General features: G+C 34.8%; 4 protein-coding genes, 1 long non-coding RNA gene, 1 other non-coding gene and 2 pseudogenes across 12 annotated transcripts; 5 read left to right on the plus strand and 3 right to left on the minus strand.

Annotated features, from left to right (window-relative positions):
* Positions 1 to 14,367: 14,367 nt before the first annotated feature.
* LOC103838838 (peroxiredoxin-2B) lies at positions 14,368 to 15,566 on the plus strand. Its single transcript, XM_009115288.3, has 3 exons — positions 14,368 to 14,779; positions 14,885 to 14,964; positions 15,087 to 15,566. Exons 1-3 carry the CDS (start codon positions 14,625 to 14,627, stop codon positions 15,338 to 15,340), a joined length of 489 nt encoding a protein of 162 aa, XP_009113536.1. The 5' UTR covers positions 14,368 to 14,624; the 3' UTR covers positions 15,341 to 15,566.
* A 1,964-nt stretch (positions 15,567 to 17,530) lies between these two features.
* Positions 17,531 to 21,099, minus strand: LOC108869836. The gene is made up of 2 exons (XR_004451410.1): positions 18,762 to 21,099; positions 17,531 to 18,644 (listed from the first exon to the last, which is right to left on the minus strand). It is a non-coding gene; the product is annotated as an uncharacterized LOC108869836 (long non-coding RNA).
* A 3,520-nt stretch (positions 21,100 to 24,619) lies between these two features.
* LOC108869639 lies at positions 24,620 to 25,389 on the minus strand (annotated as a pseudogene).
* Positions 25,390 to 25,414: 25 nt separating this feature from the next.
* On the plus strand, positions 25,415 to 26,328 carry LOC103838839 (ATP synthase subunit delta, chloroplastic). Its single transcript, XM_009115289.3, has one exon. The coding sequence runs from the start codon at positions 25,489 to 25,491 to the stop codon at positions 26,191 to 26,193; it is 705 nt and encodes a 234-aa protein (XP_009113537.2). The 5' UTR covers positions 25,415 to 25,488; the 3' UTR covers positions 26,194 to 26,328.
* Positions 26,329 to 30,793: 4,465 nt separating this feature from the next.
* On the plus strand, positions 30,794 to 31,995 carry LOC103838866. The gene is made up of 2 exons (XM_009115318.2): positions 30,794 to 30,917; positions 31,001 to 31,995. The coding sequence occupies exons 1-2, from the start codon at positions 30,794 to 30,796 to the stop codon at positions 31,993 to 31,995; spliced, it is 1,119 nt and encodes a 372-aa protein (XP_009113566.2).
* Positions 31,996 to 33,976: 1,981 nt separating this feature from the next.
* On the minus strand, positions 33,977 to 37,332 carry LOC103838841 (annotated as a pseudogene).
* A 3,572-nt stretch (positions 37,333 to 40,904) lies between these two features.
* On the plus strand, positions 40,905 to 45,985 carry LOC103838868. The gene is made up of 2 exons (XR_004450732.1): positions 40,905 to 41,015; positions 45,239 to 45,985. It is a non-coding gene; the product is annotated as an uncharacterized LOC103838868 (transcript).
* Positions 45,986 to 46,223: 238 nt separating this feature from the next.
* LOC103838843 (CST complex subunit CTC1) lies at positions 46,224 to 56,344 on the plus strand. 7 transcript variants are annotated; one of them, XM_033280029.1, is made up of 16 exons: positions 46,224 to 49,208; positions 49,305 to 51,320; positions 51,434 to 51,552; positions 51,627 to 51,701; positions 51,799 to 51,874; positions 51,969 to 52,031; positions 52,143 to 52,220; positions 52,324 to 52,509; positions 52,711 to 52,812; positions 52,890 to 53,162; positions 53,293 to 53,646; positions 53,755 to 54,279; positions 54,351 to 54,442; positions 54,532 to 54,709; positions 54,817 to 54,919; positions 55,327 to 56,069. In XM_033280029.1, exons 2-16 carry the CDS (start codon positions 50,340 to 50,342, stop codon positions 55,848 to 55,850), a joined length of 3,729 nt encoding a protein of 1,242 aa, XP_033135920.1. In that variant the 5' UTR covers positions 46,224 to 49,208; positions 49,305 to 50,339; the 3' UTR covers positions 55,851 to 56,069. The 7 variants fall into 7 exon arrangements, 5 of the variants coding, with proteins under 5 accessions (XP_033135920.1, XP_033135921.1, XP_033135922.1 ...); XR_004451392.1 differs by lacking the exon at positions 46,224 to 49,208 and having other exon boundaries at positions 50,340 to 51,320; positions 54,817 to 54,915; positions 55,327 to 55,646; positions 55,741 to 56,344; XM_009115298.2 differs by lacking the exon at positions 46,224 to 49,208 and having other exon boundaries at positions 50,340 to 51,320; positions 55,327 to 55,646; positions 55,741 to 56,170.
* Positions 56,345 to 60,948: the final 4,604 nt, after the last annotated feature.

The following is a 60,948-nucleotide window of genomic DNA, read 5'->3' on the forward strand; positions in this document are numbered from 1 at the left end:
GCCTCTACACCCACATACTTACCAGGTAAGTAAGTCATTCCAGTATTAATTAAACAAACATGGATATTTATTCTAAAATCAATGCGCAGATGTCGTCGGGCCGATAGTCATAATACAAAAAATAAAACCGTACCACCCAAAACTCAATATTGATGCCACGATTGGTCTACGGGTGAACAGGTAAGTCTAACCCAATAGTTAAAAACAAAACAATAAATATCTTGATACATACATCTCTATCTCAGGTCGACAATCGTTAAACTCATATTGTGCGAAAAGCAAGCAGCAGATTTTAGCATCCTACAAAGCAAGAAGGATAGGAAATTTAGAGTTGTCATCATCACAAGCATAATTCCTAAACTTTTCCAAGGTAAATAATTTTACTAAACACATCAAAAATAATACAGATCAAAATTTTTGTTATCAACATAACAATAATATCCAATACTTTCCAGACAAACTACTACTCCGTTCATCACCAGCAACAAATTTCTACTTCAACAAATCAATTGATTACATAAAGCATTTCAAAAGGCAAATAAGAGATCCTGCAAAACCATGCAGCAAAGAGTGATTCTAATTCATGCATCATTCGGATTGTTATTCTATTCTCACAAGACTTGATACCTAGATTTATTTACATTTTAAATTTTTTTATCATTGTTTTCTTTAGATTTCTACTTCCATATAAAATCTGAAACTCAACTTCTGTCTTTCAATCTTTGCTAAGCAATTTAAATATATAGATAATAAATTAAAAGACATAAGTGATGTCTACATGTTAGTGAGCAAGAAAGAATGATTAGAGTGAATAAGAAGTCTACTATAAAGATGAGGGTTATTGGAAGATCAAATTTTGTAGAGTTTGTGAATTTAAAAAGTTACTTGAATAATAAAATATATATACACTGACTTACAAAAGTTTGATCAAACTTTTGTAAATTGCTACTTTATGAATATTGTTCGAATTATTTTGAATTTTTTTCATTATATTTTACAAATAGAAGCTACTTTTATTTAAAATTTGAAAAGAATTTTGATTTCTTATAACATATAACTTGAAAGCTATATAAAACTTAAAACATATAATTTCAATTATGAGTTTTCAATTCTTACACGTAAAAATTATGATTAAGTACGCTTTTTTGAAAAGAGGGTTTTGTATTTCAAGTAGGTTATTCAAGCACTTTTTATGTTCGAGAATTTATTCAAGATGAGATTCGATCTTTTAAAATAAGAGAATTATGTTCTATACATAATTATATTTTTTGCAAAACTCTAAAATCTCAGACTTGGTTCTTCATATTTTATTATGTTAAACCTTAAAGTAAAATAACATCACCATCACTATTAATCCCATTACACATAAACACAGTACAAAATTAATACTTCAAAACTTCTCATAATATTGAAACTCCAACAAAACAGTACACGTTAGGATAAAAGTCAATTCAACAGAAACAAATAACTCAAAAAAATAACATCCATCTATATATGATCATTAAAACCAACGTTAAAAGACAATAAAATCATATATTTAAACTCACACTCTTTACCACATTTCCACAAACACTTCATCCCCCACAAATACCTCAACAATGACTGACATACCACTTATATCTCATCGGATCTCACCTCAAACAAGATCTACAGATGGCAACCCGAAGCGAACCCTCCAAATTTACATCCTCAGGCCCAATACGACACAATCCGTGATTGATTTTCAGTTTCTATCAATGATCGACAGCCAAGGTAATTTTAGTGAAACTGTAACTGAAATCATAGAAGATATGTTAACATATCATGACATTAATCACCCCAATTCAACACACCTTATTGAAAAAACAAAACTATACGTGATGAATGAAGCTAGAACCACCATCAATACCTTGGCTAATGATCTTCAAGTTACTCTTACTATCAAAGACTACAACCCAAATGCAACATCAAGACTAGACGTTGATCTGATCATTACTGATTTAGAGGGTACTAATAGGCCTCCAACCACTGAAGAGGAAAACAATATGTGTATTGTATGCTTTGGAAATTACAACCAACACAACTATCTTTGCACTCTTACTTGCGGCCATAGTTTCCATTTCGCATGCATTGATCAGTGGCTTCGCAGAAACATAAGTTGTCCGATCTGCAGAGAAAGTAATATATAATGCCAAACTTTCTGGAAAAATAAAAAAAGTTTATTAAATTCTAAATTTCAGTATCACTTTTGTCTTCATGTTAGTTCCATCGTCCTAGCCTAATGTTACCGATTACTTGGTGGCTTATATCTATAAAAACTAAGATACCATTTTTAATAAAGCTGATGATTTACTACTTTTTCCTATTGTTATTATCAATTTTCAAGAAAATTTAATCGATACTCAATCAATTACCTCAATTATTTTTCCGAGTTATTATTAAATTATAAAGATTTATAGAAACACACAAAAATATAAATAAACTTAGTGTATTATTTTAGGTAAAGTTTTTCATTTCCTAACTAATTATTCGGAAAAAAAAATAATTGCATCGTTATAAAATCCAAAGAGATTTCTTTTGAAAATTTTATGTTCTAAACATTATTATACGAATATGGGAAAGATCCAAAGAGAGAAAATATAACTATACTATTTTTTGTTTCCAGTCTCTACTTTTTTAATAATCTTCTTCCTCCCATCTTACACAGTAGCACAAGCATTATATAACTTATTTGGTAACGATCTTCTACTAAAACATTTTTCTTTGTTCACAAATCGAATTCAATCACACCCTCACGTGGCGACGATTTCCTCAGTCAGGCGAGTGCACATGCTGTACTCCATGGCTCATGTTACAAGATTTGGAAATTAAAAATAATCGTTACTATATTTGAAATCCCATATCTCACTAACATTAACTATTTACATTAAATATCTTTATTTTTAAGGCATACTAAGATTTTACAACAAAAATAGTTACTATATTTAAAAAAACAATGCACTATTAACAAAAATAGTTAATTATTGTTCACCATACAAATATTACAGGAGGACACACACAAAAAAGGAAACGGGGCCGTCCACGTGGATCACATAATAAACCCAAAGGTATGTATTTATAATCAAAAATATTTACTACAAATATTAAAATTGTCTCATCTTAGTGCTTAAAGTAATTAAAAATAACTTATAGTTTTCACTCCCATCATTTTTAAGGGTCTTCTGATAAAATACTATATTCACAGATTAGCAATGCCCGACATATCAACCAAGCGATGATACATGCCAATAAAGAAGGGACTTACAAATACGTTTTTTTTCTCAGCTAAGCCAGGTAACTACCTTTTTATATAAATAGCAATAATATTGTATTTACCTAAATTTATGCTAACTAACTTATTCTTAACCAATTTCAGGTCATTTCTTTCTTATGAACCTAAACCGAACTTCTGATCTGCGAAAGACTTAATCCGTTCTTAGATTATTTATCTTACTTACCTATTCTTATTTAAAACAATTGCGTAAATTCGATATTCACCATTATTACACATATTTTGGAACATACAATATTATCAACACTTTCTCGCGCATCGATATTTTCAACACACTTTTCCGCGCATCGCGCGGAGAAAGAACCTAGTTCTCTATAGAAAAACTTCGCAGTCCTAGCTAAAGAATCTGAAATCTGATTTTGCGTTCGTGAAATATGATTGATTTTAAAGTCCAAAAATCATATCAGTGGAGTCTTTATCCTCTCCAATTTTGTTACAAAGTGTGGCCACGGATAGGACTCCTTAGTCATGGCAATCAAGCAGTATGTCCAAAATCCCTTACATGTCGAATGCTGGAGCATACTCTCCATCGTCTATCGTAGTGCTTCTACTTCTGAGTACAAGGTAGACTCTCGCCGTAGGTAATTTTGTGTTCCCATAAGTTGAACATCCCCAAGGTATCCATCCACACCCATTAAAATATGTTGTGGATGTCCATAACCCATCTATCATGCAGATATTACAAAGCTTAAGGCTTGGGGTTCCTCAAAACTGTGATCTTGTGGAATTGGTGGCACTAACTCGTTCGCATTGAACCAGGTATGACATTCACTTTCTGCATAACGAACTAGCTCCAACGGATCCTAGCTATCCCCCTAAAGAGCTTGTCATTTCGGGCATTCCAAATATACCAGATTATCCAGGGATAAGGATCTTTGTCTAATTTTGGCTCAATAATGTTGTTATTTCTCTAGAATAGATAATCCATATAAGCATAAATATTCGGCACCAGAAAGATATTAGGACTCGTTGGTGTTGCTGTTAGGGACCAAGCTTGTAAAGACGGTGGACATTCAAATATGGCATGAGTAACAGACTTTTCTTGTTCTCCACATCGTGGACAATAGTTATCACTCATATTACGTCGTACCAAATTTCTCGTTACTGCCACATGACATGTTATTAATTGCCATATAAGATTACATATCTTCTGAGGCGTTTTTATCGTCCAAGCAAAAGGTTTGAAGCTTAGTTATACTAGGTTCCAGTACCTCTTTCTTTTCCGCAGTCTTCAATAAGTTCCGAGCTACCCAATATCCATATTTAACCGTTACTGACCATTCTTAGTATAGTTCTAACAGAATGTGTCACGACGATGAGTTGAGCTTATGGCCAAACATCTTATGAAAGTTATATCAGCAGCGGCAACATAACCCTCTAGTAGTCGAACATTCCATTCTTTCAATTTCTGAATCAATAAGGTCGGTGACTCTCATGTTGGGATGCAAAACTAGGGTGAAGGGCGAGCTGGTCTAGCTAGTGTTGTAGGGATCCAATGATCCTCCCACACATTGACCTCATATCCAGAATGTATCTTTTATTTAATTCTCAATAGCAGTAGCTTTCGAGCCGATGATTGTCCACACATAAGATGGGCTGGTTACAGAGTTTATTCGTAAAGGTGAACTCATTCTATAGTGTCTTTGGGATGAGTCAAATATTTGTATCATTTAGTCCACTCGCCATCAACCCTTCAAAGAGGAATTGATTAACCATATGAGTTAAATCCTCCTTGACAATGTCCCAGAACTTCTGTTAAAAGAGAGCTGTCATCCCATACGGCCCTGGAACCTTCTCTGGATGCATAGCAAGTGTTAATTTGACCTCCCATTCAGTGACCAGAGCTGTAAGATCCTCACTAATTGAATTTGTAATCGTTGTGGACACCTCATATAGCGCTTCCTCTATTTCGGGTTAGAGGACTCAAAGATTTGCCTGAAATAACTAGTAGCAATGGCTACCAATCCTTCCTCATCCTCAACAACATTTCCATTTGCGTCTAAAAACTGAGTGATTTTATTCTTTTTTCTCCTTTGCTTTGTCAAAGCATGGAAAAAATTGTGTTTCTGTCGCCTTTTCTTAACCTGAAAACTTGACTTTTTTTTCTAAAACATCTCCTCTACCTTAAGAGCATCAGTTAGTTCCTTCAAAGCTTATGCTATTTCCGCAGACATGGCATCATCATTCGAGTACATACCCTCCACATTCTCTTTAAGTTCCTACGCAAGTTTTTCTGAGTTCAAATTTTGTTCTCTCCTCCACTTGCTTAAGGCTTTACGACAACTCGAAATATGATCCATAATATTTTTCAGGGAAAAGATATAGATATTTCCATCTCTCAAGAATAACTTGCCTTAGTTCCTCATTATCTAGCCAAAGTTTGTTAAATTTGAACTTTTTTATTTCCTCGTTGGATTTGTGAGAATGTTTGCTAGGATCGGATGATGATCTGATCCCCAGAACCTTATATACTTTACAGCCGAATAAAGAAATTTATCAGGTCAATTCTCATTTCCAACGGTTCTATCTAGGCGGCATCTAACAGTTGTTCTTCATGCCTCTCTTACCTACTTATGATAACATGTTCTAGTAACTGGAAACTCCAACATCCCACAATCTGCCTAAAAGTTAGAAACGAGCTGTCAAGACGTTGTTTTCCACCTTCCTTTTCATTATGACCAGTGATTTTATTAAAATCTCCTATCATAAATCAAGATTCAGTTCTTGTTGTTGAGAAACGCAGAAGACGTTCCTAAACTTGATCTCTACGTTCTAGTACATGGTTTCCATAACAAACGCCACAGTAACTTTTATTCCATCAATGACTGTCTCAATGTTAATCATTCTGTTATTCGAAAATAAAACATTAATTTGAAATTTATCCACAGAAAAAAAATAGCTAAATCTTCGTTGAGACCAAATGGTTTAACGGTAAACAAATTATCAAATCATAAGTCGGTCTGAATGTTTTGCAACATCAATTTCCTCTAAACTAATGCTTTTATTTAAATGGGAGGAAATAATCTGTTTTATAATAGTTTTTATTAGAAAATCATTACTTAAACCATTAGATGAAATCTATCTATAGAAATAAGCCAATCGAACAGTTAACATCAACCAATACGTAGTAATTGTAGTTTTGTTCTTCTGGTTTGTGAATACTTTTCACTGAACCACTTCATTATTACATGTTGATGGTGGCTTGCTATAGTTAGGCTATATTTCAGTTCAACATAGGCTATATATTTCTATTATTAAAAGAGAAGTACCCATTAAAAGAGAAGTACCCCTTAGTTTTTAAAGTTAATTACACTTCCATACCAATAAGAATTAAATTGAATTTCCTATTTTAATGCTTGTCTTTTTCAGTTAGATTAATGTGTTTTCCTTATTCAAATATAAACTTAATGTTATTAAATGAACATACTTATTTTAATGCTTCTCTTTTCCAATTAAATTAATGAGTTTTCCTTAATCAAATTTAAACTTAATGTCATTAAATAAATCTTAAAATACATCATATTTAACATAGCTTATTACGGACGAGTACAACCCAATAATGAATTTGAATCTTATTTTACGAAAACATGAATCACTTGACATATGTAATATTTAAAATATATTAACTACAATATAACAAATGCATATAACCTAACTATTCTTTAGTTTGAAATGATCATGCTCACGTTTTATATAGTCAACTTACATCATGCATCTATCGATGTACAATATTCAAACCACCTATAGTTTTCGTTTTCTTTATAGGATGTATCAACCAACCAATCATTCTATTGATTTTCTAAGCTTTATAAAAAAACAAATCAATAAATACAAACTCAAAATCCAATATCTTTTATTAATCAAAACATAATATCTTCAATGTCGTATCTTTAATGTACCTATTAAATATAGAAACTGTAACCATAATTACACTAATTATAAGAATAGATTTGATTCCAACCAATTGATCTATTACTTTGGTAATTGATTTGCTTGCAGAAGAGAAAACAATAAATTTAAAATTTGTAAGAATATAAAGATATAGAGATTCCAACCAATTGTCTATATTTGCGTATGATTTTCGCATAATAAGCTTCAAATTGAACATTGAAAAAATAGAGAGATTTTTTAATCTCTTACCGACACAGAACTTAAAAAAATGAAGAGTTAAAGGTAATTTTTTTTTGTTACACTTCCTGGAAAAAAACGGTTTCAACATGGGCTTTCATAATACGGCCTTTTAACATATTAATGTTATGGACATTTAATAATTATCTTGACGAAAACACAAAGACTATAAATAATTTACTATTAATAAAATTATGAAATTATTTACAATTTGATGACTAATTCATCATCCTTTTTATATGTTAAATTTTTCATAGAAGTTTAAAAATCATTGTATTTCCTTTAAACATGTATAACTGATTTATAATCTTTTATGCCATACTAAGTCATAATATAATATTTCTTCATATTTTACATTAATAACCATTGTTTTTATATATCGTCTACAATTCTCTAATTACGTCTATTTTTTCAATTTTTTATATGATATTGAATATTCGTCGTAAATAGATGGTTTAAGATGCCAAAAAAATATTTAATTGGTGAATATAATACATCAAATATTACAATTACATCATTTAGTTAAATAAATAACCAAAAACCAAAAATTCATACCCGAGCTGGCGCGCGGGTCAGGGTCTAGTATATATATATAATGTATGTAAATTAGTGTCCCAATGCTGGCCTATTGTACTTTAGTTAATGGTGAATCTTTTTATGAGTGATTTTTTCTTCTTTTTTTTTATTGGAGAGATTAGGATAGTAGTGTGTCATGACAATTCAGACCCAATTGTGTACTTATTGACATAAAAAGTCACATTGTTTCACTAATAGCCGATTCATGTTCCTCGTGAATATTTCAAAAGTTCAGGTTCATTAAATGTCAAATTTTCTTTTTCATTCCTTTTTGCGCCAACTTCTATTAGAAGTAATACCTACTCCCTCCGTTCTGAAATGTAAGATGTTTAGAAGATATTCTTTAAAATCATGTTATTATAATTGTTGTCGAGAGACAAATACATACAGCCCAAATCTAATGACTCTTAAGAATTAAAAACCTAAAGCCAAAGAAAAAACAATCACAACTATAGTTCTACAGTTAAAAAATGAAAGCACAACATATACCAATCATACCCTAAGTTTTGCTATTAATTTTCCTGGTTGTACTTTGGAGCAAGTGGATAAAATCTTAAATGCAAATAGAACCTTAAAAAAATTAAATGCAAACAGAACTTGCTTAATCATAGTGTTGAGTACACAACTACTCTTAATGCATGATGCTGACAACTATTTCAGTTTCCACGTAACGATGATGATTATATTTTTTAAAATAATAAAAAATTTGCTTTTACAATTGAAATGACATAAACAGAATAAAATAAACAGAAAAAAGTAATGACATTAACATAGGCTAACTTAAAATTTATTAAACAACTACGGTTTATAAGAATTGATTTATTAATTCACTGTAAAATCATTATTAAAGATTCTCGGAAATCAAGATTTTTTTTTTTATCATCCTCAGTTTTAGTTCACCAAAAATATGTTTCTTGGTTGAGATTATATAAATCTAGAATAGAATCAGTAAAAAAAGTGTCATCTTCAAAAAAACTTTTGGTCAAAGTCTCAAAAATTGTTGGCATAAGAAAATAATGTTGAAGCATATTATGTTGGTATATATTATGATATGAACTAACTTCATTTTCTTTGGCCAACATAATGATATAGTTTTGATATGAACAAACTATTAAGCAGAATGTTTGTGGGATTTACAGTTTTAAAGGTTGTATATACTGACAAATTGACTTATCGAATGTTTAATTTTATAGCAGATTTTGAATACCGGAGATGTCAAATATCTAGAACATTAAAAAAGAAACGAATGCATTATGTCAATTAGCAACAACTGGGCGTAGGAAAAAAAAGATTATGAAGGATAAGTTGATTCAGCAAGAGAAGGTGATGGTCGTTGTGATGAGTGACCAAGAGGAGAAACTCAATGACCAAAAGAAGTGTATGAACCTGAGGGAAGAAAGCTAGGATATGGAAAGAAACAACTTTGAGAAGCAATTCAGTGACTTAGCCATGAGTATGGAGCTGAAGCTAATTGACGGAGAGAAGCAACCTTAAATAACGGTTTGAAGAGTAACTCCATGGCCAAAAAATGATTATGAAGCTGAAGGAGGAAAGTTGGAACATCGAACTAAAAGCCTTGAAGAACAGTTGCAGAAGCAGCTCAATGATCAAAGGCCGAAGGAGGAAAGCTGGAAGATGGAACAAAGCAAGCTTGAAGAATCTATGAGAAACTTGTCCAAAAAATCTTTGAAGAAAAGTTTGAGAGACGAAGGTCTCAAAATGTACAATATAGGCACAATCCTAGTTTACAAAATTGGGAGATAATCAGACACTTGAAAATTCTTCCTTTTTAGCTATCAAATGAGTTTAGATTATGGTATTTACCTTCTCACATTGTATTAAGAGAAGCAAAAGAAGGAGAATATTCATTTAAATTTTAAATGAGCTGCCCAAGATTTGAAGAAAAAGGTTGGTAAGAACTTGAACCACGTTTAGACAATAGTTATAATTTTGCTTAAATTTGAAGGTTTAATAATTGTATAATGTTTCAGGAACTGAATAAACTTTCTGATGATTTAAAGAAGTCGAAGGAAGTTATGCTTGAGCAACTAGATTCTAAGGAAAAAAATCATCAAGGAAAATGAAGGGGTTACACAAATTATAATAATTTATTTAGATGATATTTAAAAAGACTGTTTATTTAGAAGATGTTTGCCATATTTATTGTTTCAGGAAATTTATAAAGCTGCTAATCAGTAGAGAGTTATGCTTTCTATACTAAATGACAAGGAAACTTCCATCCAAAAACTTAATGAGGTTAGTTAGATGTCTACGTAGGCAATAGTTATATAGATTTTACTTCTAAGTGGTTATTCATTGTATATTTTTCAGGATTTTTCTAAACTTGACGAGGATTTAGATAATCACGAGAAAGATAATGCTAATTTACTTGAACAAACTAGCTGCCAAAGATAAGATCCTCAAGGAACATGAAGAGGTTAGTAAGATGAAAGTTTCTAGTTACACAGCTGTTAAATTTGGTAATTTGTAGACTGGTTAGCAGTATACTGTGAGTAGGATTACATATTAATGAAAGATGTAAGCATTATGTTGAATTTGAAACAACAAGTTATTTATTTAATTAGCATTTGCCCATCTACTCAAAATTTATGAGTTTGTCTCCACTTTTACAGCACATCAAATTTGACCCTTGCTTTCAAAGGCTCCTCAAATAGATTTTTTGTTGGGTCAGCGTTGATAGCAGGAGTCTTGCAGCTATATTCCCTCTCTAATCTATAAATTTTATCCCCACTTTAAGAACTCGATAGCTGATTCTTTGGCAGTTAGCTTTATCAGACCTTAATTGTAACTTTTTAACTGAAGTTAGTATTCAAAAAGGTTACAAAAGTATGTTATTATTTTATTTTAATATTTTTTCTTTGCAGACTTTACCTAAGATAATCTAAAACTCACCACTACAGTGGGTGTATGACTACATTCATGCATGCAGAATTGCTTAGCTCTTGAAGGTTTAATAACTGGGATGAACTAGGCACATTCATGGGAAATCTGGTGACAACGACATCATACAATGTCATTTTCTCAAACTGTGACTTGCATGAGTTTTTGATTATGAATTTATTTGCCAACTTGATGGTTCAATTTTTGGTCAGATATGCAACAACATAGTAACACATATATCTCATCTGGAGGTGAGTCATTCTTATATATGTTGTCATACTTAACCAAAATCAGTTGATTCTTATTGTTTCCACTTTGTGTTGTAGATGGGAAAAATGGGTCAAGGAAGCATTCAAGATTGTTAAGAAATCAGTGTTTTGGATCTTTTTGGAAGGACTGGTTCCTATGTTAGCTGGAGGATTTATAAAGAGGTACTGGATTAGTTTGGTTGTTACTACAGCTTCGGCATTGGCCATGCAGTGCGGAAGGACAACATTGTGGAAAAACTCCTATAAGATCTCCATGTCGTAAACCGTGATAATTGTCCTACTTGGCATACTTGTAATTGCCGTAGCTGCTGCTATCAAGATTAGTGATTGATTTGACTAAGTATTTCATTATTTTCTTTAAATTATTTGTGTTGATACAAACTTGTCTCTCTTCCTTAAGTAGTTAGGTTGCATTTGGAAAAAAAAATTGAAGATTTTATGGGTTTCAAGGCTTTGATTCAGGTTTTAGAACATGGTTTGAGAATATAAGATACTGTGGGTTTCAAGGCTCTGATTCAGGTTTTAGAACATGGTTTGAGAGCCCATATTTTAAGCTCGAGTCTATACGACCCTTTAGTTGCATCACCGACATGACAGATCCTCCGGCGTTGCGTGTATGCCTCTCAATGGACTCATCCCATGCCTCTCCGTCTCCGACTCTGATGCTTGCAGTACCACGGTGGCTCTGCGTTATTTCTTTCCAATCTCTCTAGCTCCTTCACGGTAATGCTGGAAAAAGAGGAATATTTCCGAACTCAAGGCTCGCCACTGCTTTAGAAGCTCTCGTCAAGCTCAGCTCTACACTCATCGGTGTGAAAGTAACAAGGCCCTTACCTGATTTGAGAAATCTATGCCTTTGTGTCACTGCCATATGTACGTTTCAAAAATCTTACCCGAGAAGACCTCCACTTGCGATCTATCCAACGTCAAACACCATCCAATCTTGTTCTCAGACCCTGGGTCTCCTACCCAGTTTTATACCGTCTTGTTCATCCAATCTGATCTTCAGCGTCAAAATCCCTTTTTCAGATGTTGTCAATGGTTCACAGCAGATATTGCCGGCCAGCATCCTCCGTCACCACCAAATAAGCTACTTCACGGTCCTAGGCTCTGCTCCATCTCCACGAAACTGCTATGTTTTAGAAGCCAACCGCTTATTACCACTATGGTCCTTCGGTATGACGAGATAACTTCTCTCTTTAATGAAGAGAACATCATCTTTCAGCTCTACCACAAAGGAGATCATCTCACCACCAGAGACAGTTTATTCTTATCGCTCTCAAACCAAATTCATTTGGGTATTTCAACGTCATTTTCAACTACTCTATGTTGTTTCGAACAACAGTTTTAGGGAATCAAGTGAAGCTTCTTTACAGTTCTTCTCAACCCTTCAACGCATCTGTCTTTATCTGTCTTTTATTTCATTGTAAAATAGTTCAACAACGTAAACTTTAGTCATTACAAATATTTCTCTTACAGAAAAGCAATATTATAACTAATTCAGATAATTGGTTATAGAATTACTTTATATTTTATTTTAATACGTGAAAAATACGGGAACACTCTAGCTTTTAAGAAATAAAAAAGAGAGTTTTTTTTTGTGTAGGATCAATACAATGATCAGATGCTTTTATCATGAAGATAATTTGTAAACGTTTTTGTGTGGACTTTAGAAAACATAAAAAGTTCTAATAATTTTTACCTACAAATATAATTCATCTATATAATAATATATAACCATTAAATTTCTTTCAATAAAAAAAAGTTAAAGTATTTTATTTAATTATATATAAATAATTGATAAAGAAAAATACATTGATAAACATATATATTATTTCTCCAATTCTACAATTAGTTACCATAAATCAGTATTTGTAATATTACTTGTGTTATTTGGTAACTTATATTAATTAGTTCTATAGTTACCTTTTATTTTTAGATCTGATTTAAATAGCTAATAAACGTCAACAACCAATCAAATTATAACTATTTTTTTAACTTAACATATTAACAATACATAACAAAAAATCATTTAAGTGACTTCTCAATTAATATATAGTATGATTTATCTCCTTAAAACAAATGATAAATTTGGTTAATGTAAACATAAAAACATGTATTAGGAAAATGGTAGTCTAAGTAATTTCTCTCATAAATTTGGTTAATGTCAACGTAAAAACATTAATTTAATTTTAAATAACTTACTATATAATAATTAAATAAATTATCATATAATATAATTGTAACTGACTTACCATATAATAATTTTAACTCATATGCTTATACTAATAGATGAATTAAATAACATTTCTTGATTAATATAATTTTAAATGACTTACAATATAATTTTTTTGTTTTAAAATAAAAAAATATTTTAATCATTTCTAAAAGTGATAACTTTTCTATGATATCACATTATCATTGGAAAATGATGAGAATTTTTTTTAAATTATATATTTGATTGTTTTGCATTCATTTGAAACATTTTAGAATAAATATAGAGTGAATGAGTGAATTTAATTAATATTATTAGGTTTACATTAATTAGTTTTCTGGAATCTATGATTTATTGTATTCATTACTAATATAAATATTTAAAACCATTTTTTATAATTGTTTTTGTAGTATCATATGTATTTAAATGTATATTATCAATTTATATAATGTAATATATGATATTTAACTGTTTCTATAAATAAATTATATTAATCTTCCTATATATTAATTTAGAAGTCACTGATTTGTTGTTCATATGAGAGTTTTCCAATTAATTGTTATAATTTGATTGGTTGATGGTTTTTAAATTTTTTTGCTTTGGAGAGAGAGGTCATTCTATAAGCAAAACATTAGCATAAATCACTTAATTGGAAACGAAACCATAAGCAAAATATCATTCTAAATTTATTAATTTAAAAAAAATATTCAGGTACAAAATAAATAATCCATTTTTATAATATACAATAGCTAAATTCAAAAATATTTATAATTTGTTACATGAATATATAAATTTGACATAATAACAAATAGTGTTGGAAATTTAGGAATCGTGGAAAACCAACAATTCTTTCCATCCCCCCCCCCCCTCCAAAAAAAAAAACACCAAATGTAATTTAGGAATCTTGGAAAACTTTAAAATATTTAAAAGGATTTCGGAAATTTAATAAAAACATTTCATAAAAATCTAATTTTAGAAAATGTTTACTTTCTGGTAAGTTCGTCAGGCTTTACGGCTAAAAAACCGGAGTCAATACAATTTTATAAATCAATTAATAATTATATTAAAGTGAACTTAAGAAAAGAACCGAAAAATTGTTCGAACCCCCTATATATTCATCTCCTTGAAGCCCATCTCTATAGACTCTTTCATTTGCTCTTTTCTTTGTGTACTAACATTTTCATTTGTTCAAATCCATTTGCTCCTTTAGACACCGATCTCCTTCATGGCTCCGATTGCTGTCGGTAGTGTTTTACCAGACGGAAAAATCTTCCTCTTTGACGAGAACGATCAGCTCCAGACGGTCACCGTTCACTCTCTCTTGGCTGGTAAGAAGGTCATTCTCTTTGGTGTCCCCGGTGCTTTCACTTCCGCCTGCAGGTAAAATTCTACAGACATTCCTTTTCATTATAGTTAATGGATCTAAGCTAATTGATCCTGTTTCGATTTTCTTAATTATTTATCTTTCCCTTTTCCATGAATTAGCTTGCAGCATGTGCCTAGTTTCATTGAGAAAGCGGACCAGCTGAAAGCAAAGGGTGTTAATGAGATCATTTGCTATGGCAGTAAGTATTAGATATGTTTCTATGTCATGTCGGTTCTTTGGTATCGAATCTGGCAAAACTATGTAAAGTTTGCTTGGTTGCTAAGTATTTATAAGACATCATTTACATGGATTTTGTTGCAGTGAATGATCCGTATGTGATGAAAGCATGGGGAAAGACATTCCCAGAGAACAAGCATGTCAAGTTTGTCTCAGACGGCTCAGGAGAATACACAAAGCTCCTCGGACTGGAGCTTGACCTTAAGGACAAGGGTCTTGGTATTAGGACAAGGAGATTTGCTATGTTGCTCGATAACCTCAAGGTGACTGTCGCCAACATTGAAACAGGTGGCGAGTTCACGGTTTCTAGCGCCGAGGATATCCTCAAGGCTCTCTAAGAAACTACCATCTGAAAGTAGAGGATCTCTAGCCCGATTTTCAGAATAAGAAGTTGGCATAGTAAATTGGTTTTAGTTGTTTAATTCCTCTTTCTAATTATAATAACGTAGTAATTTTTGAAAGCGCGGTTTGTTTCCAAAGTTTAATAAAACTTTTAATGAATTTTTCAATAAGTAGTTTATTGATTTAGGAACATTTTTCAATAAAACTTTCTATTTTTACAAATGATTTAACTCCTTTTAGTGGGGTATATATATGGTTTATAGATGGAATAAGATATAAGCAGTATTTTATATCTGATCCGGACCCACGGTCGAACCGGTAAACTCGGTGGCTGTATATAATCTGGACTGGTTTATGTTCTTCATGTAGCGTTTTATCAGAGGTTTTATCAATTGATATGTAGGTCTACAGAATTCAGATTTAATGAAAATGTATTAATTTAAATCCGATAAAATCCACAAACCCATTATTACCCAATGAACAAGTTGACCTGAAAAAAAAACCAGGAAAATCTTATCATATGTTTTTCAAAAATTTATTAAAGTTCTCTTATAGTAGATAACTAGCTTAAGACCCGTGCAATTGCATGGGATGAATGTTATATGTAAAACTAATTTTTATATATTATTATTTATTTGTATTCATTTACGTATTATGTATATAACTAAATTAGAGTAAAGACATAAATCAAAACAATACATCTTTTTTATTTACGATATTTTTTTGGTAAATAAATCAAAACAATCATTTTATTTATTTTATATGGTATATAACTAAATTTCAATGATATGGACATAGATATATAGTATATTTTAATATGAATATTTATTATTGAGAATTCATACTCATATCATAAACACAAAATTTATAATGTGCGATTTTTTAATGCAAATTTCAAAATTAAAATAGTAAGGTTTCAATAATTTTTCAATACAAATTTAGAAATTATCATATTTAAGTATTATTATATGTTATATAGTTTAATTTTAAACTATATTATTATATAATATGAATGTATATTAAATGAGACTTCATATTCATACGATTTATGATCATTTGTATCTTATTATTACCAAAAAAAATTAAACCATTGATCACAAAATTTTAGTGTGAGACATTTAACGTTTTTAATAATTTATTGTCGTTTTAAAAATTCAAAATATAATATATAAAAAATTTTATTTTTTATTATATGGTTATTGTAGTTGTTAAAATATCTTCTAATAATATAAAATTAAACAAAAAAGAGCTAAGATACAAAAATTACTATCAAATATTTATTATTCATAATCATTAATTATCATATATACGTTAATCATATTAGGCAATTTTGTAACTTTTATTTAAGGAAAGTGCGAGAATATTCTTTTGTACATTTAATAGTTAGTTTAATAAAAAGTATAATATAAGTTAAGATGGACCAACCTATTTCTCTAAGAATTCTAAATTTCATTCCCATGGTGACACGTGGCTACAAAATAATGTTGTAATGTTTCTCAATTAATATATAAGCGATCTTATTATATAAAGTAGATTTTCTCTCTTTTCTCTTACTGCCACATCATTAAATAGGGGAGGGAGAATTCGTAACGTATCCAACTCTATAGCAGATTTGTTGCTTTCTTCCAATTCTTCATGATTGGGCTTGTACGAAATATTTTTGGGCTTCTAAATCGGTTATTTGTATTTTGGATGTTGAGTTTGGAATTGGTGTAATTGGGCTGGTAACAAAAAAACTAAAACTAAGCTTGATTGTCGAGCTCTTCTTCAACCATGGCAATCTTCAGATTATGAAGGTTCATCTCATCTTCTTATTTCTTTATTTATTTAGGTGGATCAACAATGGAGTTTTTGGAGACTTATGGGAGAAGAAACATTTGTGAGGAATCTCTTAAGCGAGCTCCGTTGGTGTTGGTGTCGTTTCGTCTCAGAAGGTCTCCCGTCTAATGGTTACCTGCACCATAAATGACTCATGAATAACTAGTTTACTCAGTGAATCTAAACTCGCACTCCAACAACATATCGATAGCATCCCGAGCAATCAACTCTATTTCTATGCAGTGGAAACATATTCCATAACTAATATTTATATATAAGGCATATCCTTCCATCATTGTCAATCTAATCTTATACCTCGCTTACTATTCACGTCTTTCATATCACTCATATAACTATACATATATATATATATATATATATGCCAGACCCGAGAAACCACATAGGCTAAACGAGTCTAGCGGGTTAGTATCACCAACATTGTCATCGGATATTTTAAGATCAAACATCTAACGTTGCATGCAGCTACACGGCCTCCAAGGACCTCATCATCTTGTCTTCGTGACCTTGTTCCATATCCCAAGACCAATTCACGGTAATAATCATTCATACGAGAATATTTTGGAAGACATGTTTATAAAGACTTAACATGATTAACACTTCCATACTTGTTCATATATATATATATATATATATATATATATATATTAGTACTTGAGAACAAGTACTAAGGCTCGGAATAAACTTCAGATAATATTTCATAAATATTTATTAACTGTTTACACTAAGTAGACACCTCACCAATTCATTATTTATCAAGAAACAATCATCTATAATAAATACTTTCAACCATTAAACACTCATTCATAACTCTTCAATTATCTATCTAGACTCACCTTTGAATCCATGAGATTGACTAAGGAAGACTAGACACGAGCTCAAACTAAACATTCACCACTGGCTGATCACTCCTGAATTAGAGTGAGGACAAGACATGGTCCGACTGGTCATTCCAATCTCTTCGACGAACTGAACCAAGACAGGACACGGTTCTACTGGATGAACAGGTGTGATCTTTTAAGATTATCTCAAACACTGACCTGGAACAGAGCAGTTCGGTATAGATGATCATTAATCTAATATTTCGGTTGTGAAGAAGCAACTTAAATCAGACTAGTTCGGTTCAGGATAAGCTTTATCATTTCAGTTCGAGGAAAGTTCATCTTGGTTTAGTCAAGATCAAACCAAAATCAATTCAGTTTATAATAAAATTAATTTAGTTCGGATTAATTCCAATCAGCTCATGTCAGATTAGTTAACAGTTCCATGAGACTGATTCAATCCAAAACTAAACTAAACTGAACTGTACAAGAGCTTAGCCAACTGATCCATAGAGTAGCTTACGATATCATCAATTGGTTCTGTTCAGAACATGACTGAAGCTACAAACTGATGCTTACCACAACAACTGACAGTTAGATAATCTCGGTTGGAACTTCTCTCCAAACTTTACTCATGGTTGTACTGTTTTAAAAGAGAAAACAATATCGGTCGAACTCAGGTACAGAATATAGCTTATGTTTTTATCCAAACGTAAAGCTTCTCTAAAACTGATCCGAACAAACTGACTGCAGATCTTACCGGTTTAATACTCGACACTGATAAGTTGTGAACTGATCTCGTGAATCTCATGAACCATCTACAAATTTTCCACACACCACAACCACTGATTCAAGGCCCACGAAGGTTAGAAAGGGTCGTCCATTCTCAGTCTCCTCTTCAGAATTTTTCTCTTATTTTTCCTCTTATTTTCTCTCTCAGATTTTCTCTGAAATTTTTCTTGTTTTGCTGAAGGTTATGAACGTCCAGAGGAGAGAAGAAGGTATTTTATATCATAAGGAGTTACTTCAGATAATGATTTTCTCCCACAAAAGACAAAACTGAGGTTAGACAGCTGGAGACATGCTTCAGCACACTAAGCAACACAAGCAGCTGAACATTTTCCGTCTATGAAGAAAGATACAAGCAGCTAAAGCAAACAGCTTGTGACCAGCGTGTGACTTCTAATGAGCAAGCATGTAAGCAAGTAGGCGCAGGTCATGTGACTTAAATACTGAAGAAGCAAGAAGGTGCAACTCTAGTGACTAATTAACAAGAAGCTGAAATTATTTCTGGCCAGTTCTCGACAAAACATTTCCCATCCATCAGTTCCCATCCTGATTTTAGATAAACTCGTCAAGCTTATATAAAACTCGATCATAATAATTAACACTCGGTCAAAATTATCAAGGGAAGGTATTCCAACCTCAAGACAGTCACGTCGACAAATTAACTCACCGGGTAAATTTAACTATTATTTTTTAGTTCCAGTTGACTAATCTTCAATCTGATCTAAAAGAATTTTCTCGATCAAAATTATATCTACTTGTGAGGGTTATTACAAACGGCCACGGACAACGACCAAGTCTTTGAGCCTAACGCTCTCAACATTCCGGCAAAACCAGATCCGGAAACCGCCACCGATCCTACGACAATCAGCACGACTAAAGTGATCAACGCAGCCTCACCCAGCGAGTAAAAAACTCGCGGCAATCAACTGAACTACGAGATGGCTTGATCCTCTAAAGGGGTTTGTAGGCAGCTCGCCGAAAGAAGAGTTCAGCTATCCCCCTCTCTAAAAAGGGGGGGAGTGGGTACGTATACGTATACTCGTATACTCCCATAAGTTTAAGATATTCACACTTGTACTAAATATTTTGAAAAAAAATCAGCAATAGGAAAACACAATATGACTTCTAGTGGCAGATCTTTTTTATCGCAACATTTAATCTCACAACATTACTTACGACAACATTAGCAAATCGAGATTCACTCAAAATGCCTAAGTAAAAAATATAACAATATCGCATAACACAAAAACAAAAATCAATTCTTAAAGCGAATTATGAATGTTCTATTAACCATTCCTTTGTCGAAATTAGCCTTTTTACAAGCATCCCCACAAACCCGCAAAGCAGTATATGAAAGAAACCTTTTTAAAAAGAAAAATTATTCCGTCAAAACTATTACAAATTAATTCCTGGTCATAGTCAAAGTGAGACTCCCGGCCGAAACACGATCCTAACTCTATTTTCTTTACGGAAAAAATCACAATTATTTCAATGAAAAAAAGTATTTTCGGAAAAAGCGAGACGTCACGATTTCTCGAAAATATTATTCCATAAAACAGTTTGTTTGCGACTATAAATCAGCAAGACCATCTTAAAAAACATCCGTCTATTGGTCCCGACCGACAAATCAAAAAGTTCTCTAAACGAACCTATAATCAGACCTTTTCTGTGAAAATGATCTTCTTACATCCCACAAGGATAACATAGTGCGCTATACAAGAAGCCGAAATTTTGGTCATCACCTCCAAACAGTCTTTGGAAGTAGCTCGGTTCCTACCAAGACAAGTCATATAAGCCGATAACAATTCACGGACTTTAAATAGGTACGAATCAGGTTAAAATCGTAAACATGTAAAACGAAAGCCGATTAGTCGTCGCAAAGCCTTAAGCCGATAGTAAACCTAGGTCTTGCCCTAAAGTCAGCACTATGGTCTCTAACATCTCTAGACATGATATCAAAATTGATACGAGATCCTAAAACATGTCTCTTCGTTCATATCTAAACGCTCACGAAACTTCGCAAAAATTTCAAAATTTTCGAATACACTCAGCTTAAAGAAGCAACGACATAACAATTCACTAAGAGTTAGACATGAAGTGACTACTCATATTCTTCCCTCTACACTTATCACAAGTATTCATAAAGCTCTTAAAACGCTAAACTTAAATGCATTAGATAATGCCACGAAGCGGCAGGGATTCACAGCCACATGTGGCCAGTCCCGACAAAGTAAAATGACCATACTTAGCCATAAACATAAGACAGCCACACTCGGCCCGAACAAACATAAGCATAAATATAAGACAAGGGAAAACACACTCCTTTCATCTTTCAAGGATCACATTCGAAATTTCCAGACATCGAAACCCTGAATGTACTCGTGGGCTGGTCCACCTCTCCATCCTCGCCCGCAGTATCAGCCACAACTTCCTCCATATTGGGGGAGACAGGGATGGGGTCCCAAATCCCCGAAATATTTTCCTCAATCGGAGAGTCCATCGACTCGGCGTCAGCAAACTCATCCATGAAGCCATTCATCTTCTTCATCTCGGACTGGAAAGTGTAATCAATGGCCTTCGTATGCCACAAAGTGCCAACGGAGCCTCGACACTCACGAAAAGTGCCAACAAATTCCTAGGCTTCATTAAGTCTCCCAAACTCTGTCGCAAAATGGGCAGCACGGTTATTAACCATAGCAGCAAGTTTCTGCCTCCCTTTCCTCTCTGTACGATGAAGCGCCTTGGCATGCTTCTCAGCTAGCTCTTGGTCACGAATGCTACGTGATGCGGCCTCGCCTTGCAGACGGGCGATCTCCTTCTCCGCCCGATCGGCCTTAAAACGGTGGGTCCACGCATCTCCTGGTAACTTACTTCAACAGCCGAGTTGAACACATGCATGCCCTGCAGATTTCTCCAAATATTAAGAAAGGGACATGGTGTCAAAAATTAACAAAGGATAGAAAACCAACACCATTGATCAATCTAGATCTATCCGCAAATGTTTTTGACCTCGATAGCTTGTCTAAAGTTGGAGGTGGGTCGAGGTTCAGAGAAAGCGAGGCGAAGAAGTCGTCGAAGTTGCAATCCGGGAGGAGAATGTCACTAGTACCACTCCAGTCACCAGATGTGAAGTTTGGACCCCACCCGGACAGCGGAAACTCCTCTGCAGTAAAATCATTGTCATCAAGTGCAACCTCTTTGTTCTTCGGCGACCTATCTCTCTCCTTTGTCATGGGAATATCGTGAGAAGAAAATTTGTCCATGCCGGATCAGTTTCTTCCTCTACAAACGTCTGAGGATGAGCTATGATACGCTAATGCCTTACGAACTCGCTTAGAAGAAAAGGAAGTCTAATGGAATGGACCACCCCAGAGAAGGTGTCTCACGACGATCAAATCCTTGGGAAACGGCCAAAGAGGGTTAGGAACTGCAAAAAGGAGAATGCAAATACAAAGTAAGATATTGTCAAAACAAAAAGTAAGCAAATATCCAACCAAGGTACCATGCTGACTCCATTCACTACGAAATATGGGGATACAACTCTCCTCAAAGGACGCATCATTTATTCGGACAAAGAAAAAACAATTCCTCCAGTCGTGCCCATTGGAAATCGTCTTCTTGATTATCGACATATACTGACGAGGGGTCAAGTCATACATGAGAGGTCCCGATGATGACGACGGTCTCAAGAGAGCCTCAAAGTAGTCGGCATCGAGAGTCATCCCGCTGATGCTGATGATATTTTGTAAACCAGTGAGAGTCATCTGGCTTATCGACATCTCGAAGCGGTTCAAGGTTTGGATGATGACCTCCGGAATGAGAAACCACAAACGACAGCGCAGAAGATGCGCCTCGTAGCACGTAAAGTAACCCTTCAGAGGATTGTCAACATGTTCCCCACGCTTTGGAATCCAGAACTCCACTTCGTCTGGGACTTGACAAAACTCTTGTACAGTGTCGAGGAATGGATACAAACTCTTGCTCGGCAGGTCAATGACTCAGCCGGAAGAGCTGTCATTGCAACCTAATACGCCTCAGCCTCCTCGGAGTCAAGAATGAGGCATAAATTCTGCCTTTGGGATAACTTCATCGTTATCATGAACACTCCCATGGTTGGAATGAAGAGCCATGGTATTCTTAGAAGCTCTTTTTGTTGAAGGCATGTTTAAAAAAAATGACAACAGGGAGAAAAAGGAAAAAAGAAAGGTTTTCTATCTTGGAAAAGTTTCTTGTAGAAGAGAGCAAGTAAAGAACTTGAAAACTTACTCCACCTTCTTATAAGCAAGAAAATGTACTATTCATCTTCGAAATTTTGGCCAATGCCTCCTAACATGTCTAAACTCGCCTAATCGCTCGCTAGAACCTCCCGCTAGAAGCTCACGATTCTAACGAGCTAGAGGGCTAACTGTTGGGATCAAAATAGGACACAACGGAATCAATGCCCAAAAGTTCCTGAAAAATAATTCTTCTAAAAAGAGAAGTAGAAAATCAACACTAAAAGCCTCGTACAAGTTTAAAAAGAGTTATACGAGAAGTTATCATAATAGATAGTCCAATCTATTGGCAAGTGAATTCCGGGAGACAAACAATGAAACAGGAAAAAGGCCGGCCATCATTCCCCAACCATCCGAATCACCCGAAGATAGCCAAAACTCGACCTCCGCCTAAACCAACTTGCCATACGGCGAGTCGGGACTCGATTGGAGTAACCGTTGAAACTTTACGATAAAAATCACCAAGAATTGTTTTCTCGTATGAGTTCAAATTGATCGTGTAAAACGACAACGATTAACTTAACACCTTAGTTGTCTAAACTATGCGATTAATTTGAGTTATTTTTTAAAAGAACCGACGTCGTGCCAAAGGTGATCTTTCAAATAAATAATAAAAACTTTAAGTCAAAACACGGCCCGAAAAGGTCTAAGACGCAGCTAAAAACCCCACTTTGGACGAAATTGAACCCAAGGTTACTATGACGGTCTATCTGTTATTCGCAAAAGAAGATAAATGTCAAGTTTGAAGGGATAATTATGAAGATCGAGAAAAATGGAATATTTCCGCAAGAAGATAAACTCGGCCCGGGGGGGGGGAGTTAAGTTTTCTCGATCTGTTTATGTTACGAAGATAAACTCGGCCCGGATCGGCCTTAAAGTTAAGTTTTCTTAGATTTCCTAATTTAACAGAAATCGACAGTATGAATTTCGGTTCCCACACATTTCACTGAGTAATCCAATTGTTCACCCCCTCCTCTCCATTTCCCATGTACGAAGGACTAGGACTATAAGTAGAAGTATAAGGATATGGGTGGATGATATTTTATATAAGGAAATGTGTCCGATGATTCCTGGAACCAGTAATGGGACACATTGGATCGTCTAAAATGAGTAGACGTGTGTCCATAACACTTGCTCGGAAACCCAGTTCGGACGACGGGGGAACGGGGCGTTACGTACCTGCACAGAAGGATTCTACCATATGCATTGTGATGGCTCAATGAAGCATGACACAAGACTTAGATGCGGTGCCGAATGTAGCCGCCAACTACCTCGGCAACGACTATGCAAACAAGTAGAAGTAATGATGATTCCGGATAGCAGTTGAGATCCATGTTCTAAAATGCGCCCGCACTGGACGATTAAGCGGCGGAAAACCGCTGAGCGGTAGGTCAGCGTGGCGATTACGTCCTACTCGGCCACTAAATCGGAGTCATCTAAATAATTTACGTTTTTGAGGGTTTACAGCTTGAAATCATGTGTAACATGTTAAATCCACATGTTTAAAGTGAAAACAGCAAGAAAATCGCAAAGGAAACATATGAAATCTGTAAAATGAAGGATGGCAGCCATGGAAAATTTTCTGGGTAACCCTAAAAATCTTGAGGAAGAAGATGAAAATATTACAGTTATACCATTAATGAATAAAAAGTATAAAAAAACAAAAAACAGGTTCTCAGCTTTGAACTTGGGAACTGGAGGACAATTTATTAAGCCAATAACCACCGGACCACAGCACCAATCAATGTTCATTACATAATTTTTTTAATTATATATACAATTTTCAAAAATAATGAAATAAACTCCAGAATTAATCTCCGATTTTTTAGCAATTCGCTAGGCTCAGCTCAACCACCGGATTCACGCCTAGCGCAATTTTGAACATGGGTTGAGACAAAGAAGATGAGATGGCTTATAAAAGGGGGGAACAAGGGAGAAGAGGGAGTGAGAAAAACTGACTATGAACTCTTAAACTATTGTCGACATGCTCTTATTTCTCAAAAGTTTATACGTGTATCATTTTACTTGATTCGACTGGTACACTTTCAATAAACGGAAACTCTGGTCCCATCTCTTTTATTATCGTTTGATTTGTTTCTGAACGTGATTACCGATATTAGGTTTGACATTATAATTTGTGGCATAAAAGTTTTTGGATAACTTGATTCTTTTACTCATTACGGAACACAGATATCCTACTTATCATATAAGTCCACGTGGCGACTCCTCTGTTCTCTTGTAATCCTTCTGAAACCTCAACACAAGATAATCCTTCTATTCTCTACCCTCGATCTTTCCTCAACAAGAAATCTCCACCGTCCGTTTGTTATTCCCAAAATCTTACCTTCTTCTTCTCCTCTCTCGTCTTTTGAGAAACTGCAAATCACTCTCTTCTCTCCTCTCTCTCTATCTCTACCCTCTGGAATGGCGTCTCTTCAGCAAACCATGTTATCTCTGCAATCGAAACTTCCACCATCTTCCTTTCAAATCGCGAAATCTCTTCCTATTCGAAGAACAAACTTACCACTCCGCATCGGTGGGGGAAACGCGGCGGGAACGAGAATGTCAGCTACAGCAGCCGGAAGTTACGCTATGGCTCTCGCAGATGTTGCGAAGAGGAACGATACTCTTGAACTAACGAGTGCAGACGTAGAAAAGCTAGAGAAGGTATTCTCAGATCCACAGGTACTCAATTTCTTCGCCAATCCCACCGTCGAGGTCGAGAAGAAGCGTCTCGTGATCGACGAGATCGTGAAATCTTCGTCTCTCCAGAGCCACACCTCGAATTTCCTCAACATCTTGGTCGATGCGAATCGGATCAACATAGTGAGGGACATCGTGAAGGAGTTCGAGATGGTGTACAACAAGATAACTGATACGCAATTGGCTGAGGTTAGATCGGTGGTGAAACTGGAGCCGCCGCAACTTGCTCAGATCGCCAAACAGGTTCAGAAGTTAACCGGAGCCAAGAACGTGAGGGTTAAGACGATTCTTGATCCCAGCCTTGTCGCTGGGTTCACGATTCGGTATGGCGATTCCGGGTCGAAGCTTATTGATATGAGTGTGAAGAAGCAGCTTGAGGATATCGCTGCTCAGCTAGAACTCGGCGAGATTCAGTTAGCTGCTTGAAAACAATTGCATTGAGAATCGCTTTTTGTTGTGCAACTTAATATTCTTTCTCTCTTCTTGTTCTTTTTCTCCATCGATCATCAACATGATGTGTATACAGTTATAATAGTTATAATAATTTCAGGTTTTTTTCAATTAGTTCTGTAGGTTCTAAGGTGAAATTCACTTTCGAGTTCGTACTGTCCACTGAAACAATGTTCTAGTTTAAGGTTGGTTAAGGAGCAAGCTACATAGAGTTGTGAGCTTTTTGAAAGTGTTAAAGCTAATCTAGTACATGAACTATAACGCAAGATAACACATAGATTATCTTTACAAAAGAAAATATAATTAGATTTATCTTTTTAAAGGCACTTACAAGTTTGTCTAAATCGATTCTTCAACAAAATCAAAACACTCTTTGCTTTGTTGCACTAGTTTTATCTTGTTTACCAACTCGTACAAAGCCCTTGAACCCCTCAATGTTTCGTCATACAAGATCTTACAAAAGCCTATGTTGCTAAAAGCTCACATAATGTGTTAAACACGTACAATGCTTTGTCCATTCTGCTATTACTCAGATGTAACCATAAAGTTAAAGATGTACCAAAAAATGTTTTTGGACAACAAGATCTACAAATTTAAAATTTTATTTCTCTCTTTAAAAAATAAGTTAATCTCTTTTTTGTGCAAAAAGGAAAATCCTTCTCTTATAACGATTTTTTCCAAGATGCTTCAGTGCATAATGATGAATACTTCATTTACCTCCATGTCACAATCTTCATTCATGTAGCAGTTTTCTTTACCCAAAGTCCTATCTTGGGGTTTCCCTAACTACTAGGAAACTTTGGACATAAGACTATCCGCCCCTCCTCAATAAGCTCTACAGCTGGTTCTCATCTTGGATTTTGAAACACCTTTCTTTTGCAGGCCGTCTACAGCTCCTTAGCTCGGTTATTTACCCGACAGTGATGTTTTGGTGTTCTATCTTCTTACCGCCAACCAATGCCTGAAGAAGATATAACAGATGTGCAACAATTTCTTATGGATAGGAATCCCGTAATGGTAAAAAGAGCAAAAATTAGTTGAAAATTTGTATGCACTCATAAGCGTTGTGGAGGACTAGGCTAAAGAAGGCTCACAGTTTGGAACAAGGTATTAAGCCTTAAACTAATCTGGCTGATCTTTGTCGTTTATTACTCATTAGGGGTTTCCTGGATATGTTTGCAATTAATTGGTGAGAAATTTTTTTGGGATCTTGATGCATCCACTGTTGGCAGTTGGATTTGGAAATCTTTATGAAGTTTAGGCCTCTACTAGCTGTTTTTAATTTATGAATTAGGCTCAAGTATCTGCACTAAGTTATGGTTTGATAATTGGACTTCATTAGGCCATTGTTCTGAACTGATAATCGAATGAGTACCCAAATATATAAAAATATTAGTTATATATACATATAACATAACTAAATATATATTTATGATTTAAAAATCAGTTAAAAGTATCAGAAAGTATTTGAAGAAAACTAAGTTATTACAAAGTATCCAAACTACTCAAAAATATATGAATACTTTTATTCGAAATATCCAGAGTAATCCGAAATATCCATAATTTTTATTCTAATCATCAGAATTATTTAATATTTTACCCAAAATACCTGATATTTAATCCGAATTACCCGAATTTACTGAACCAAAACCAAATGAGAACCAAATTTTTTGAATCTTTTTTGGTTCCTAGTTTTATTATCAGAACCGGGCCCAAAAATATCTGAACCGATAATGATTCAGGCAGTAAATAGATCCTCTAGTCCCCAATCTGAACTGCCGGATACCCGAAATATATGTATCAAACCGAACCGATACCCAAAATGCCAAGTCCGAGCAGAAATACAGCTATTGCTTAGGAGCAAGTTGGATATATTATCAAGAGTTCATAAGAATCTTCCCTCGACCATCACTCTTCTTTATATTTGGGTTTTATATCTTTTTGTATCAAGGCTATGTCGCCTGCACATGTATGTTATAATCTCTGTGGGAGTGATGCAGTCGTTGCTTGTTTACTGGAAATATAAATTTAATAAAAAAACACTTTTAAAACTTTTAATCAATGATGTTGTGAGAATTTTATCTTTTATGTATTTTTTTTTTAACAAAAAGGGTTTTTATGAGCTGTGTTTATTTGGGAGATTAACTCTATATACTCCATTCCCTCCTAAATTCATTCTCACTACCCCCTCTTTATTCTCCCTACCCTTTTATCCTCGCACTCCTCAAAGTAGTCCACAATTCAACTACCTACATGGCCCACAAGACAACCTTAACCAATGAGAGTTCAGTTGGTCCACATGTCCTTCTTCTTCCCCGTACACTCTCCTCCTTTTCAACCTCCATTGGCGATTTTGAAGCTCCTAAACCAGGTAATTCTTGTTCGTCTGAGATGATTTTTTTTGTAAAATAACATTAAAATGTCGTGTATATCAATCATGGGCAGTGTTTAAAATATACGATTTGATGAAAATTTGAGAGATTTAAACGATTTCAAAAACTGTGTTTAGGGCTTTCGGGTATTTTTACGTCCGTTTTTGATGATTTTTTTATTGAAATGTTATTAAAAACAAGTGTATATCTGAGCTAGTGTAAAAAAAAATAAGATCGAATGAAAATTATGAGAGACTAAAAAAGATTTTGAAAACTGTGTTTATAGATTTTGGGTATATTTTATATATGTGTGTTTTGATGATTTTTATGTGTAGTTTTATTTAAGATGAATTATACATCATGGGTAATGTAAAATCCTAACAATATCGTCCTAAAAGCGGATTAGTTAGTACAAGGATAAGTTATGGGTATTACTGGTATAACTAGTTTTACTAAGGCAAAATAGTTTTACTGGAACTACTAGGATTACTATATTTATAATTCTTACTAGTATTTATAGTATTACTATGTATAATACTGAATTAAATTAGTATTAATAAGAGAAGATTATACGGTGTGAAAATTAATTCTAAGCATCTTAATAATGATTTTCTATTTTATTTCAGGAAAATGCAAAATCTGCATTGCACAATCATTTGTTTTGATTATGGGAGATATTATATGAAAGATGGGGCTGAAATAAAATGGATCTCGGGAGATGGTGAAGGAGAAGATGAAATTCACACGATTGTGTTGAGCAAATCAATGGAGGAGATCACTTACTATGGTTTGGTTGAGCGTATTTGCAGAAAGGTAAAGGTAGATGAATCTAAGGTGCAAGTGAAGATTAGTTACTTTCCAATGGTATTGTATTCGTACAAGCCATCATACATCTGGAATGATGAAGACATTTTTGGTTATCTACTGCAAGTAAATAATGAGAAGTGTAGAAGTGTTCTACATGTGGAGTTCATCAATGAAGAAGTGCAACTTTCAGAAGAGGATGATGAAACTGACGGCTATGTCGGTCTATCTGATGGAGAGGCTATAGAGGCTGGTGATGAGGATGGTACTGAGAATGATGAAACTGATGTCTATGTCGGTATATCTGATAAAGAGACTATAGAGGCTGGTGATGAAGATGGTAATGGTGGTGTGGTCACTTTTTACGAAGACATTGAGATGCATGATGGTGTTAATCACAGATGGGATGATGGTATGGATTTGGTTATAGGTCAAGAATTTAAAACCAAGGAGGCAGCAAAAGTTCTTATTCAAACGGCGTCATATCAGAAATCTTTTGAATTTGATATAATTAAGTCGGATACTAAGAGATTTGTGGTTAAATGTCGAGGAGCCAAAGATGGGTGCGAGTGGTTTGTGCGAGTTGCAATGTTAAAGAATTCAGATATTTGGACGGTTAGAAGTCACATCAAGCAGCATACATGTTTTGTCGTTACAAGAACACTGCCTGATAGAGAGGCTGGTGATGAAGATGGTACTGAGAATGATGCAACTGGTAATGAAGGTACTGGTGGTGTGCTCAATTTTCACGGAGACATTGAGATGCATGAGAATGTCACGGAAAGAGATGAGCATGTGTTTGAAGATACATAAATAAGACCACAGTTGTCTATTAGCCACGGGATGATGGTACAAGTTTGGTTTTAGGTCAAGAATTTAGAACCAAAGAGGAAGCAAAAGTCCATATTCAGACGACTTCACATCATAAATGTTTTGAGTTTGATATAATTAAGTCGAATACTAAGAGATTTGTGCTTAAATGCCGAGGAGCCAAAGACGGCTGCAAGTGGTTTGTGCGAGCTGCAAAGTTAAAGAATACATATCTTTGGACGGTTAGAAGTTACATCAAGCAGCATACATGTTATGTTGTTAGTACAAGAACACTGTCTGATAGAAGGAAAGGCACATCACAAATCGTTGCATCTGTTTTGGCTCAAGATTATCCTGGTACATTTGACACACCAGTTCCCAAAGTTCTGATCGATTTGGTTCATCGAAGGGTTGGTGTGCATGTATCATACACCTCAGCATGGAGAGGAAAAAGAGAAGCTGCTAATGAAGTGCGAGGAAGTCCAGAAAAGAGTTTTACTTTATTATACTGTTATATGCACATGCTGGAGCAGAAAAATATCGGCACAAGAACTCGTGTATAGTGGATGAGGCCAAAAGGGTTCAGTACAATGAGGAAAGTCCTCATTGTGGATGGAACACACATCAAGAATGTCCATGGTGGAGTTCTCCTTGTTGTGAATGCTCAGGATCCTGATCATCACCACTACCCAATTGCGTTTGGTGTAGCAGATGGTGAGAGTTATGAAAGCTGGATATGGTTTATGGAACAGTTGAAATAGCACTTTCCAATGTCCCGAGATTGGTATTTCTTTCAGATAGAAACAAAAGCTTGATCAAGTCAATACGTCTAGTGTTCCCTGAGGTCGAACATGGGTATTGTATATGGCATTTGTCTCAGAATGTTAAAAGCCACGTCCATAACAACAAAGATACTTGTGTGTTCAAGTTCAGAGAATGCGCACACGCTTATACGGAGGCTGAGTTAAGGTACCTTTATCATGCTTTTCGCATGAAGTATCCTAGTGCAGCAGTGTATCTTGACAAAAGTGTTGAAGAGAAGAAATTGGCTAGACGTTACTTCAGAGGAGATAGGTACAATGTTGATACCACCAATTCAGTAGAATCTTTTAATGGTGTTATTAAGAAAGCGAGAAAGTACACCTTACTACCAATGTTTGATGTTATCATTGCAAAAATATCTGAATTGTTTAACAACCATAGGAAGGAGGCAGCTGAAATACCATACACACTGAAGCTTGTGCCTATTTTTGAAACCGAAATGTCTAAAAGATATGTTGAAGCGGGCTTTCTTACGGTTGACGAATTAAACATCTTCCATCTTGAGTACTGTGTGCATGGTACTGACGGCAAAGTTTATACTGTTGATATGGCTATGAATACTTGCAGTTGTGAGCAATTTTATAAAGACAAATACCCTTGTGTGCATGGAGTGGCTGCTGCCACATTCATGACTGCGGCAGCGGGAAGGGAACTCCATCTTTCTGAGTATTGTTCAAAATACTATTTGGTGGAGCAATGGGCTTTAGCTTATCACATGACCATATATCATGTTCCTCATATGTCTGATTGGGTTGTACCAGAAGATGTTAGAGCAAAGAAACTACTTCCTCCAGATTTTGAAAAGAAGAAAAGAAAACCACAACAAACAAGATTTCTATCAGTAGGAGAATCCTGTGGAAGAGGAAAAAGAGGCAGAAGGGGAGCTAGAGGAGCCAGAGGAAGAGGCAGAGCCAGAAGAGGAGATATGACATCGTATTTTGAATGTGGAAGTGGTTCAGTTAACTCCTAGGTGTTACTGGTATTATTATGTGTAATCTGGAATATTGGATTTTACTTGGATTAATATGTGAAATTTGGACTACTATTGTTTACTGGCATTATTATGTGTCATTTCGAATACTAGGTTTTATGGGTATTATTATGTGTAATTTGGAATACTAGGTCTTACTGGTTATGTGTAATTTAGACTATTTTATATGATTATTTTTAATTCGTAGGCAAGGTTTATAATAAATATATAGATTAGACTATTTTGTTAATTATTTTTAATAGTTTAAGAAAATCTTAACTGTTTCCCGAAAAACTTCCTTAACTTTCATTGTTCGTATGTGAATGGTTAACAATATAGTAAGGAGAATTTTACAAAATACATATTTCTGGTAAATTATTTATGTAAATGTCTTCTTTGACTATAATAATAGGGTAAAATCATTGGTTCTACTACCAAACTTTCATTTTAAAGATGATTTTACTATATAAACGTAAAAATTGCCAAAGTATTACTATGTGTCTGGTAGTATTACTAATACCTTGAAGATTACCATAGGTATTACTAAGTGTTAAAATAATATTATCCCTTATATATTATTTGAGAAGCATTACAATATTTTCTTGTAGCCACGTGTCATCACTAGAATGACTCTTAGAATCCTTATAGAAACTAGATCATTTCTCCGCGCTACGCGCGGATAATATATTTTAATTTGTTACATTTATCATTTTTATTTGTATGTGAATTTTTGTATATTAAATCATATATAACTAAATTTGATTTTTTTTATATTTTTAGTTTGAAGTAATTATTTCTATTATATGTAACATAATTAACTAATAAATATGAAGAATCAAGTCCGAGATTTTAGAGTTATGTAAAAAATATATAAATAAAGCTTAGTTTAAAAGATCGGAATCTCACCTCGAATAAATTCAAGAAAAGAAAAGTACTCCAATAACCTACTTAAAATATAAAACCCACTTTTCAAAAAAAAAACGTACTTAATAATATTTTTTACATGTAATAGTTGAAAACTGACAGTTGAATATCGATCTACAATATTATTTTAATATATCTAATGGTAAAATATTAATTGTAATAACGAATTTTGTAATATTACATGAATTAGAAGTCTTTAAAATCTAAAATTTATTTTATTAACATAATATATTTTTTTATCATTTATTATTTTGACGTTACAAAATATTGCTTTAGTTTTATTTGAATATTAATTTGTTTGTCAATTGATTATATATCTGTGATAACTGAAAATACATCTTTATGTCTTCCTTACATCATACTTAATTGGTTTACGGTTCGACCATTTCTAATATACTGTGAGTAACATAATATTAGATGTTGATTATCTCCTTCCAATTAGGAATGCACAGAATGAGAGAAATTCAAGGTAAGACCACTTTACAATTTTGTCATCATATCTATATAGAGTTAGTTTATAGATAACTCTATCTGTTTCAAAATATAATCAATTTTAATTAAAATCTGTAATATTTAAAAGTTATTACTTTAGAAAACTGTCATTTAATATATAAATTTAATCAATTACACAATAATTTACATAATTTAATTTACTACACAATATCCAATAAATATATAAAGTTACATTGAAATATAAAAAAAATTCAATTTATATAGTGAAACAAAAAATACTTTTAAACCATTATATTATAAAACAAAGGGAATATTCAAAAGAGAAATTCAGGTGGATATGGATCGAATCAGATCAGATAATTGTTTATTCAGACGAAACGGATCATCACAATTACCTCCAAAAACCCGGATATCTATGTCTCACCACAATTACCTTCACACGATTTGGATTCGTGCCCACCACCTATGTCTCAGTACACCACCTATGTCTCAGTATGAGATTGTGATCTTGTGTACACAACTTCACACACCAACTTAAGGTTTTGCCTTTTGGTTTGCAATGTTTGGTTCGTCACGTCTTGATTCCGGTTTAGCTAAATTGGAGTATTGCAAGTGTTGTTTTTATATTAGTCAATGACATTGGTACAAAGTTCTTTTTGAGAGTAAAAAGACAAAGATCCTCCACACAATCTGAAGCTACTTAAGTCCTAATCTTTCTATGTTCATTACTTGCTTGCGCTCCAAGTAGGAATAAGATGAGGAGGCAGCATCATATCATCTCGCAGGTTCACCCACAAGAAGGAAGCAAGCCCTGCAACTACAACAGAGAAGAAACTCAAACCCCATCTCAACACACTCTTCTTGCTCCTGTCCTTTCTTAACTCTGTTACAATCTCTTCTTTGGCCTCAGAATCCAAATCTGACTTTGGTTTCTCACAGATGTCTTCTGTTGGAGTAGTAGTACCAGACCGATCATGTATCGATGACGACGATGAGCTTTCACTGTCCTGCCTTAGCTGCTCTCTGTTCTCTAGGAGTACAGCGAATGAATCTTGTGTGAAACCGTGCCTGTTACGTTCCGACCGTCTCTTCTTCCCGTTTTGTCTCGACCTTCTTGAGTGATTGCTCATAGAGCAAACAGATTCATTAAACTCAGAGCTTCTGCCACTCTCATGGAAACAAACTGACTCCATATTATCACCTTCAACACCTGAGAATTGAATCTTGCAGTTCTCTCCAGCAGCCTCTCTTATCAATCTCTCTGCTGTACCCAACGTTTCATGAACAGCCACTCTGACGAAATACACCTCATCATCCACGTGTTTCTCCATCTCTTGCAACACAAGCTCCACCTCAGAATACATACTCTTGGGATTCAGTTACTTCATCAAGAAGTTAAGCATCTGCACAGCCAAAACCCGTTTCTGAGCATCACCCTCCACAACGCCCAAATCAAGAATCCTCAGACCAGATTTCACAAAAAGCCTCGCGTATGCCGCGACGATAAAGGCATTGCGCTTAGCGAGAGCTATCACAAGCGCCATGTGAGACTCAGAAGCGGCTTCAAGAGCAACGGTTAAGCTTTGGCAAAGGGTATTAACAATTTCACTAAAGGCAAAACGCCAGCTGTCGCAGTCCACAAGCGACTTCAAGCAGAGAGAAGCTCCCAACGCAAGATGCTGTTCATGCTGAGAGTCTAAAAGAGAGTCAGAGAGAGGTTTACAAAGAGAATGGATCAGATTATTTTTCTTGTCTTCCACCGTCGCGGGATCGATTCCGTATCTGGCTATAGCTGCTACCGCCTTTGAGCAAGCCTGTTGAACACTTACATACCCTTCGCAAGAGCTCAATGTAGTTATGATAACCGGTATGATGGTTTCTACATGGGGAGCGATTTTGACTCCGTGGGAACGTGCGAGGCCTTCGAAGAGAGAGACCGTGTAGCCACCGCCAGAGTCAGAACCGAACTTTTTGGTTTCAGAAACTTGAGTGAGGAACACATGTAGAGCTTTTGGATTCAAATCTTTCACAATGGTTCTCAAGTTGCTCATTGCAGTCTTGTTAGTATCTGGATCTTTGTCAAGGTTAGCCAACTCTTGCCTAAACGCTGAACCGAGGTTTCTCCCCATTTTTGTTTCCCTCTGAGAATAAAAGCAACAGCGAAGTCAACAACAATCAAAAGATAATAGCGTTTTGGTCATAAGTGATAAGAACTGAATAAATATTAAGATATACACAACTTAGAGATATAGTACAATCATTTGAGTATAAGATAAATTCGTACAAAATAAAACAAAAAGGAGATAAAAGAAAATTTGAAGATATGGTTTGTAGATAACATTTATACCTTCAGTGTTTAAGATCTTGAAGCTGCACCAACACCAAGAACAGCTCTCGCACAGTCTGTCTAGCAGTTCTTACGGCTCTGACTCTCCTCTACACTGCTGTGTGAACCTTAAGAAAGCTAGGAATGGTAACCACAAAATCCAACCTTCAAGTTCGATGCTTTAAACAATTATTCCAGCAAGAGAAGGCGTTTAACATCCTGTATAAAGCTTTGATGTCAAAATCTAAAACTGATCAAAACGAAACCAACATAGGACAGTGTAGTTTGTTAAATGTTTACCACATAGGAAGTCGAAGTCAAGCATTCGTTGAACAGGAAGCTGCTTATAGTTTTAGAACAAAGCTTGTGTGGTCCGAGAGAACAGTTGTCCCGTTGCCATTTTGGGAAGAGCTCAAAAGGGGAAACTGTGAATCAAAACAGAAAAATGATCAGATCCAGAGTTTTAGTTAAACGAATAGACACCAGCAATGCAGGCTACAACTATAGTAAAAGTGTTCCTCTTTCAATGTTGAAGACTCGAATCAAAGACAAATTTGAAAAGTTAGCTACTTTACACTAATCGAACTCGGCCCTCGAGAATATCTACTTTAGAATCACCAACACGCAGATCTCATCATTGTTAACTACATTAACGAATCTATAATTGCATAAAGTTTCGAACTTTACGCACTCTCCTCATAAATATCAAAATTTTGGTGTCAAATCGGAATCAAGACAGATGTAAAAGCTTGGAAAGAGGGTGTGTGAGAAAGCTCAAAAAGGAGAACGGACCTAGCCCTTGGCGAATCTAACCACCCTCATGGCGATCTCAACTCCAATTTCATCGTCATCAGCTGTTGTGCTTGTTTGGAGATTGAGGATTGTGCGTGAGGAAAGATTTGGAGTAGGACTCTGACGACGAAGTGAAAGAGTCGGGTTTGACCTATGCATCTGAGATGAGATTTTAGGAAGCCGGGCCGACATGGAATCTGAGATGAGAAAACTCCAAGGAAAATAAAAGAGACACTAACAATCAAAAATGTCGAAATAAACTGTATAAAAAGGGATTTTTGCAAAAGCCCCATCTCTATAGATTGAAGCCTAGCTTTTGCTGTAATTCTCAGTGGTACGCATAGTTTCTTATATATTATTTCATTTTGCATCTGTTTTATAGAGGGAAAACGGGAAGTCGAAGAAAGATCTATGACTTTTGTTTTGAAGATGGCAATAATGGATGAAGTTAATGGAATAAAAACTTGGAACAGCTAAAAAGTGGGATGGAGAGAAACTGGAAAGACAACGAAAAGAGAGGAAGGAAGCCATCCTTCGGTTAGATTTTTTTTTGCTTAAGTGACATGGCACATTAAAACAATTTGATTGGTCCGAATTAATTTGTTGACGTGGCATGCTTCTCTCTGGAGTATATCTCCTTTTTAGTATAGGTTAGATAGGTTGGTCCATCTAAATATATAATAAACTTTTTATTAAACTAACCATAAAAACATTATTAATGTGCTTCATTATTTCCATAAATAAAATTATAGAATTACCTAATATGACTAAAGTATATATGACAATTAATGACTTTGAATAATAAAGATTTGATAAAAATAAAGTGTATCTATTAAAATAAATTAAAAAACCATAGTAGCCATTTAATAAAAATTAAAAAAAATTCTTTATATGTTATATTTTGAATTTTTAAAAACGAGTATAAATTACTAAAACCATTAAAAGTTTCACATTCAAATTTTGTGATCTATGGTTTAAAATGTTTTTTATGACATGATACAAATAATTAAAAAATCATATAAGTTGAAAGTCTCATTTAATAAGTATTAAAAAAAAAAATTTTAAAAAAATTTATATATATATATGTAAATATATATATATATATATCATTTTAAATTAAATTATATGTCATATAAGAAAATAAATAAATATCTTAATTTTGAAATTTACTTTGAACAATTTTATTTTGATAAAAAATTTGAAAAAATATTGATAAATTTATTGTTGAAAATATAATAAATTACTTAAACTATTAATCCCACAATGAAAATTTTGTTATCAGTAATTTAATTTTTTTGCTATAACAAATACAAATGATAAAAAAACATGAGCAAAAAGCATCCTTTATTAAATATTAATATTAAAATATGATATATATATATATATATATGTTACTATCATTTAAATTTAATTATATACTATATCAAATAGAAAAAAATATTCTTTTGGTTACTGACTTTTTAATTATTAAATATATATTTATTATTTCATAATAGGTTAGAAACATATTATATATAAAATAATTTATATATATAACGTTCATTCCGCGCAAGGCGCGGGTCTTAACCTAGTATATATTTATAACGGCTGCACGTTTTACCAGTGAAATGCATTTTTAATTTTTTTTTAATAATATATATATATATATATTTATATAATGTGTTTACTAGTTTTTGGTATATCTTTTTTAGTGTTTTTTTGGCGTAATAAACCTAGTAATTCTAGTTATCCATCTAACTCATATTAGGCATAGTAACACCTGTAAATTTAGTTTTCTAAACCTTTTGCAACACACCAAGATTTAAACATTCAAAAGCATAAAATACTTAACATCCCAAATACATAAAAGCCTTCTACTACTAAGTTTTAAACATCCAAAATACTTAACATCCCAAATACATAAAATCCTAAATACATAAGACTAAGGGTTTGTTTTATGCTTCTTTCCCTCCGTGAAAGGAGTCCGCACCCACTGTGATGGTTCACATTTCCTCTTTGGTCTGCCACTCTTAAGTGCAGCAACATCAACAGTCTTCCTTAGCCTGCCTCTCGGTTTGCCATACATCATTGTTTTATCCTTGCACCTATGCATGATCCAAAGACTCAGTGCTTCCTTGTAAATGACCATGATCCACCTTTGCTTTTCTTCCTCAGTATATTCCTCAACAATTTCCCCAGCCTATTCCTCGACAACTTCTCCAGTCTGTTCCTCAACAACTTTCACAGCCTCTTCCTCTTTTTTCTCTTCTTCCACAACTTTCTCACTGCTTTTTTCCTCTGTTTCCACACCAATCGCCTTTGTCACTAGTCTCCTCGCAGCCATTGTCTTAGTCCTACCATGTGGTGGTGTGGGAGTATCCTTTGTCTGATTCCCATGTTGTGGTGTTGGAGTTTCATTGGTTCTATTCGTCTCAATCCGAGGCTCATTAATCTCTGCCTCAACCCCAGACTCATTGATCTCTGCCTCAATCCAAGGTTTATTAATTTTTGCTTGATCCTCTTTTCCTTCAACTTCTTGATCCCCAGCCTCAGATTCCACCACTTTTTCTATCTCTGCTTCTCCATTCTCAATTTTCTCCTTTTCTTCCTCACTGGTTTCAGACTCTTTTCCTTCAACTTCTTCTTCTTGATCCTCTTTCCCTCCAATCTTTTCTTGATCATCTTCCCCTTCAGTCTCAGATTCCACCACTTTTTCTTCAACTTTCTCACCATCCTCACTGTTCTCCTTTTCTTCCTCACTGGTTTCAGACTCTTTCTCTTCACCTTCTTCTTCATCTTGTTTCCCTCCAACCACTTCTTCATCAACTTTCTCTTCAGCTTCAAGTTCCTTCCACAGTTTATTAGCATGTGCTCTACTTCTCTCCTTCAATTGGTTCAACTCATCAATCTCAGTCTCACTCTCACTGTCTTCCTTCTCTTGCTTATCAGCCTCGTTATTTTCCTTCTTTTTCTCATCCTCTTTCTAAGCATTGTCATCAGCCTCTTGCTCAGTATTCTCGACGTTATCCTTCTCTTTCCCAGCCTCTTGCTCAACATTCCTTTCATTCATGTGTACCATTGTCCATATGATCCCATCGTCGAAAATCCATGTCTTCGCCATGACTCTGCTCCACCTTACTCTCAATAGAAGTTAGCCTTTCTTCTATTTTCTTAGCCCTTCTTCTCAAAAGTTGCTGGTTCTTTTCAATATCACTCATCCTTGAGCTAATAGACTCCATCTTTGTCTCCACCGTTAAGATAAGTCCAACAAATCCTTTTTCCATGAACTCCAAAATCCTCTCTTCCATACATTGCAACCTCGAATCTAAACCATAATTAGAGGATGATCCTTCTGCAAACGTCACCTTTTCTTTGTCTTTCTTTTTGGAAACACTTGTGCAGCTTGATCTAACTCATATAGCTCTTTCCACCAAATAGTCGTCTGCTTCACATTTAACTAGTTGTTCCAAGTATCACTTGGGCTACCCTGACGGTCATACTCTCGCTCCTCATCAATGATACGAATCAGCATAATTTCCTCACCAATAGTTGGGACTAACACACTGTTAATAACCTGAAAATAAAACAACAAGTTAGATCAGTTAAATTTTCTGTTCTACTAGCTTCTACTATAACTATATACATGTACCTTTGTTTCTCCAACCACAGCATATATGTCTTCCAAAAGGATAACCCTTAAGATTGGACTTTGTAAACCGGCTCTTGCACATCCTTGGAAAGTCTTCACTAGCGTCGTCTGAATAGATTCTAAGCGTTTTCCCCAGATCTAGAATACACTCAAAAGCCAGAACCTAGTACATCCAGTGTTACAGTGTCAGATTTCAATTATAAAACAACTAAAATTTTACTAAACTATATGCTTTACCTCTAAAGGGATTATGAAACCAGGAAAGGCGCACATCTCTTTCACTTCACCCTTCAGATGGTTCATCACGTGCTTAATCTCCTTTATTGCATCCTCAAATGTTAGACGACCCCAGGGAAATGATCTGCAAGCATCTAAATCGTCTATCATGCTTAATATGAAGAGGTCTAAATGTCCAGAATCCTTCGGCTTTCCTCTGATAACCCGACCAAGAAAAAACAAGACAATCATCTTCAATCTATCTGGACACGGCGGCATAGACAACATCTTCTTCTCCACATAACTGATGGTGATCTTCTTTGTATCATGGAAGTAATAATCCACAAACTTATAACCCCCCAAATTCTCGTAGTTTGGTGGATAATTACCGCAGTCTAAGCCAGAGATGAGGGCATGCTCCCTCATAGAATAGTGGATGGATACACCATTAACCGCAAACCATGCAACATCATCTTCTGGAGTACAAATGGTGCACATGAGTAACATTCACATCCCTTGGAGCTTCAGTTTATATTCGTCTGGCATGTGGAAGAAATATAGAAACTGAGGATGGCTTCTGAACCATTGAGCCTCAGGCTTATCTTTGATGACATTTACTGTCTTGGTCACAAAGCACTTAGTTTGTATCTTGGAACTCTTGGAGAACTCACTGCTTTTGAAGTAAAACTCAAGGGGTTGCATTTCATGCAATCAAAATACATATATACATGTTAGTAATGCTAGTAATACAAGAAGTACTAGTACTACTACTAATTACTACTCAGCATTTCTCACTAACAATAACAATGAATACAAAATATATACCTCTCTTTCGGACCCCTCCCTTTCGGACTCATCTGAAGCTGAGAGCGATTCTACACTCGGTACTCTCACTGGCTCTCTCACTGGCCTACTCTTCTTACTGCTCTTATGAACTACCCGTTCCGGCTTTTTTACAATTGAGTCCGGTTTTCTGATTCTAAGAGATTGACGAAGCCTATCATTGGCGACTCCAATTTTCTTTTCCTTCATAACTTTTCTGTACAAGACATTACAACACTCAATCACTCTAAATTCAAACCACAAAACAACAACACAACATCAACAAAGTTTCCCCAGTAACTAACAAGTTTTCCCCAAATTTGTTTTCAAATCTACATAAAAATTCGACCAAATAACAAACAATTAAAGGGAAACTAATCACTTACCACAAGGAACAAAGATGGAGCCTCGATTTCGACAAAGAAGGAATAAGAAACGAAGCGGTCTCGATTTAGGGTTTCAGACAAGAGAGACAAAGAGATAATTGAGAGTTGAGAAATGATAGGGATAGTTTAATGGATTTCGATTTAGATGGAGAACGAAAATGGATACTCTAGGTTTCAATTGGACATTTTGCAAGAAAGAGTGTCGAGAGGTGAGAGGAGACGATGGAATGAGAGAAATTTTGGAGAAGGAGTTGAGTTATACAAAACAACATCGTTTAGGTTTTGCTGGGTCGGATTTTAGGATTTGCTTTGTGTGGATCGGATTTTTTTAGGTTGAATCTTGTAAATATCTAATTTCTCTTAGGGGTAATCCGTCTTTTTAGCCACTTTTTCTATTTCAAAAAATGAAAAAAAACATATTATATTATAATAAAAGGATAAACGGGATTTTTTTTGGGGGGTATGGGGTATATGGAGTTAATCTCCATTTATTTATGATATGATTACTGATTTTCTTGTCGGGGGATTAATATTATTATTGCTTTGACTCACTAAGCAAATTAGTTGCTTATTAAAATCTTTGTTTTGCAAGTAACCCTTAGTTTGTTGTTTGGGTTAAAGGAGCAATATCTGTTGGCTACCTTTTCGCACACACGTATATTTTGTAATAAGTATGTTATAGTTTTAAATGATGCTCGAGCATGTATACATGTTTTATATTTTTGAACCTAAGCTATATTTGAATAATAAATGGTTTTGAAAATGCTTGGGTTTCATATGATATTAGTTCTAGTCCAGGTCGAACCAACTAACGGTTTAAAACTCGGGTTGGAAAGCCTTAAATTAGAACTGGTAGAAAACCCATTCTCTGGCATTCGACCTTGGGATTTCATTTTTGATTTGGAACCTCGGGTCGAATGTTTGGGAAGCACCTTTGCTTCAGGTTAAAGTTCTTTAGTTGGACTTGGATGTTCTTGTTTGATTGTTGCACGACTAACTAATCAGCTTTGAGTTAGATCGGATCAGGGGTTTTAAAAGTCAGGGTCCAACTTTCAGTCTGAAAATAATTGTTCAGTTTTTGGTATGGATGGAGGCAATGGTTGATGATAATTATAAGATAAAACTAGAATGTGCCTTTTTGGTGATGAAACTGTTGGCACATGGACGGAACTCGAATCGTTGGAATCAATTACTTGTTTGGAAATTAGAATTTGGTTTAGTTTCATGGTCCGCTTGTTTATATTATTTCTTTTTATCATGTGGTCTAATTAGGGTCAAGAGATGGTACATCTCCGATCGTGGGATGAAATCGTTTTGGTGTTGTGAAAATATAGCGACATGTAGATCGAGTAGCATGGATCCTTTTAAGTGTTATTAGGTGATATTTGATCTCAGAGGTTGGTCGTATATCTATCTTATTAAACTAAAAGTACTTTAAGCTTTTGTTCGACAATCTACGTTGCACGGAATCGTCGACGGAGCTACGATTCCCGCTCCGGAATCGGAAGCCGAAACGGAATCGCTCAGAATCGCTTGGAATCGCATGGGAATCACGATTCTTAAAAAGAGGTGTTTAGAATCGTAATAGAAACGCACGTTTCAGAGTTGGAAGCGGACTCAGTGTTGACCGGAAACGTACGGCGATTTCAACGTAAAGAAGAAAGTGAACAGTTTCACAAACGTAACTTGGGCTTTTAAATATTCATGGCCCAGTATTTATTTAACACAATTAAAATTCTAATTGCACACATATTTAATTTATTAACTTTCTGTAAGCCTAATAAAAATACCTAATTATCTATCACATAATACGAACTTTATTCTTTTGAGAAACATTTAATATGAATGTTTGTCCGTAGCTATCTGATTTTTTTCTAGCTCGTTAACTTTCTAACTCAATTTTTTTTAATAGTTACTACTCTAGTCACATTGTTTTTCAATATCTAGTCTTCATATTTTGTGTATAAATTCTTATATATATATATATATATATACACGCTTCCATAACGTACCCGCTTCCTAATTTTTTTTAAAAACTCGATTCTACGTTTCCAAACGATTCCGCTTCCACGTACCCGCTTCCGATTCCATGCAACATAGTCGACAATATGAATATCAGTTAAAAAATATAGTGCTGTTTGGAAACACTGATACCAGTAAATTAGGGAAAAAAAAGTAATGAACTTATGTTATTAAGAAATTGGAAATCCATTACATTACATTATATTAAAAAGTAGTGGGTTTATGTTACTTGATATATATATATATATATATATATATATATATTCTAAGGCTGGGCAAAAAACCTAAATCCGAAGAACCGAACCAAACCCGATCCGAAAAAGTAATACATAACCCGAACCGAAATTGATTAAATATCCGAACGGGTTCAAAATTTTGGTATCTAGAGAACCAAAACCGAACTCGACCCAAACCGAAGTATTTCAGGTATCCGAATATATCCGAAATAGATTTATACATCTAAATATATTAATTATTTTTATATTTAATGTATATTAAAAACATCCAAAATATATAAGATACTTTTAAGTTGTCTAAAATACTCGAAAATATATACAAATTGTCAAAAGTAAATGTCTAAAATAGCTAAAATATCCTCAAAACACCAAAAATATTTAAAATATCTACTGATTCTCTATCAAAATATTCAAACCAAACCAATTTATATGTTAAGTTTAGGTATTCTAACATATGTTATTTAATTTTTTATGTAATATATATTTTATTTACAGATTTTGAGAAATTTAAACTATAGATTGAATTTTAAAATTTTAAAAATCATTTAAATGGGTTATCCGAACCCGCAAAGATTCGAACCGAACCCGAACCAAAATTTAGAAATACCCGAATGGGGCTAAAACCTTTAATCCCAAAAACTCGAAACTCGAATAAACCCGAATCGAACCTGAATGGGTACCCGAACGCCCACTCCTAATATATTCAAATAAAAATAATAATTTAAAATTGATTTATATCAAAAATTCATTCAATAATATACGTATATTCAAAATTTGATTTTTATAAACATATTTTCCAATAACCATTATAAATTTTTTTTCAATATATATAAGAAAAATACATAAGTAATCCCAATTTCAAACAGCAACTTAAACTATGGTTTTTATATTTCACATTGAAATTTAAAAATATAATATATGTGATTATTTATATGATTGTACGTATAAAATATTATTAATTATAAAAAAAAAACTTATTTGATGGTACATATAAAATACGATTAATTATATGATAACACATATTTTTGTAACCTATGATGACACATATATGATATATAATAGTGATTAGGGGTGGACGTTGGGGTTCGTTTTCGGGTCTGTTTGGGATTTCGTGTTCGGTTCAGATCTTTGAAGATTCAGTTCGGATTTGGATAACCAATTTAAATTGGTTTGGTTTAAATATTTGGATAGAGAATTAATAATTATTTTAGTATTTTTGGAGTTTTGAGTATATTTTAACTATTTTAAATATTTACGTTTTATTATTTGTATATATTTTCATGTTTTTAAATGAACTTAAAGTATCGTATATATTCTAGATGTTTATATATATATATATATATATATATATATATATATATATATATATATATATTAAATCTAGGGGGAATTTTACTTTTACACTTTCTTTGGTACCACATTTCAAGTATACCACTAGTATGGGGACATTTTCACAAATACACTTTTCATCAATTACCAAAAGACCATACTAGCTCTAACTTTATCTCTGTCTCTCTCACATCCTCTTCTCTTCCTCTCTCTTTCTCTCGATCTTTTTTCTTCTTCTCTGCCTCCGATTCACCGGAGATCCACCGTCTCTCCTCCTTCTCGTCCGTCCTTAACCAAGGCTTGGACGTCGCATCTCTCCTCCTTCTCCTCTTACTTCCTCCGATTCTGCGATCTCGGGTTGCTTCGCAACCACACCAAAGCTCTCTGCCTCTCCGCCGGCGTCGGACACGCTCCGATGGCGATGGCCCAGATCGGGTTATCTGACGTTACCGCCGTGGAGTTGGTGGATTCGCTTCCTCTCGTGAGAAGAGCTGATCCTCATAACCTTCCTTTTTTCGACGGTGCGTTTGATTTCGCGTTTACTGCGCATCTTGATGATGCTCTGTTTCCGTGGAGGGTCGTGGAGGAGATGGAGAGGACGGTGAGGTGAGGCGGGTTTTGCGTGGTGGCGGTTGACGAATGCGGTGGGGATGATGTTAGGGAGATTGCTAGACTGTTCTTGAAGTCTAAGCTCGTTGATGTTGCTAATGTAACCTTAGAAGGATCCAAAATGATTAGTATACTACTCAAAGTTCAAGACTTTAAGACATGACTGACTCTGTTTTTGTCTTATCAATGTTTGGTTTTTCAAAGTTTGTGCATTATATCTAATCCTTTTATATGTGACTGTGTTTATCTTATATTGCATGCCTTCTACTGAGTTTGATTCTAAAGATTGATTAAGACTCTGCGCTCGCTGGTTCAAAAAATCTCAAGCACTTATAAGCCTCATTTCATCTTTACACAGCATATATTGAATAACTAGGCTAATAACCTCTTAAGAGGTGCTACTTGTTGCTGGAACAGAAGACGTCTCCTCCGGCTGAGCCTCACTGGCTGTAGTTTCCAGCAGTGAAGTTTCTTGCCGAGTCACCGGTGGAGCTTCAGTGAGGATAGGATGGATGAAACCTTTAGCTTCTGTTACCTTGCCGAGCCACCGGTGGAGCTTCAGTGAGGATAGGATGGATGAAACCTTTAGCTTCTGTTACCTTTAGCTTCCTTCATCTTCTGAGTCTCTTTGTAAATGACAGGAACAAACGTGGAAGAGGCTCTATTGGTCCTAGGATGGATGAAACTGCCCTTATCTTCCCACCGAGAAGGTTGATCAATTGCAAAGTTCTGATACAAGGGAAAGGAAGGTAGTCTTGCTGCAACTTGGACTCTAGCTAATCTATATTATCTTGCATGTTAGAAACCTCTTATAAGGGTTTATAAAACCATTTATAAGAACTTACAAATCATTTATAAGGTTTTATAAATATATTTATAAAAGTTTATGAATCTGTATATAAGGGTCTATAAAAATATTATAAGAGTTTAATATTCTTCATACCACAATATATAAGAGTTAATAAATCTTTTTCAAGAGTTTATAAATCTTTTATAAGAGTTTATAAATCTTTACAAAACTTTAGAAGTAAATATTCATAAAGCTATTATAATTGTCTATAATTCTATTATAAATGTTTGTAAATTATTTATAAGAAATAAAAGATTATAATGGTTTATAAAACAATTAATAAGACTTTATAATAGTTTATAAAATCAGTCTATAAGGCTTTCTAAATAAATTATTAAAGTATAATTCATTATTAAGAATTTATAAAATCAGTCTATATGGCTTTATAAGGATTATAAATAATTTATAAATGTTCCTATAAATGATTTATAAACCTTTATAAAATCACTTATAAGAATATACCAAATATTTATAAGGTTTTATAAAATCATTTATAAATATTTAGAAAGGTAATTCATTTATAAAGTCTTAAAAATCATTTATATGAAAATATATAAACTTTTTATAAGGGTCTATAAATCATTTATAAGATTTATTTAAAATTATATAATTAGAAATTTTATTTTCTTGGAACAAAAGACTGTCATGGAAGATCAGATCCAATTAAAGAAATGCAGTAATGAATCGTTGAAATTGTACTTGTTGATTGATGTTTTGGTTTTGTTTTTTGCCTTAGCTCCAGTGGATGGAGGAGCCAACTCTGGTTGTCACTCGATTCGAGTATGCAAGTATGTTCCATACCGTGACAGATTGGTACAGCGCTTATGTTTCCTCTAGAGTCACTGGTTCGCCTAATCGTCCACACGTTGTTTTCATCCATGGACACTGCACGGTACACTCCTCTTCTTTTTAGTTACTTTTTGTTAGATGAATCTAGTAGGAGTTTTCATGTCCATGTTGTGAAACATTTTATTGCAGACACAGCTGGAAGAAACATGGACGGGTTTGTTTTCAGGGATCAGATACGCAAAGAACTTCACCAAACCGGTTTGTTTCCGCCACACCATTCTTTCACCGTTGGGATACGAGATCGCGCTTTTCAATGGCTTGTTCGGAGAGATTGACTGCAACGAAGAATCACCTCACAGTTTGTGGCTAGACCCTGACAACACAAAAACCGCGAGGCTCTCAAAGGTGGTTTCATTGCTCAAATGCCTACGCTAGTAGCAGATTTTCCGGTTATGGATGCTTCTATGAGCTTATCGATGGATGCTATAATAAATAGGTTAGGCATCCAAATCGGCCGTAGTCATTAGATGAAAGCTATTTACATGGAGATGCATTACTATTTATAAGCATTTATATATAATTTAATGGTTTCTTTTGAATTTAAATAATTTTATAAGGTTTTATAAGTTATTTATAATATTATATTAACTGTTTATAAGACTATATAAACTATTTATAAACCTTTAAAGTGATATATAAACATCTTATATAAACTATTTATAATGATTTATAAACCATTACAAATGATTTTTATTATCTTATAAACAATTCATAAACCCTTATAGTAATGCGTAAACCCTTATAAATGATTTTAAATGGTTTATGAATTTTTATAAATAATATAAACCCTTATAAATGATATATATACCTCTTAGAAAGGATATATAAATCATTATAAATAACTTAGAAACCATTACAAATGATCTATAAATCCTTAGATTATTTATAAACCTTTATAAATTATATATAATTCCTTATAAATAATATATAAACCATTATAACTAATATATAAACATTTTCTAAACCATTATAACTAATATATAAACATTTTATAAAGGTTTATAAAACTATTTAAAATGGTTTATAAAACTATTTACAAGAACTTTTAAGCTATTTATAAGAGTTTATACATTTATTTAAAAGTGTTTATAAATTAATCTACAAGGTTATATATCTATTTATAAGAATTTATAAATCTATGTATACAAGTTGTGGAATCTTTCTATTCTGTACAAGTTGCATTGCTGCGATGATGATTTGTCCTGTGCCAAGTTCTCGCTCTTCTTCTTATGCTTCTTTTTCCTGTGGAAGAAATCCTCTGTGTCCAAAACATACGAAATCTACAAGAGATGTTATGAATACATAAGAGCTAGATGAAGCAACCAGCCCTTATATATATATATGTGTATATTGGTTCTTCTAGTTCAAGATTATCAAAACATGAAACCTCATACCAGTTTGGTTTAAGAATAGATTCGCTGTTTACCTTGTAGGAAGAGCAAGACATCTTGCACCCAAGGCCATTAATTACTTCTACACCTTCCATTGCCTTGCAGACTGCTGCAAGATCATCCAGACCAGAGTATATATAAACCATTATAAATAACTTAGAAACCATTACAAATAATCTATAAATCTGCAGAATTATTCATAACTTGTAACTGACAAAAATTCTCTCTTTCCCGAGAAAATTTTAATTTTCTTTCTCCTCTGAGAAGAACTGAAGAGCGAGAAATGAGTAAGCTGATGGACTATTATCTTCTCTATACAGTGCTTCTTCTTCTTCTTGGATCAGTTTCTCTGTCTAACGCAAGGCCACAGGCTAGTCGATGTAAGTTTCCCAAGAATTTTCCCGGAAAATCTTTGCTTATGCTTGAAAGATTCTTGTAGATAGCGATGATCGATAGTTTGCATCTTACGTTTGAAGATCCTATTTTCATGCGATTCGTGACGAACGTGACCGATTTAGAGTCGGAGGATTACTACGACTACATAATCGTCGGCGGAGGAACGGCGGGATGTCCACTCGCCGCCACGCTCTCCCAATCCTTCCGCGTCCTTCTCCTCGAGCGCGGCAGCGTTCCGTACACCAGACCTAACGTGATGACACACGACGGTTTCTTGACGACTCTCACAGACGTCAACAGCTTCGACTCTCCGAAGCAGTGCGATCAACGCTGGGTTCTACAGCAGAGCTGATAGACAGTTCTTTAAGAACTCAGGTCTCGATTGGGATCTGACGAGTGTGAATCCTATCCGATATCTCCGGCGAGAGACACCTCTGTGTCTGTTGTGGAGGAGAAGAAGAGTAATTTAAGTTTAATTATTCAAAGGGTACAATGGTATTTTGACCATTAAAAATCTGGTGGTATATTTGGTTAGTGTATAAGTGAAAAGTGGTATTAGTGGCAATTCCCCTTAAATCTAAAATATAATTAATATAATTTTATAAGTATATAAATCTATTTGGATACCCAAAATACTTCGGTTCGGATCGAATTAGATTTTAGTTCTTCAAATACCATAATTTTGAATAATTCGGATATTTATTCACTTCTGGTTCGGATTTGGTACTACTTATTCGGATTGGGATCAGTTCGATTTTTCGAATTCGAGTTTTTTGCCCAATCCTATATAGTGATATAAAAAACAAATAGCATCATATTTATAAGAAATACATCCGCTCGGGTGCACAGATCAAAATCTAGTTGGATTTAAATCTTTTGAGGTTGTAATTTTGTATTCCGAGGCACTTTATACCAAAACCTAGACCGAATATACACCGAATAAAAACGCTATAAAGTTTGATCTTCTCAAATCTCAAACCGGGTCACCATCATCGGGTTCCCGCTCTGTTTCCACACCAATTCTTCTTCACAATCTACAGAGTCGATCCCTTGAAAAGACCGACCCCGCGAGCACTCGTTGTAGCTGCGAGTCTAATCGGAAGAGCTCCTGATAAATGGAGAACGCCACACTCATCACAATTTCAGACCTAGTCAACGAAGGCCGTCCCATCACCGGCGCATCCTCCCTATTCTATTCATCGTCTCCTCACCCTCAATCAAGCCGTAAATTTCTCGCACCGTTGAACTACCCGGCGGTCATCGTCGGGACGCTAGCTCTCCCTTCCGAAACCCTAAAATGTCCGAATCGCTACTGCTTTCGGTTCACAGACGGCGTCTCGACGATCTGCTGCGATATCATCGGTTTCGAAATTCGCGCGATTGGGAGTACCATACGTGTTCTCTCTTGGAATTTCATTCCTACGAATCATCACGGTGGGGGGTTTTTGGAGATTATCAAGTGGAGATTCGTGGAGGAGATGCTTTCTCGGTGTTCGTTTCCATTGGTTCCTCCTCCTCCTCGGAGCTCAGTAGAGAATGGTGGTGGTAAGTCACGGTATAGCGTCCGTGGTGTGTTGGAGTCTGTTAGCCCTGTGTCTCTTGTTCCTTTGGGTTCTGATGATTCCGTAAACGTTCCTGTGAAGGGGTTTTTAGTTAAGGTAATGGCTTGTGAGTGTAAAGAATGTAGACGGAAGGATGTGTTGGATTCGGTTGACTCTAGTCACTGTTTTGACAAGGCAGTCTTCGTTTACTTCTGTGGTTCAGTTGCTGCGAGTTGGCACCCTGCTATTGTGAAGCTAGTTGGAAGAAACATTGCTCTATCGGCGATGAAGAAGAAGTTGGTATATATAAGCAAATGTGATTCTCTGTTGGTGTTTGTGACCACTGAGAACTCTCTTCTTCATTCACCTTGGATTTCTAAGAAAGATGAATCTTTTAAAAGTGTTGTTGATGGGCGAGGTAACTGCGGTTCCTACCTTGGATTTGTCAACGGCTTGTACATGAAAGGGAAGCTTGTTGAGCTGGATGAAGATGTCTGGCTTTTATTGACGGATCAGATACATAACAGATCACACAGTATCCGGACTGGTTCCCTTGTAAGATAGTTCCTTCTTTCTCTCAGTTTAGTGTGTGTTTGACTGTAAGCATCTTAGAAGTTGGTTTATCTGTGCTGTTTGAGATCTTTGATTGTTTGACTTGCTTAGTGCAGATTTTTGTCAGAAATGTTCATTTTGTGAATACCAGATTTTCTTGGGGAAAAGTGCTTATACTTGGGGCATGTTGTAAGACCAGCATCACAGTTGAGAAATTTTCACCTTTTGAAACAAGGTATGGTTTTGTTATAAATCACTGAATCATGGATGCTTTCTCATGTCTGGAAATTTATTCAGCTGGTCCTTCAGTTGTCTTGTAGATTCTTGTTTGCAGACATCTCTTACTCGATTCGTTGAGTCTTTGTCCTTTCCTGCAAGATTTTGGTACTTTTTTTCTCTCTGGTGGTTAGAGCAATATTTAAGCGATTTCATTCTAGTTTATGACTCATGACTGATATAGCTGCAAAACGATACTTCACAGGACACTACTTGTTAGTTCATGCTTCCAGAACTTTGGCCGAATGCCATCAGACAAGGAAAGCTTGAGATCATGCCAGGTAACTAACTGAAGATAAGCTTGGTTCTGTGTTTTTATTGTGGCCTTTCTCCCTATTATCTATGGCCTTTCTCATTTTTATGAGGTGTTATCAGGAGGATGAACTGACAAAGATGTATGCAGAGTCACGAATACCACCATCCATGTTTCAACCTAGGGTAAATTGGTATATTGAAAATTTGACAATATATATAGCTTTTTATGCTCTTCTTAGGGTAATAATCATATGCTCATCAGTTTGATTATATCCAAAACTTTGAAATTTTCAGTGCGGGATTTTTACTGAATTCTGCATGCATGAATCTTGCGGATGCAATAGTGAAGCTCGTGATTGCAACCTAAAACTGGTAAGACTACTCATTTGTAGACCATGGTTAGACTGGAACAGGTTTAGTTGCATGATTATTTTCAGATCTTATAATTTTAGTTCCACCCTTTTTCGACAAACAGGTCATGCCTATCTCAAGTTTTGTCCACCATTACAAGGTCTTGCTGGATGAATTGCTTTCTCGGATTAAGAAAGATGACACCCAGTTTATTGCTAGTAATTGCTTAATTCAGAAAAGATACTGTCATACAAATGTGAAGATTCTAAAAAGTGAAGATATTGGTGTTATCTTGCTTGGAAGATTGAAGGTATACTACTCGACACTCGTAATATGCATATATTGTGCCATCCGTTAACTCGTTTGAAAGGTTGTTTTTAATCTATTGAGATGTCGATTTCAACTTGTCACCTTGATATGGTGAATATCTTTACTTAGTATCTACATAACAAGGTTTCTGTTTTCCTCTATTTGTACACTTGTTTAGCTTTGACATTACTCCTTTATATAGGTTTCAGCTTCTGGAATACTACAGTTGCAAGACAGAACTAGCAGCACTAATGTTCTGATGCCAGACTTTCTAAGTGATAGAAATTCGTGCAGGATATATGAGGTTAGTTATATACTCCAAACTGCATTTGAAAATACCGAACTCGTTATATTCAATTTCTTATCTTTTTCTAATTATAGGTTTCTGATTACAATCTCATTATGGAAATACCTGAATCAATGCGCCACATCCCGTTTCTTCAAAAGCCACTTCACTGTAAAATTTTGCTTGATCCCACTTCAATGGATAGCGACAACGCCTTGACAGTGCCATTTTCTCTATCGTTTGGTGCTGCAAGCTGTAGAACTGCTCTCGTAGATCAGTCTATTGACTGGAGGCATGATCTCAATGAGTTCAAAGGGGGCAGGTTTCACGTATTTAGGGTGACCCATAAATTTCCAATTCTCAAAAAGGTATGCTCTTATATCTCAAAAAGCAATCTCCATATTGTTTATTTGTTTGGTTCGACAAAGAGAAACTGTTGGTTATGCTACTAATTTTAAATAAAGACCTTAACCTTTATAATTATTGAACTTGCACCAGGGTCTTCCAGGAATGCCTGACTGCACCAGTGTTTTCATCGAAGCTGTAATCATTCCATGGGAACTCGTTTGCACTGTGACCGAAGAAGACGCAGCTGCTCCCCAATTTGATGAAAGCAAGGCCTCCCAAGAAGAACATCCACGTAAGAGATGTAAAACTAATAATTCATTAGGGAATGAAAGAGTATTGTCTGTACCGCATGAAATTTCTTGCGACATGACCGTTCGATGTGCAAGCAGTCACTGGTCGGCCGTAGCAGCAACTCTGTCTAATTTAAAGGAAAAGAAAAGTGGTAACATGCGAAGTGTGAAGCGTGTGCTGTTAGAATTCATACCTAAATGCAAAAACTATAATGTAAGTATTGCTTTGTTTTTAACAATAACATTGATCCTCGTAAAACATGCATGCTGCACAAATAACTGATTATTTAAATTAAATGATGATTTCGCATTGTTACGGCAGGGGTTGCAGATTGGCGGTTTCTATTTGATGAAGCATGACATTGACGATTCTTTTTGTTTTGGACGGTCCAGCATATCTAACAATGATAAAATCAATATCAGACCCGAATCACGTTTATGGAGTCTGGAATTTTCTTTTGATGAAGTTTCAACCCAGGATGGATCTATGGATGTATATCCTCTGGTGTCTTCTCAACCATCTCCTGCGGTGGAAAAACGAGATGTTTCTTGTCCACAACGTTTTTCAGATGTTTCGCTTCTTCTCCCTTATGATGCAAAAGCTCTCTTCTCAGTATATCTTAAGGACTTGGACGAACTGAACAAGCCAGTCGCAGTTGAAAAGGATGGAGATAATACTCAGGGAGAGGTTATCATGCATGCAGAGCCGTCTCAACCACCTCTTTCCAACAGCTTGTTTCCTGAGGGAAACCTAGCGACTTTCACGGGTGATGTAGTAGCAGTTGAGGCTGTTGACTCGAGTGTCATCAGCAGCTATTGCATTCATGTTCGAGTCGATTATCAAATTGTGAGTGCATATCATACTCTTTTCTCTGTGCTGTCGGCATTCTTGAAGCTCTCCTTGATGATGTGTTTCAGGTGAAGATTTTTGGTCCACTTAGAAGGCACTCATACCTCACTGGATTTGGCCCTGGGGTGAATGCAACATTCTACCGAATTCTTGGAACTAGGTATTATACATAAGTAACAGCCTTTGATAAATTGGCTTTTCAATAAGCAACGAACTCATTTTTAGTCTCTTGCATTATTGTTTCTGTAGAGAGGAAAGCAGGTTTCTCTTGTCATCAGCATCTTTTGTCAAAATAAACTCACGAAAGGCATTGAATGGTCCAGCTTTAGACAAACCGACTCATCAAACTGCTATTGGTCTACCTAAAATTAGACCTCAAGAATCCTCAGGACACAAGGATAATCTGCAAATTAACTTTGTCTTCAAGGTAATCTTGTGGTGGATTAGCAAAGTTGCTTTCTAGTTTCATTCATGTGTATTGTCTGAAAGGCCTCCTTGCTTGTATTCTTCTTTATATATTATTTGATGCAACAGGTTCTTTCAGTTCATCTTCTGGTTCTCCAAGTGGAATCTGATGATCCTTCAGAAAACAAATGTGGGGAAAATATAGATATACCGCTTGCAGGATTTGTGGTAGGTAAGTCAAACTTGCTATTGCCAGAAAGAGAACATTGAGCGTAATTTACTGGAACATTCGCGTTTTGTTTTCATTTACATTCTTAAATCATCATCTTATTAAATTATCCTACTTATATGACTGATCATTGAAACAACTGATATTTCTTAGAATTTCTCTTATTCAGTCTTTAACATGTAGAACATAACTTACGTTCAGTATGTGTATAACATTTTTCTACGAGCTTCTTAATAAGCCCTATGTATGTGTGTAATACTGAAGGGCCGAAACACAAAGTTGTGTACGAGACTATACATTTATGCTTGCATCATCTTCTGTCACTGAAAGGATACTTTAGGTTCATTTTACGGTCCTGAATAATACCCATCGTTTCTCCGTTTTCACGAGTTTCACTCTTCCTTATTTAGATGACGGATCATCAACTTATCTTTGCTGGACGAGTGGGGAAAGAGCATTTACATTTCTTAGGCTGCACGAAGAATTGCCTGAAGACGCCATTGATGTGGACCAGTGGATCAGAAGCGACAGCAGCCGGAGCACAACAGCTTACCATCTTGAGAAAATAGTTTGGGTTCACAAGAGAATAGTGATTAAGGTCAATGGATCACAAAATGATGCCCTTTTTCAAAACCTCACCATTGATGTTGCTTCACAACAACTTCTCGCCGAGTCTGAGGATAATTTCCTCAAGTGGTTGATACTAAATGCCACTAGCGGCCCCATGTGGGTACGTTCGAGCTCCTTGATTTCATGGTCGAAGTTTCTCTCAGGTCGGAGATTGTTTATTTCCTCTCCTATCTTCATTATTCTGGTTAACGCAGGATGTTACGGCGAGCTCAATGGACATGACAATGATTCAGCATGTGGAGAGAGAACAGTGTGTGGAGATGGAAGCTTCAGGGCTTACACGTCGGAACGTTTGGGGCAATGAAATATGTCAAGTGGATACGTTGGTCCGAGCTTGGAGCTTACTCCAAGGTTTGCTAATTACGTGATCGTCATTTTTTCAGGACAATCAATCTGCCCGAAATTAAATTCTTTTAGTTTAGTTTTTATGGTTTAATTCATTTTATTTTTTCATTTATATACTAATGTAAATGAAAAGTAAAAACAATGAAGATGGTTGCAAGAAGATTTAGGTGATTGTTTTCTAAAAAAATTTAGACCTCAGTTTTTGGTGTGCCAAAAATTTTTTCTTAGTTTTTACTTTTAAATTTTTTGATTTGAGAAAATTACTTAGATTAAATAAAATTCTCTATGATAGCTTTTTTTAAGTTTTTGTCACAAAAATAATCCTTAATGAAAAATGATTAAAAATCAGTTTTATTAATGGATTTTAATAAGCATTGGATCATATGGATCATGTTGTCTTTGTGATCAGTCACGTACATTGTTTGCTAAATCGACAGACTTATTGTTTGATAATGCAATGAGAGAAGAAAGTATACGCAGTGAGCGGTATACATCAGGGTGATTCACTATTTCCTTTCCTATTCATTTTATGTGCGGATGCACTAATTCATGTGATGAACAAAGCTGAGGTGCAAGGGATATTACCGGAATGAGGCTGACATGCAATTTCCGCCAATACATCATCTTTTGTTTGTGGACAATAGTTTGTTCTTATGTCGAGCTACATTACAAGAGTGTTCAATGTTTATCCATTACCTAAAGCTCTATGGTAAGGCATCGAGAAAGAAATCATTTTTCAGAAGTTCTCCATATCCTTCACTGCATATGTGGATCCGGTGATGAGAAGACTGATTGCAGAGCTACTCGACATTGAGAATAAGGGTGGTGCAAGTTCTTATTTGGGACTACCATAGTGTTTTAGTAGTTCTAAACATTAGATCTTAAAATTCATAGGAGAAAAACTAAGCAGACAACTTAATGGATGGTATGTCAAAACACTTTCTCTTGGAAGAAAGGAGGCACTCCTTAAGTCTATGGCTATGGGTCTTTCTGTGTATCCCATGTTCTGCTCCAGATTAACAAAGCATCATTATCAAAAAGATCATGAAGGCAATGTCTGATTTTTGGTGGAATGAATGCGGTGAGAAACATAAAATACATTGGATATCATATAAAAAAAATGTATGCACTGCTAATTGGGTTTCAGAGATATAGAAGATTTCAACCAAGATCTGTTGGTCAAACAAGCTTGGAAATCACTCAATGAACCTGATAATCTGCTATCGTGTGTCTATAAAAGGTGGTATTATGCCAACAAAGAGTTTTTAGAGTGTGGGATAGGCCATCGTCCCTCCTATGCATGGAGGAGTATAATATTCAGCCGTGAATTGTTGCTGATGGTTTAATCAAGTATATCGATGATGGATGCTCTACTATGATATGGCTAAACAAATGGAACCAGTATTTTGTCCCATGTTGTCCAATAAATCGTCAAATACTAATGTATTTCAACTAGAAGGTATCTTCTCGTTTTGATGATGCAGGTAACTGGAATCTTCAGGTCCTGGCAGAGTTATTTCCAGTAAATGAGGTAAACCATATCATAGAAATATCTCCGAGAGGAACAAATGATCGCTTTATCTGGGATATAAAATGGTGGCAAAATAAAAAGCAGAAATGGAAGCACCTCCCAGTCTCTTGGAACGGGAACGTACTAAGCTAAAGAAACAAGTTTGGAAAATTCAGACATTACTGAAGATTTGAATGTTCCTATGAAGAGCAGTGCAGGTGCTTTGGCAGTGACCGATTGTTTGAACTCCAGAGGTATATTAGTTGAGTCAAGATGAAAATTGGGTGATGAGGACACATAGACAATCAACCATGTTTTGTTTCAATGTTCAACAATTCAACAAATTTTTCAGTAGTATGCATTTCACTTCCAACAATGGTAATGCAACACTCTCTTGAACTTAACTTATCCCATATGTTTCGCATGTTGGAAGAGCGTCACCACCTCAATGGTATGAATTCGAGAATTAACTTGGGTACTATGGACGATTTGAAAAGTATGAACTCCAGTCTCTATGAAAATAAATAAGAATCGATGGAGAGACTGCTTGTACTTGTGAAAAGTGAGGTGGATCAGTGGTTTCTGCTGAATACGACTCAAGAACCCAATTCATGCACAAATTCTGGTTTGTGTAGGCATGGACGATGGTATATGGACAAGTAAATCACCATGACACAGACGCCTTTCCTCGATTACCCAATCGAATGGTGGCAGAACTTTGAGGACCAATTTGGGTGATGCATATTTTATATGATATACATATAGATGTGATAATTGCTTCAGGTTACCATGGGATAATAGAAGCTACTGCTAAGTCAGAACAATGGCCTCAGAGCATTTTTGGAACAAATTACTTTGCTTAAAGGTAACTTTGGAAGCATATCTTTCGACGTAGAAAAACTTACTGGAAACTCAATTGCAATAGATTTTGCCAAAAGAATGATGTGTGATGGGCGCTTCAATTCTTACTTGCCACTAGGAGGTCCTTCGTGGTTGCATGATCAGATTCAAAGAGAAACAGCCAGAGATGACGTTTTGATTCTTATTTAGAATGTTCTCATTTTTCTCCTAGCTATCTAAGGTTCTCGTTTTCTAGTTTAGGCTTATGTCCTCCCCAAGACTTGAATAAATTCAGATGCTAAAAAAAAAGAAGATTAACTCTAGTTTTTAAGTTAATTACTAGTTTAACTCCTTATAGTCAACGTGTGTTAGTATATATCTATAAAAGAGCCAAATAATCTCAATAGTTCTTCTTTATTACCACCCTGCCATTTTCAGTTGAACTAAATTAATTAACAAAGACAGGAAAAAAGCTCTTTACCTTTCATCGTTGATGAAACCAAACAACAAATAGTTCAGAAAAGAAGTTAGTGTTCTTAGAAGGAGATTTCACGTTCGAATTTTCCCGACCATTTAAGCGTATTCCCGAGTAACTTTGAAATCAAAGGTGAAACGAGATTTAATTTCTTCGGCGAGTGTCCGCAAAACTTTATCCGATAATCTTCTTCCTCGAGTAGCTTTCTTATTATATCCGCTTTTGAACTCTTTGATAAGCTTTTTACCCTAGTAGCCTTCTTGTTACTTCATTGTTTTCTTATAGTTATAGTTACTTGTTTTGATGGTTCCTATGTTTAGGAATTGTTTCTTCTTTTTTATGGCTCCTCTATTTTGTGATTGTTTGATTCTCTTTTACGCCTCTAACTTTATGTGTTCATTGATTATTTGTTTTCTCTGTTTAGTTGATGTTCCTAATTTAAAGATTAGTTCCTTCTCTGGTTTGATTGCATTTTTCCTTATTCACTTATTTCTCAACATTCTTGTTATTTTTGCTGAGATTTAATTGATCGTTTAATTATTTCATGTTGTGATGAGAAGGTTCTTTAATTTGATTGATAGTTTGATTGTTCATGTTCCAAATATGATCGATCGTTTGATTATTCGTGTTCTTAATTTTTTTTATTGTTGGATTGTTTCATTGATAGATATGGTGTCTTCTACCAGTAAGAGTAATAGAAACTATCCTTGTCTACTTTACAAGAAAGGCAAAGCTTCTAGCCAGCAGATGAGTATGGCTGTAACTGGAATGCTTTTTTTATGAATGGAATCATGTGGAATTAGTCATTCATAGACATTCCAAAAAAAATTCACCAGTTAAGTGGAAAAAACAAAAATTTTGATTCCATAAATTCCTGTGGGATGAATGAGGAAAAAAAGGAATCACGTTAAAAATCATTCATGATAAAAAAAGAGGAGGAATGAAAGGGATGGATGGAATGAAATAATTTGAATATAATTAAAAAATAAATACATATATCATTCCTTTAATTCCAAAAATTATCACTATTCCATTCCATTTTATTCCATTGATTCCAATTCCATTTATTCCATACATTCCTAGATTAAGTTTCCAGTTACAGCCTATGAGTTATTATAGATATTTGTCAAATTTTCAGATAGTTAACGTAGGACTAGCATTTTATATATGGGTGAGGTAAAGATGTCTGCAATTGGTGTATTTCCTAGGTTTTATGAGCTCAAACTCACATTGTTGTACAGAAATTGTCTATCACTTATTAACGCATTAGCTGCTAGTCAAGAAAAATTATGGGATGTGGTCTTTGATTGACTGGCATCCTATTCTTCTCTCTTTGATTGTATTTAGTTTGATCACTGGAATGAATTGCAAACCGTGTAAAGATGAGGACATTTGTGATGTTGATCATACAGAGTTCTGAATAGAAATTGGAGTTTCTACAGCTTATGGTCATAACTTGATTGATCTGCGGTTAGTATTGGAAATATGCACATATTGGAGTCTCGAGAAGAGGACATGGTTGGATTGTTATGTGTTCTTCATCTTGCCGTCTATGGAATGGCTCTCTCATGTTGAATTCATTTGGAGTGTGCGAAGAAGATATTTGATTTGGAAGTTTTCCAGAGATATTTGTGGGGTCGTGTATCGTTTTGGAGTTTGACATAGGGGTTTGACACACTCTGTTAAGTGTGCCATTCACAGCACCAAATAATTTTATACAATGGAAAAGTTCATTTTTATCTTACATATATGGGCATATGAGTCAGCTACGGGCTTATGACAGCTTTGTAAGAACAAAATTGATGGTCGAAAAATACTTTTCTTCTGCGGAGAAGCTCCCGAAGCGATTCAAGTTTGAAAACGTTATTAGACAAGATAAAGAGCATTATGAAGATAAGATATAACTTCTTAACATTTGTGTTGTCCTTGTTAGTTGTTTTTATTGAGACAATTTGTAATGAATTACATTTCTTTTATAGGTGTGTGTTAGGCATTTTCTTAAACAAACAAGTGGAGAGTTAACATGAAAGTGGAGTGATGAAATTGATGATAACGGTGTAAGAGAGGATTAGTTCATGACATCCGTCATGATTGTGTAAATAGAGGATTTTGGGATGTTATTGATGAACCTCCCAGCTACAACAAGGATGAAGCGTCCTAAATCTTACCCCGAAGCAGATGCTGAGAGTTCTAAAAAGAACAAACTAATGATAAAAGCTGTTGGGGTTGAGA

Source organism: Brassica rapa, chromosome A09, assembly GCF_000309985.2.
Source record: "Brassica rapa cultivar Chiifu-401-42 chromosome A09, CAAS_Brap_v3.01, whole genome shotgun sequence".
Classification (NCBI taxonomy): Eukaryota; Viridiplantae; Streptophyta; class Magnoliopsida; order Brassicales; family Brassicaceae; genus Brassica; species Brassica rapa.

Excerpts from the sequence above, each read along its gene's own strand:
- LOC103838838 (XM_009115288.3), top strand. The coding sequence starts at position 14,625 with ATGGCTCCGATTGCTGTCGGTAGTGTTTTACCAGACGGAAAAATCTTC. Across the intron at positions 14,780-14,884 it reads GCTTTCACTTCCGCCTGCAG|CTTGCAGCATGTGCCTAGTT; the intron begins GTAAAATTCTAC and ends TCCATGAATTAG. Across the intron at positions 14,965-15,086 it reads TGAGATCATTTGCTATGGCA|TGAATGATCCGTATGTGATG; the intron begins GTAAGTATTAGA and ends ATTTTGTTGCAG.
- LOC103838839 (XM_009115289.3), top strand. The coding sequence starts at position 25,489 with ATGGCGTCTCTTCAGCAAACCATGTTATCTCTGCAATCGAAACTTCCA.
- LOC103838866 (XM_009115318.2), top strand. The coding sequence starts at position 30,794 with ATGAGGAAAGTCCTCATTGTGGATGGAACACACATCAAGAATGTCCAT. Across the intron at positions 30,918-31,000 it reads TGCGTTTGGTGTAGCAGATG|ATAGAAACAAAAGCTTGATC; the intron begins GTGAGAGTTATG and ends TATTTCTTTCAG.
- LOC103838843 (XM_033280029.1), top strand. The coding sequence starts at position 50,340 with ATGGAGAACGCCACACTCATCACAATTTCAGACCTAGTCAACGAAGGC. Across the intron at positions 52,032-52,142 it reads CATCCATGTTTCAACCTAGG|TGCGGGATTTTTACTGAATT; the intron begins GTAAATTGGTAT and ends TGAAATTTTCAG. Across the intron at positions 52,510-52,710 it reads TCTTGCTTGGAAGATTGAAG|GTTTCAGCTTCTGGAATACT; the intron begins GTATACTACTCG and ends TCCTTTATATAG.